Source organism: Pituophis catenifer, unplaced genomic scaffold (assembly GCF_029215685.1).
Source record: "Pituophis catenifer annectens isolate HBS135680 unplaced genomic scaffold, rPitCat1.0.hap2 SCAF_2, whole genome shotgun sequence".
Lineage (NCBI taxonomy): Eukaryota > Metazoa > Chordata > Lepidosauria > Squamata > Colubridae > Pituophis > Pituophis catenifer.
Window position 1 is genome coordinate 120330179 of NW_027256882.1, and position 72089 is coordinate 120402267.

The following is a 72089-nucleotide window of genomic DNA, read 5'->3' on the forward strand; positions in this document are numbered from 1 at the left end:
AAAGACCATCCCTTTGGGAAATAGTTTGGTGGCTAGAATAGAGGCTGCATCACAAGGTACAGATCTTCTATCTGCTTGTGTTCACCCAGCAGTATCTGCCACAAACAGGTACTGTTAAAATGGAATAGTAATTGGTATCCAAAGTCATGACATTTCTTTTTATAGCACTGTGATGTATTGCACATTAAGTTAGTCATAACTAACATGTTCCACTGAGACATTCTTGGCATTTTAAAGACTAGCTGGTTTACACAAGAAAGTTTCCTATCCCAGGAAGCCTCTAATCTTTTCTCAATGGGACTTGAGTTTTTAACAGCAATGTGGTTTCACATTTCAATGAGAATAAGTTATGCCAAATTTTCACTGGATTACGCTGAAAGCCTAAAAGAATTACTTATTCAGTATTTTTAAACTGCTTCTCATTTTGATAGTATGTAAACCCTTGCGTCGGAAGCAAAATTCAGCAGTTACCTTGACAAAGTGATGTCACAAAAATGCACAATATATAGATTGTTATAATTAACAGTTTTCATGTCAATACAAGGATGCCTTCTAATATATAGATTTCAATCTTTAGGATATTAAAATACATTAAGATAATTTTTTTCTAAAATTATGTATTCCAGAAAATACAGCAAGTGTCCAGTTCATATTTTCCAAGTCACAATCATAACTTTTCCTCTTTATTTTATTTAGTAACAGATTTATATTTTAAATAGCATTTGAAATAAGGGAAATATGTTTATTACAATACAAGTCTATATTAAAAGATTTAATAATTATCTGTGAAAACATTTTTTAAAAGTATTTATAAAGATTCCAGAGCACCTACTTTAAAAAAAGCCCTGTGTAATAATGATTAATTGTAATTTCAATTGTGCCCACTTTCATAAGAAATTTGGTGACTTTAAAAGGTTCTGCAGTACTCTTTTCACTGATGTTAAAGCAAAAGAGAAATGGTGTAGGCTTTTTTTTTTTTTCAATTTTTCATTCAAAAAAGGTTATTTGAAACTAGTTTGAAGAAGGTTTAAAAGAAGCTTCAATGAGATAGTGCAGATAATGCATCTATTCCCAAGGAAAAATGCTTTTTAAAAAGTATCTTAATTTAAAATGTCTTTTCACTTGAAAAAATGCATAAAGCTTGAGGGAGTCACCATGGCACAAAGCGATAGTTTCTACTCAGGAAAATGGTATCAATCTATACAAACAAGGGTACATATATTGATTATGGGCGGAGCCAATAGTGCCTGCATAGACAACATCCCACTGTTAACCAGAGTTCTGGTTTTATTTTTCTTCAAACACACCAATTCTGCCTATTTTACCACCGTAATTCAATGATGTGGAGAAGCCACAGCTTACTTTATGTGTAGAAAAGAAGGGATATATGTTTGAAAAAGAAACAAGATGACTATTTATACTGCTTATGAAGAATTGAACTGCAACCACCTTGTTTTTCGTTTTGAAATTATGCTGTCAGGGAAATTTTTAGTGGTAGAAATAATATATTGCTTTTCGCTTTTTTCTTTAGTTGCTTAATATTTAAGCTTTGCTCCATGTTACCTTTTACGTCCGTATATTATGTCACTATGCCTCCTTTCTTTGGTAGACTTGAATAAGGAAAAAAATATTAAACTTTTACAGTTTTGCCTGAAGTTAAATATTCAAGAATTGTTGTGTACCATGTTTTGAAATAAAATGTTGATTTGTTCTCTCTGCACTTTTAAAAAGTTATCCAAGCAATGTTGCTGTCTCTTCCTCTGTTTGCTTCTTTGACAGTAAAAGATTAATGAAAGTTGTAATATTAAGCAGAGATAGCTAACAGTAATTCCAACAGAAGACAATGGGTTTCTAAACAATGTAGATTACACCACTTCTAGAATTTATAATTTTGCAGAATAGGTAAGGGGAAGGGAGTATTCCCTTCACTGCCACTAAACCTAGTGAACTTTACTGCAGTAGGAGAATACAACATGCCTCCTCATTTTTAAATAGATGGTATTACTTTTCTCATTATCCTCCACTATAGTTTGCTTATAGTTGTAATTTAATTTGTCTCAGAAAATTATTCAAGTCCCCGTTCTCCCCCCCTCCCCCCCAGAATCCACCTGGATAAATAAAGCATCTGGGACAGGCAGTATGAATGCTTCTTCAGCCCACAGAGGTCATGGACAGCAATGTTATCTTGGCCAGGAAGCGATCTGATCAGGGCAAAGAACTAAATGTTATACTCTCCATATGCAGATCACTAAACAATTGTTCTGAAGTTTTGCCTTAATGTGTAGGGCCTGAGATCACAAGGGACAAGGTGATGGTTGGCTAGAGGTCATGTACTCCCAAATCTGTCCAGACCCAACAAGACATCTGGGCATCTGAAATTGCCCAGTATCAATAGACAAAACAACTCCAATGCCAGCAACAAGATCAGGTCCAGAAATCATTGAAAGATCATGCCAGGAGGATGCTTAACTTGTTCTTACAGCTCAGTGTAATAAATTGGCACTTACGTTTGCTCACTTATAGATCAGTGCCACTACTCTCTTCCTGATACTGGTTGATGACATGAAACAATAGAATCTCCAAGAGAACAACATTGGTGCCCTTGCCCAGAGAGGTCCCAGTAAAGCACATGAGATCTACCTGTTCATCCTCAATCAAGCTATAGATAAACACAGGCTTATTAAAAATGCCTTATTAATGTTACCATCAACTTAAGGCCAAGAGCACTAACAATCCAGCTGCCAAAAGCTAAGTTTGGGGCTACCAGAAGAGATTACCAGAAATCTCTCTCCTAGAACAGCAAATCTTGCATCCCGCATCATATCTTCGCGAATCCCCAGCCCACAGCAGCACTCTGCAGGTCTCCCAAAGCCTCTGCGCACCCCGTCCCCTGGAACACACAGGGCGGGGCTTCGGGAGGCCAAAAATGGCTGTATTCGGTGTATACGATGCACCAACATTTCCACCCTCTTTTAGGAGGGAAAAAGTGTGTCTTATACTCCAAAAAGTAGGGTAATTATTTTTGAGATGAGATTAAAGAAAAGGCTTTCTTCTGCCAGCTCTCTCATGCAATTGGCATAAACAACTCTATTTGTGAACCATGAAGTACTTATTAGAAAGAAAGATGAACATTTTAAAATGGCCTAAAATTCTTGGTCTTGAGTATTATTAAAAATCTGAGGGGCGATCTCAAATAAACAGTGTATGAGAGAAGACACAATAATCTTTTCAACTAAAAGAGTTCTGCATGGAAGAATAAGAAAAATTCCAAAAGCAAGAACAGAAAGACCCAGTTAGCTACAGAAAATATTTGGAAGCTGTTATTCTTGCCAAAGATATTACAAAGTACTAATAGAAAGGATAATAGAATAAATGTTTCATGTGCCATATTCACTACTTTCTCACTCTGAATATGTCACAATTCCATATAAATGCTAAGTGTGCATTCAAATTTGCAAAAAGATGTTTTAACCATGAAGAATTTCTATGCGCTGTATTTTTTTTCTTTGATCAAAACAGCCTATCTTGAAGTCTTATTGAAATGAAGGCTGTGTAGTAATAATGTTTGAACACTATTTGTGAATAATGGTGTTTGGTACAAATTATACAATTGCATACCATTCCTTAAAGATGAAACTAAATATAATAAAAGCATATTTAAATACCATAATATACTTTTTATGATACTGATAGAAATTACAACAAGCTGCCTATGTATTCCACATTTTGTGGAAACCAATCCGATAAAGAGTTAAGGGTTTAGTAGGCATGTCCAAGCAGGGATAGCCAACTTGCTTTATAACCAGAGAACGTTGCAAACAAATTAACATATTTTTTGGTGATCAAGAACTTTGAATTGTTTTACCAGATGCCCCAATTTTTTTTTTGGGGGGGGGGGAGGATTTTCAAAATAAATTAATTAATTAAATAGATGTATTTAAAAGCCCATCGAAGTGTCTTCTAAAAAAAGCATACAATAAAATAAAATCATCTGGGGAAGGGAGCTTGTAGTAGTATGTAGATGCTAATAACCACTTTCCCTCATACAAGAGAATTTATGATATTATGCAACATTTAGCACTGAAATGGCTACTTTGAATTAAAAGACAGGCACTAATACCATGAATGATTTATTAATCTGTAAGGTAAAAGTAGATTCTCTAAATAGAGAAACATTTCTTTGCCCTTCAAAGAGACTTACAAACTTCACAAATGATGAAATGATTGTACAATGGCTACAGGTTTAGACGCACTGACATTTTTCTAAACTTGCAAAGCTAACCCCCATCCCTCCTCAGATGGAAGATGCAGAGTGGCCAAAGTGCACGAAATATCACTGCGAAGGTCAAATATCAGTCCTCTTCTGCCCACCTCTTTTGAAAGAATCTCACACACACACACACACACACACATATACACAATGCATAGGTCTCAGTTCAAATCCTCCCAGTTTAAAGAATGGCGTTATGCATTAAATGTTTACTCATCCTTTTTGCATTCACCGAAACAACATCACCGTTAAGCCTCAAAGCCCAACATTTGCCACATGCAGTTTGGGCTAGTGTTATCGGTTGTTATTATTTGGATTTTGAACAAAGTTGATAGAGTAGGAGCCAGTTGAGGAATCTTGCTTCATTTGGAAGTTTTCCGTTGATAAGCCAAAAGGACGGAGAACCAGGTTCCCAAGATCCTTCAATTTGCCTGTAATACACATACATAAAAAAATTCACACCTTCAGATACATTTAACGAATTAGCACAATAATGGAAGGAATGTCTTCTAACATACTGTACGGAAGAAGGAAGTCTTAAAAGAACTTTTAAGAATTCTGTTTAAGAAATACCAACATAAGAAGAATATCACACACTTTCACCGAAGACGGTCATTTTAAGAAAGACTCCAGGGGAAAAGATGTTACATGTCCGAAATTTGCTCCACCATGATGTATTACATGCAGTTTTTCCCTTTGAATTTATATCTCCAGTACAACTCTTCCCACAGCATGTTTTTGACAGATCGGTGGTAAACAGAACACCTGTTTTCAAACTGAAAGACACTGTTTGCTACTACCCACATGACTTTTTAATCACAATTATTTACAGCTACTGTGTTCATCCTCAATTCTAGAACTCCTTAGTTAACATTTTTATTTTAAAAAGGATGAGAAGAACCCATGCTGCCCTCTAATGTAGTAATTAGACAATACAAAGTTTATGAAGAATCGAAACTGAGAGCAGCCCTGATTAAGCCCTGCCTTAAGACCATGAAAAACAAAATCAAAAGTAAGCATGTGGATGAATGACAAGAGAGCAAAGACTGAGCTGAATAAGCCTTCTCTTTGCTTAACAAACAATTTGAGTTTGAGTAAACTGAAATCAGATATCCACAAAGAGTTTGATTCAGTACAAGCATAGAACTGGCATAAAACTCTGCTCTACTGCTTTGAAAAAAATACTTTAAATATCAGTTTCACTATTATTTAACTATAAGAACATGTTGAAACTAAAATCCAGCTAAAAATTACACTACTAGTATTTTTTTCAATTTCAAACAAAAACATTGTTCTATCAGGAACAGGCTCAGGCTCAACCCGTCCAAGACCGAGTGGCTGTGGTTTCCGACGTCCCGATATAGTCAGTTGACGCCATCGCTGACTATCGGGGGCGAATCGCTGGCCCCCACAGAGAGGGCTCGCAAGTTGGGCATCCTTCTGGATTCACGGCTGTCTTTAGAAGAGCACCTGACGACCGTGACCGGAAGGATTTTCCATCAGGTTCGCCTGATTCGCCAATTGCGTCCCTTTCTGGATCGGGACTCTTTAAACACGGTCACTCATGCCCTCGACACTTCCCGCCTGGACTACTGCAATGCTCCCTACATGGGGCTCCCCTTGAGGAGCACCCGGAGGCTCCAACTGGCGCAGAGTGTGGCCGCGCGGGTGGTTATGGGAGTGACGTGGCGCTCCCATGTAACACCTCTCCTGCGCGAGCTGCACTGGCTCCCGGTGGTCTTCTGGGTGCGCTTCAAGGTTTTGGTTACCACCTTTAGAGCGCTCCATGGCTTAGGGCCTGGTTATTTACGGGACCGCCTGCTGCCGCAAACAGCCTCCCACCGGCCGGTACGCTCTCACAGAGAGGAACTCCTCCGGGTGCCGTCGGCCAATGTCGGCTGGCGGCCCCCAGGGGGAGAGCCTTCTCTGTGGGGCACCTACTATCTGGAACGAGCTTTTAATTTGTTCTTAACCTGGGGTTTTAAATTTGTCTTGGGCTAAATTGATTTAATTCGATTTTACTTCTGTTCTTAATTTTTGTATTTTACGTGTTTTATTCTGTGCCTGTTCACCACCCTGAGTCCTTCGGGAGTAGGGTGGTATACAAATTAAATAAAATGAAAATGAAAATGAATCTTGTTTTGAACCATTCAAAAAATGACTTGAAGATCTTCATAAGATTTAAATTCAGAAAGGCATTTATCCCTTCTGAAGTGTTGCAAATACTGAAGCAAAAACTAGTTTCTAATGAAAAGGAATCGGGCATGGAAAAGAATTGGATGTTTTTCCATTTGCTGACCTTTCAGCAACTATTATTAACTCTTTACAAGTATTCCAGAGTGAAATGACCTTTTGCACCTCTCAGAGACTTTTGGGGAAAGTAGATGGTATAATACCGGTAATAACAATTGTTGTTGTTGTTGTTAATCTTCAATTTGATTCATAGTCTGGGACTGGTAAAAACTTAACAGTCCAAGTCCTAACCAAGCACCTAGCAGTTCCGAGTAGGTTGGATTGCTGTTGTTGCTGTTTTTTTTTTTTTTTTTTTGCAAAGCCAGGATATTCAGGTCTAATAATTTCAAATTTTCCACATATCTAGGCAGCCCTTTGGGTATTGTCCTAAGGGCTCCTATTACTATTGGTATTGGTACAACGATTGATTTCTTCCTCCATAGTCACTTAACTTTAATTTGCAAATCACTATATTTTGTTATTTTTTTCTAGCTGTTTCTTTTCAATTCGTGCATCAGCTGGTATTGCAATACCAGGTGATGATTGCAATACCAATCACCATCATCATTATACAATTTCTACAAAAGACTGAGGAGAAGTGGATAAAGATAAAACCTGGCATTGGCTTACAACTGGAACATTTAAAAAAGAAACTGAAGGGTTAGTGTTGGCTGTGGAAGAGCAAGCTATTCAAATTAATGCAATCAGGGCCAGAATTTAAAAAATCATCAAATGATTAAAAATTCAGATTGTGCAAAGAAGCAGAAGAAACAGTAGATAATATACTCAGCTCATGCAAGATTGTACATAACACAGTCACCCAAATGATTCACTGGAACATTTATAAAAATTGCCATGTGCCAGTAATAAAACACAGAGTTGAAAAAGCAGTTGAATATGAGCAAATTAATATATTGTAGGATTTCCAAATACAAACTGATAAAAGTTTTGTTTCATAACACACCAGATACAGCTGTGAGCGAAAAGAAAAAAATGTGGATAATTAATGTGACAATACAAAAAAATTGGAGATCATAAAGTATTAAATATCAAGATCTCAAAATGAAAAGATTATGACATAAATCGGCCATGGTGGTCCCACTGGGTGCCATATCAAAGTATCTTGGACAGCACTTAAAAAATCTGTGTATTGACAAAATTTCCATCTAGAATTGCAAAATACCACACTGCCTAAATCAGGGGTCAGCAACCTGCAGCTCTGGAGCCGCATGTGGCTCTTTCATCCCTCTGCTGCGGCTCCCTGTCGGCTCCACAGTTGATAGGGCTTTCGGTTAGGACAGGTAGAGGAAAAAGAACGCCGCATTAGGAGGAGACTCTATGGTGGGGGAACTGGACTTCCGGTCGGCTCCAAAATTGAACAGGGGGCTTCTGGTTAGGACCTTTGTGGCTCTTTGAGTGTTTAAGGTTGCTGACCCCTGGCCTAGATCTATACAATATACTATGCCAAAACATTATTACATCCTAGGTTTTGGGTAAGACCTTGATATATATGAAGGTCAACACCAGTTACAAGAACTGGCTACTACGATTTCACATTGTTATGAACAAATTTTACTATTTTCTAAGGAATATAACTATATCACCATCACAAAACAATTGGCTCAACGAGGAGAAAAACAGTTGCCTTTTATATCCACATACTAGATATAACTTAACATCAATAAAATCTGCAACCAGGCTCTGTATCCAGTCTATTATTACCATGTTCAGAATGACTTTATGCTGCAGATCCCATGGCAGAAGCAATTTTGCTATTTGCTTTTATATAAAAGTTTGTTTCTTACTGCCAAAATGAAATAATCTGTATTTCTACTGTGGCAGTAGTCAGGCTGTTTCTATTTTTGTAGCTGTAGAGATCAGGGTGACCCAGCTCCAACAGTTTTTTTTAATGATCTGACAAGATAAATATACACAAATCCTTTCTTTTCATACGTGGCAGAATCTGAAACAAGTCCGAGGTCCTATGGAATTCTACAAGTTTTACAAAAAAAGGCCATTTTAAAAAGCCACAATGTTTTATGGATATACCCTTACAGAAACCATTCTTCTGCATAAGCAAACTATATACAATATTTACTTACCTAACATCTCAGCCTTAAGTTTTTCATTACGTTCTTCTATTTCTTTTGGCAATCTCTAAAAACAAAAGCAAACAGAAGACCAATTCCACAAACATATTAAGCAACTTTATTTACTCTTTATTCGGTGTGCAGAGATTGAGGCATCACTTGATGATGAAAAGATAAGGACACAATTATTGTCAATGCTTGCTTTAAGTTCACATATAACCCAGGTCATTATCTGATTTATTAGAGACCCATACATACCTGTCAAAGAGTGATTTTGCTTTCATCTAAGTAAGAGAAATAGCTCATTGGATGCAATTTTAGGCTTCCAAATCCAAGATGTGCCCATCATACCACTACAGATTTTCTTTCAAGTCGTATAATTCAGAGACATAGATAGCCCCTTCATAATAGAATTTAAGGAACTTCAAAGCCATTATTAAAGCCTACGGCTAGGTGTTGATGATGTTATGCAAAGAGTGGAACATCTTTATGATATTCTCTCCTAAGAACATTCTGATTTTGTGATTTTTCCATACTTTACCCTCCACACCAGCCCCTTTAAAAGGGGCTATTAGGACCACCCATTGCAAAAAATTTAAAATCAAATTATTTTGGATGGGACCAAAAAGCTACAGCTTTATCATCTGTTCTGAGAATTTGAAAGCCAACACTCTTCAAAAAGTCACAAAAACAAACAAGAAAATAAAATAAAAAATCAAGATGGCCTTTTTGTTCCCTCCGTGGCAGATTTTTCCCACACTTTAATTCCAAAGCTGTGTTTGCTCACATCTGAAGTAAAAGCTTTAATTCAAGAAGCTTGTTAAAATCCTCTGCCCTCATCTCTTATAACTGATCCTCCAACTTGAAAAATCAGGATTATGGTTTCAGTGCCAGCCTTTCTTTCCACTCCCTATTCTTTGGGATCATGCTTCTTAGACTGCCATCTTTCACCAGTGTCCTGAAAGGTTCTGTGCTTTAATGGTATTACTATAATCATCTCCTTGATTACAAAAACAATTTTACCATGCAAGCTTCCCTTGCTTGATATATGGATGGATCTTTCTCCAACAGATTTTTGTAATCCTCTAAAGCTTCATCTAGTTTTTCTGTTTTTTCATACAGTTCTGCCCTCCTCAACAGTGCTTTGATGTAGTTTGGGTTTAACTCTAGAGCTGAAAAACAAAAAAAAGAGAGCAATAATAGTCCTTACTTACAGTATTTCTACAAGATACCTGTAAAACCATGCTGCAGTATTAATAACTCCATTGCTAAATAGTAAATAGATTAAACAGATATACGTAACGTTACTAGCAATATTATCATACTGAACCTGAATCTATATTCATAGGATTGGGGGAAAAATTGTCTCCTTTCAATTTCACATCATATGAACCAACAATGTAGTTCATAAATTATTTTATCTGATTAATGGCTTAATATTCTATGTGAGCCCAGTCCATTGTTATATATTCAACAAATCATAGGTTAGAATGCATCTTGATTAAAGTGATGGTAATCAATCTGATTTCACTGTTCCTACCTCTACTCCATTCTATCCAGCCTATTTTAGAGCCCAACTCATTTCTTCTTTTAAAATCAGGAAAATATTGCCCAATTATTTTCCATGTACTGTACCTTCCTATTTTTTCCTATTTTTCTACTTGCATTTTTTTACGTGCTTTCGAACTGCTAGGTTGGCAGAAGCTGGGACAAGTAACGGGAGCTCACCCGTTACACGGCACTAGGGATTCGAACAGCTGAACTGCAGACCTTTTGATAGACAAACTCAGTGTCTTAGCCACTGAGCCACCACGTCCCTTAGGCTTCATCCTAGTAAATAATAATATCAGATATCTGTCAAATTCCCTATATTCTCTCCCATGTCTGGTCTCTAAACATAATATCCTGACCAAGAGCAAAAGCATGAGAAGAAAATACCTTTGCTGCAATCACTTATAGCCATTTCTTTCTTGTCCTAAATGAAAGATAACATTGACATTTAATATAAAATATAATTTTTCTGACATTCACAAAGATTGGGAAAGATTACATGGTAGCATAAACTTTATCGCTCAGCATCTAAATCCAGAACTATGGGGCAGCAAGTCAGTGAAACTAGAGGCTAAGAAAGGTATGCTTCATATCTGTAGGTCGGCTAACCTATTCCAAGATACCCAAGAATTTTCCATTTGTAAAAAATAAAACAAATAGCAATAGCACTTATATACCGCTCCATAGTGCTTTACAGCACTCCCTGGGTGGTTTACAACAGTGGTCCCCAACCTTTTATCGCCGCGGACCAATCAGCCTTTGATAATTTTACTGTGGCCCGCTGAGCGCGCGCAGGGGTGGGAGCTTTGGGCCACACGTGCGTACCTGCGCGGGGCTCTCTTCCCTGGAGCCTTTGCGCACGGCCCAGGAGCTTTTGCGCACGGCCCAGGAGCTCTTGCGCACGGCCCAGGAGCTCTTGCGCACGGCCCAGGAGCTTTTGCGCACGGCCCAGGAGCCTTTGCGCTGCAGCGTTCATGTCCCCCGGCCGCTGCGCGGCCCGGTGCCAGGTACTCCACGGCCCGGCACCGGTCCGCGGACCGGGGGTTGGGGACCACTGGTTTACAATATCAGGATATTGCCCACAACATTATGGGTCCTCATTTTACCAACTTTGGAAGGATGGAAGACTGAGTCAACCTTGAGGTGATCAGGATCGAATTCCTGGCTGTGGGCAATTAGCCTGCAATCCTGCATGCTAACCACTGCACCGCTGCATTCTAACTACTGTGCCACCATGTCAAGTCATAAAAGATACAACATAATTAATATCAATAAGCCTCGAATCCAAAAATTGTATTACCACCTTCAATGTATGCAAAAAGAGACGTTCAACTCTGTGTTGCTGTAGTGAGTGAAGCAAAAAACAAAACAAAACACTCTATACATCCATGTTTGCCATTTTCGGACAAGCCTCCATCAGCCTTTTCCAGAGAAGGGGAGAAGAGCTGACAGAAAGCGTATTCCCTAAATTAGCAACATCCAGAGCTCCTTCAACAGCATACTGGCTGAGGAATTCTGGGAGCGGAAGTCTAGACATCTTAAAAGTTGCCAGGGTTGAAAAACGTTGCTAGAGCAAAGGCTCTTTCCCAGCATTCCTTTCAAGTGAGAGTCGGGATTTCAGAGGAAAGCTGGCCAATTAGCAAATGCTTGGCAAAACACTCACTCTGCTGTAGTAGATCTGTTCAAACTTAATAAATTTGCACTGGTATCTGAAATGCCAAACCAATTTTTTTCCCCCCTGGTGTTATTTCCCCTCTGCAGCTCTCCACCGCACATAAAAGTTCTGACAAAACGAAGACTTATCAAAACGTATCACTTTACAATTTTGGAAATTAGTATTACCTGTTTCATTCTTGCTGCAGCTCTATTTGAATACAAAATGGATCTATCTGTGTTACAGGAGGCCGGACAAACCCGCAGGGCTTTTGCATACGAATCTTCTGCTTCTTTATACTCTGCAGTTAGGGCAGAAAAAAAAAGCCAACTGAAATTGGGAAAAAAACTGAAAAACACAAAACAATGCAGAACATTTATATATTTTTAATCATTTTTCATTTTAAAATAATAACAGAAAAGGTTATTTAAAAAAAAAAGCAAACAGTGCAGAAATATGAAAAAAAATCAACCCTAATATGGTTATGACTCATTTGTGGGACACAGTATACTTTCCCAGCATAAGTTCAAAAGAGGTTTTTTTTTTCACTTTTGGAATTAAAAGCAAAGCATCAACCCGTAACTTTTAAATATAGCTCAGATTCAGAATAATCCAATTCTGTAAATAGATATCATTCAGTTATAAAAAATATTTACATACAAGGAGATTCCCAAGCAAAGAAATGCACAGTATGTTAAGGTTATGCTAACATGAAAATATTGCATAACAGAACGTGGATTTTTCTCAGATTATACAATCATGTTAACACTTGCTTTAGATAGCTAGAATCCAATTAAAAACTAATAAAGACTTCTTCTTGTTCTTTATGTTATTCCTGTTTTATTTTGTGGGGTTGACAAAAGCAAACATTTACAAAGCCTCTGGCGTTCTAAGTAGTAATACAAGGATACTATTGTTTAAATAATTCAACTTTGCTCTATGCAGGATAAGAGTTTGTAGGAGATAACTTCATACATGCTACAAAAGGGATAAACTCACTGGCTGAGATTAGGAACTCTACTATTCTGGTTAATGGGACTGACTCTTTTGGACTCTGAACAATTTCTGGAAAAATAGCAGCAGCAATAGATTTTTTATCACCATTAAAAGTGATTTCAATATACTGGAGAATGTACATTAAGCTTAGATTGTCTTACTGATAATATTATCAATTAATATGCAGAATCAATTAATATGCAGAATATACCCATGTTCCAGAAAGAAATTTCTACAAACAGTGAAAGTCTTCTGTCTGCAACTTTTCTAGTAAAGGATGCACACAATTTACATATTGCATATCTTCTTTAATTTCTTTTGACACTTCAGTGAAAAATAAAAAGAAGCACGGTGGCTCACGAGGTTAGATATTCTGTTGACAATTGGCAGAGTCGTGTTCGAGATCTGGTTGCTGCTGTGGGACGGGGTGAGCTCCCATCACATGCTGCAGCTCCTGCCAACCGAGCAGTTCAAAAGCAGGTGACTATGAGTAGATAGATCGTTACCACTTCAGTGGACAACTTAAAGAAGCCCCCAACTAGGCATCCCCGGGCAACAGTGATGTCACCTTTCAACCCAGAAGCACTTCAGTGCTCCCAACATGACTATAGCAGTGAAAAATAAGAAAAATTAGCCTATTCCTGAAACTGTACAGATGTGTCAAAGAAACCAGAAATACCACTATTCATTGTCCAAACCCTCCTCCTTACAAATCTCGGCAGAACAACTATAATCATAAATTACACTGTAAATTAACAGTTTGGCAGTTGATCCATGAACCAACAGATCCTGCAACAGTAACCAACAACCAGATAATAAACATAACATAGGTGTGTTATCTGCATTAAAGCTGTCAATTCTTTTTTATTTCTTGGTTTATTTTCCCTTTGTAGAATGAATTTGGACAATTGTTTATGAAATTAAAAAAATGCTGATAAAATGCAAGGCCGCATACAATAAAATCTTGGTTTAAAAGACCAATTGAGATAAGAGTATCCTTTGGTACTAAAAGATATTAGATAGGAATATACAGTATATGGGTGTGCATTAATTGCAAAAAATATAGATGTCATTTTAAACTACTCCCAGACTTGGGGTTTGATGGAAGGATGAAAAATGGCATCAAGAGAGAAGAAAACTGCTTCTGGATCAAAATATATCCCAGTGTTAATCATTAATAATTAAAATAAATATTACTAAACATAAAACTGTACTTTCCTTCCAGAGTTTCAGCCATAGCCACATGATATAATAGTCTCCAAGACAAGTGCATAAGGAGTCTTTAATAGCAGGCCTTGCCATTCTGAAATACTGACAAAGAGCTACATGTGTGAAAGGGTTCCAATAAAGGCAATAAAGAAAAGCCAGTTAGGAAAGTGGGTTAGAATATGAGAGAATTTGATGGCAACCAAGAACTCAATTCTAGCCAAGTGAAACTTGGCTCTTTACTATGGTGGTTTTTTTGTTTTTTTGTTTTTGCTCTCTTCAGATGGCATGTATCTTTTCCCAAGAAAAACTCAGGTTGTCACTAATATGCAAGAATACTAATTTTTTTTAAAAGGTGGTAAACACAGCATGTTTCAGCATCTGGCTAGAATAGTCTGGGTTTAGAAGCTAAACAGGGCCAGGCCTCATAAGTATTTGCAGGGGTACCACCACATCCCAAAGTTGAAGGCTGAGCAGGGTGGATAAAATCAATGATTTTTTAAAAAAAATTTTAAAAAATCAGATTTTTTTTTATTTAAATCGAATTTTTTTGATTTAAATCGGATTTTTTTGATTTTTATCGAATTTATTTTAATAAAAAACTTTTGGGGTAAAAATCTATCGTAAGGTAGTTTTCTATTTAAGATACATAAATAATTTAGTTTATTCAGCATGAAATGGAGCTTAGTTATGTAGCATGAGGCTGTATATTCTGCAACACTGGGACTATCGGTGAGTCAACAGTGGGTCAAAGGAGTAGCAGAGATGACAGTTGCTCTTTAAAAATTATGGTTTAAATCGAGTTGATTTAAATCAAGCCTTTTTACTAGTCATTTAAATCATGATTTAAATTGTGATTTAAATCAACTCGATTTAAATCAAATCCACCTTGAGGCTGAGTAATTATAAAAAAGCATCCAGAAGGAAAGCAAGAACAATTTACTTCATACTGTTGTCAAGAATCATGTGGTCTTCCAAGACTGAGTTTCTACCTTTATCTAAGCAAAACATCCAGGAAACTGAAATACTCTGGAAAACTAAACAGAAGCAGATACTCTTCTGATAAAGGAGTTTTCCAAATGAAGAACATCATGAAGAATGTAAACCTTCGTGAAGAATGCACAAACGCCGTGCCCTCAAGACCCTGATGTTCCAACAGGCAGGGCTAAACATACAAACATGCGAATGATTTTTTAAATGTTATCTAATTCTGGGTTTTATTTAATTGACCAAACTAAGTAACAATTTTAATTAGCAATTATATGATGTTTGTATGTCTATATTTTTCTTGACTGTACACCGCCTTGAGTCCTACGGGAGAAAGGCGGTATAGAAATATAATAAATAAATAAATAAATAAATAAATAAAGAATGCACCCAACATCACTCCTTCCCAAAGAGTCTTCCCAGTTCTGGGAATGACTTTTTTCTCCTTATTTCTTTTCAAAAATTGTTCAATTATTGCCTTTACTACTATCTTTCTTCTATCTTTGTTATAAAATATGCCAAGAAACACTTCCGAGATGCTTTTCTATTTAGGCTCTCCTTTTAACGCAAACACTTTCAACAGATATTGTTACATTGCTGTTTCTCATATATACTATGTTTTTATAGAATTCCCCTGATATGGTATCATTCTCGGTTTGATGTGCAATGTTAATGTGCGTTTGAAGCTTGTGTTTTGTTTTTTCTTTCAAAACCCAACTATCACTCACAGAGCTTTTTCTGCAATTTTTTGGAATACTATAAATAAGATTTTCGTTAAGAGCTTAGGAGTCAATATCTCAAGTGCCTATGGACTAATGTGTTTAACGGGCATACATAAGTGGATACATGAATGCACTATAAGCAAACATACAGGTAGTCCTCAATTTACAACCAGAAAAGGGACTGGAAAATTCATCAGTAAGTGTTGAGGTCGTAAAGCAAGATGTTGTGTGACCAGCTCCTGCCAACTTCCCCATTGACTTTGCTTACTATCATAAGTGCAAGGACTCATTTTTTCAACACCTCTGTAACTTCAAATGGTCACTAAATGAATGGTCATAAATCAAGAACTACCTGTACTTTCTAAAAGCTTCCTCTCTCATGCCAGGCTTTCATAAAGTATAATGTCAACAAAATCCTATTTTTGCCTCTACACCAGCGGTTCTCAAATGGTGATTCTCAAGAGCCTTTACATTCTTCAAAATGTTTGAGGGTCCCAAAGAGCTTTGGTTTATGTGAGTTATATCTATTAATATGTATTGTATTAGAAATTAAAACTGAGAAATGTTAAAACCCTTATTTGATTTCATCGGTCCCCAGGCAACACTGTGACAACCACTGCTCTCAAAGATGGTTCACGGTTATTATTATGATTGATTATATGCCATTAAGCCACTTTTGACTCCTAGCAACCACATAAATATGGTAGACTTTCTTCAAGAGAGTCTATCATTCCCATAATTATACCAAGCACAAATTTTAAAAAGTACCAAGACCAGGAAACAAAAATGTGGGCAACCATAGTAACAGATCCATTTACAAAGGGCCAATTCTTATATAACCAAAACAGACCCCTCAAGAATGAAAATAGAATGTGAACAATTTGAAACTATGAAGTATTATATTTCCTTGGTTGGCTATTTCAGACTAGCTTTGCTGTTCTTTCTCTTTCTCCCTCTCTCTTTCTCCCCCATCCTCTTTCTCTCTCTCACACACACAGACATTATGGGGGAGGGGGCAGGCAAGTAGGTGCAGAAAAAAGAGTAAGAAAGAGTAAAACAAAGAAATTGACCCAAGGCAAGAAGAAAAAAGGAAATACAGCCAAATCTAATTTACTTCAACACCATTCACTATACCTGTCATCTTTTTATTTCTGCAATCAAGCCTTGTTTCTATTATGTCCATATAATGTGCTACCCATTGATTTTTATTATTTAAATTTCCTACTTTTCTCTTTTTCAGGATCTTATTAACTCCCTCTAACTGCAATTTTTTGTTCTTGACCCCTTATTTAATTTTATTAATTCTTTCTATAAAATCAAAACACCTAACCCTTTTATGTTCAATCCACATTCATTCACATCATTAATGCTTGACACACTCTCTTTTTGTTTTATCCCACAGTTTTTCAGTATCCACTGCATTCTGTGCATTTTCCTCACATATCCAACTCTTGCTTCCTTTGGCAAACGTTAATTTCTTACAACAGGCTACCTACTATCCATTGCCTACCATCATTTGAACATTTCTCCATCCATTATCCTACCTTTAGTAAGAAGTCTATCAATGTATGCAAATTGCTCTCATTTTCTACTATTTATGTACAATTAGCATTTTCTTTCATCCAATTTTGCTTACCAAGCAGTTATCTTGTTTTTTGATACTTTAATTTTGAGGACTATATTCCTCCTGAGTCATAGAATCAATCCAGCATTTGCTACAAAAGAAGTTGGGTTGTTAGCCAACAATTCAGCATTGTCTATATACAAAAATGCATGCATATTTGTATTCCCAGTCAACACAACTCATTGTTCCAACAAGCATTCCTTATTCATCCAAAAAACCCATAAACAACCAAGGGGAAAATATATAATCTTAGCTCCCTCCCTAAACTATTTGGCAAATGTTTATTCTCATGCTTCCACCTATAGCATTCAGCAACCAAGCCTCAACTCCATTATTTGTGCAAGTGTTCCACAGTTCAAGCCTCTTTATCTTACACACTCTCCAAATCAATAAATGAACAATAAACTTGTTTTCACACACTCATGGTTTTGCAGTGACCTTGGTTCTGGTAAGAAAGATGCATAGGAAGATATATTATATAATGTAGGATAACATATATTCTACTTGGGTAGAAGCCTTGTATTTCTTTAGAAGCATTTTACTATATTTCTGTATTTCTATACACATGCACTATACTATACATATATTCAATACATATATTAACATGTCTAATGGTTAAGGCACTAGACTAGAAACTGGGAGGTTGTGAATCTGAGCCCCGCCTTAGGTATGGAACACCAGCTAGGTGACTTTCAGCCAATCACTCTCAGCCCAATCCACCTCATAGGGTTGTTGCTGTAGGGAAAATAGGAGGAGGAAGGAATATTATGTATTGAGCCAACTTGAGTTACTTATAAAAATAAAAAAGGTGGGACACAAATGCATTTTTTGTCGATTATATTATTTGTCGATCCTAAAATTGAGATTAATAACTGAAAACCCTTTTGTTTTTATTACATCTACTGCTAATTTATTAAAATATAAGCAACAACTTATAGGATAGCTCTTAAAAAATAGCCAATGGCAATAGTGAGAGCATCAGAAACTAGCTATTAATTCTATATATGGGTGGCAAAAATCAACGACAAAGAAAGAAAATTTACAGTAGATAGGAAGAATGCATTATCCATTATCTTCTGGAAAAGAACTGACCACCCTATCAATTAATATCCCTGTAATTCATAAGGTATTCATCCTGCACTCAAGAATATGAAAGATGATATCATAAACTAATATTATATAGGATCAAGAACAGAAGACATATGATAAAGACTCTAAGGATCTTCCAAACAAAGAACAGAGGCCATGATGCCACCATGTTATAAGAGCAATCACAGGAGCAATCATATCTGGAAACCAAGCACTCTCAATAACAATAATCTGGCAATTCTCAAAGTTCATTTTTGAAGTTGAGCCTAATCTGAAAAAGTTCAGCAGAACTTTCAGAGAATCCAGAAACACCGGGGGGCATTAAAATCTAGACTGGGCATATGATTGGCTGCAGAAGAATTAAAGGTTCCAGTGAAGATAAAGGAAATGGTGACACTGCTGCCTTTTTTCCATTTTCCTCATTTAAAGAGATTTCTCTTTTTGATTCCGTCAGTTCCAAAACATGATGTTTATGTGGAATTGCCTCCACTGTATTAATTCCTGGATTAAGATACCGTATTTTCCCGTGTATAAGATGACTTTTTAACACATGAAAATCTTCTCAAAAGTTGGGGGTCGTCTTATACGCCGGGTGTCGTTCTCCTGTAACCAGGCAGACCAGCCCGAAAAGCTCTGACGAGCCTTAAATGGCTCTGGCGATCCAAGCTCTGACGATCCCAGCTGAGTTGCCTGCCAATCAGGCAACGCAGCTGGGATTGCCAGAGCCATCAATCCAAGCTCTGACGATCCCAGCTGAGTTGCCTGCTAATCAGGCAACTCAGCTGGGATTGCCAGAGCCCTGTAAAAAGAAAAAAGTTTTCCCCCTCCAGCTTGCTTACCTTAGCTGCTAGTCGCAACGCTTGCCTTGCTTCACTTGCCTGAATCCATTCCATCAGCAAGCCACTCCCTGCCTGCAATCAAGCAGGCAGGCAGTTGTGGACTTCAACTCCCAGAATTCCTCAGCCAGCAAAACAAAGCTGGCTGAGGAATTCTGGGAGTTGAAGTCTACAAGTCTTAAAGTTGCCAAGGTTGGAGACCCCTGTTCTATTGGGTAAGGTTTTTTCCCCTTTGGGAGCTTTAAAAAAAAGTTAATTAGGGTTTTTTTTAGTTCTTTTTTAGACCTAGCCATTTAAAGTTTAGGAAGTTTTAAATTTAGTTTTCATATAAAAATAAAAATAAAATAAAATAAAATAATATTTGTGCAGCTTTCTGAGATTTAGTGTGTTTCTGTAGTGTTTCACTCTAACTACACAAACACACAAAATCTCACAAACTGTATGTGGAATTTTGTGTGTGTAAAGTGTGAAAGTTGTTTTTTTGGGCTTTTTGTGGCTGTGAGAGGTTCCTGCTTGTTGCGGGGGCCATTTTGGGTCTAGCACAGCTGCTTTTACATTGTGGGTGAACCAGTTGATGTTTTTTAATTTTTATTTGGTGTGCGTTGGAAGCGGGGTAGTCTTATACGGTGAGTATAGCCCAAACCCTATATTTTAACAGGAAATGTCGGGAGTCGTCTTATACACCCAGTCGTCTTATACGCCGGAAAATACGGTAGTTAACTCAGCATAATCCACAAGGTAGCTGTGTTGAGATATTCGTGAAGAACCAACAAAACAAGGGGAGAGGCCTTCAGCCAATGGAAGCCCAAGGAAGGGAAATGGTTGTAGGGTCAACCAGCACACACTCCGCAGAGCATGTTGGAATGGTTTGGATTTGGATGGGCACTCACTTAGCAACCCATGATTGTTAGTTAACAATGGCAACAGTCGCTAATGGATGCAGCCACATGATGTCACTTTAGGTCATTGCTTAGCAACAGAAAGTCCAGTCCCAATTATGGTCGTAAGTCAAGGACTACCTAGACTGGGAAAAGCAACTAGGACAGGGGTCTGCAACCTTAAATACTCAAAAAGCCATTTGGCCCCTTTTCCCAGAGAAAAGAAAACACAGGGAGCCATAAAACCTGGGTGGGCGTGGCCAACTCGATGTCGCTCACTTCCACCAGTCACATGACACCCCCCCAAGCCACGCCTACCCAGCCGGTCATTAGGGCAGAGAACCAGTTGTTAAAAAACACTGGAAACCACAAAATCCTTTTGACGTATTTCTCTCTCCTCTCCCTCCCTCCCTCCCTCCCTGCCCCCTCTCTTCTTCTCTCTCTGTATCTCTCTATGTCTCTCTCTCTGTATCTCTCTGTCTCTGCCCTGGCTGCTTCTCCATCCCCCACCGTCGTCCTTACCTTCTCAGGCTAGGCGAGGAGTGACTGGGAGGGAAGGGCGAGGGGCAGGGCCAGCCAGTGGTGGGATCACCTGACAGGGAGCCACAGCAGAGGGCCTAAAAAGCCACATGCGGCTCCAGAGCTGCTGACCCCTGAACTAGGAGAAAATCCAATAAGAATATGCTTCCTCTCCAAAATCACCTCAGTTATAGCAAGTTGCCATTCAACTCAAGCCCAGGTCTGGTAAGTCTGATGCACAAAGGAAGCAGCCATGGGCTACTTTTCAACCATTTTAAGATGAAAATTTGGAATTGTCACTGAAAGATTATGCCCAGGAAACCTGTTAGTATTAATAGCTGGCAAATGATTCATGTTTATCTCTACCAAGATGTGGCTTTCATTGAATCTAACAATCCTACCATCTAAATGTAAGCAACCTTGCAGCTTTTTCTCCAACATAGGAAGGTTTTCATCAACATAAGAGGAAGATAATTATTAGCATCCTCTGTCACCTCGCACCTCCAAGCCAAAAACTGCTCTGGATTACTGTGGCAAGTTTGAAACAGATAAAGTGTGTTACACAAACAGAAGTCCACTCATACATTATTAAATTTCATTCCTACGGCCTTAACGTACAGAGCCGTAAGATAATTTCTAAATACTATGATAAAATCTTATATTGAAATAATTCTATATAGCCCAAAGATAGCTAGTTAAAAATAAGACTAGATAAATTCTTTAAGGATTTCCTTGAATACTATGTTGTATTAATTGTTAGTCTTGTACTACCGGATGTCCAGATATGTTGCATCCTTATTAATCTGGACCATACTGACTGCGATAGTTATTCTGGAAGAATTATTCTACACACCTTAGAATCTGTCTTTAGGCAGCATTTGGAGGCCCAAACACTAACAAAAATTTAAATATTATCATAAGCCATTTGCTTACCTCCATTTTTAAACTGTTTATTTCCTTCTTCTTTTAATGTTGTGCTTTCATTTCTTCTTTTCTACAACAGAAATTTTTGAATTAATACAATAATTAACATTTGTTAGCACTGTCTGAAATTAAAATCAATTTTTTATGACATATAGCAAATACTACCAAGTTTTTTACTGTCTGATATCTTACCTCCCTGTTTTATGGTTATTTTTTAAAATTCGTAGGAAGCATACTTCAAAAATTTAGATGGCACCTCCTAACCGGTACTATGAGATTTCACTACTTAAAATTCTGGAAATGAATACTTTTCTAGTAATATGTAGAGGCAAACTACTAATTTTTTAAAAAATTTAAGGACCAACTGGTATCTAATAATACAAATAGTGCAGACACAATTCAGGCTAGTTCCCAAGCCTGAAGATAGATAATTTTGTACAGAGTAGATACTACTGCTCATATGACAAGCACTTATATTTTGTAAGACTTTATAAAGATTTATAAATAAGACTTTATAAGACACAATAAACAGTAAAAATAACAAAAGAATCAAAACCATAAAATAAAAACTATGGAATCCTGAGCTGGCTCATTCAAATCCTTACAGCCCCCAGGCAGTGGGCCAGGACTGCGATAGTGTTGCATGGCCAGCTAGGAGTAGAAATGTGTAATTGAGTATCTTTGGCATATTAATAACGCATCTTGCACTGTCGGATTACCTCTTCCATCTATCTCATATAGATATTAAAAAGAGGTGACAGACACAAGCCCCAAGACACCCCATACTGTGGATTTAGTCTTGCAACTCCAACTCTTAACCACAAAATCGAGCCACAGCCTAAAATATGACTTCATACATATAAACAAGAGTTTTTAAAAACAATTTTTAGTAATCCTATCTCACTTTTAGCTCTGTGAATTAGAGTCAATCAACGTTTGTAGAAAAACAAATGTTATTTGCTACCATGTATTTTTCAGTCTCCAAGGCTTGATAAAAATTACATGAATAATTTATGAAACACCACTTAATCAATAGCTGGACTGGAAAAGAGGTTTGAGGACTGGAAGTTGTACAGTCTCCACCCAACATGTGTAGCTTTGTTTCTCAACTTTTCACAAAACCTAGCTTCTTAATTCTTCCCTTCACCTCTTAATCCCCTCACTCTTTTCATAGCTTAGTTCTAATTAATCTAAACATATTCTCTACCCCAATTTCCCTCTAGTACACAGTCTTCCCATGGTCCTTTTCTCCTTACATCCATGATTGCCTGACTCCAGTCCTTAATAATCTTGGTTGTGTCTCAAATCTGTTTCCTTGATCAGGTGTTATGACATCACAAGAACTCAAGTGGTTTCAAGGCAACAGTCTATCTATCCTGTACCAGGGATATAACTAATACATACCTTGGGTCCTGTTTTAACAGCTAAGATAACCGAAATCTAACACTGCAATCAAAATATTGATAATCATCTATAACATCAAATAGTTTGGCTGATTTCAATTTTAAAAATAGACTGCTTCAAACACATTCAATTATATTGACTTTCCACATTTCTACATTTGAATTTCCAAGTACATTAATATTAACAGAATGCTGCAAGCTATATCAGTAATGCAAGCTGTATCTATGTTTCCTTTTAGAAGCTTAATAGCTAAAATATTTAATTCCACCCTCAAACAATACAGTATCGTAATTAATGAAAATTAAACTATAGTACATATCGAGAGGATCAAAATTTAAGAGTCAAGGAAGATATTCAAAGGGTAAAAAATGGAGTTTTGTTCAGTAGTACATTATGTATTCCTCCATTTTTGATATTAATTCAGAATTAATAGAAAGTGAATAAATCCCAGTATTATTTCAAACACGCTAGACTACAATTCATATCATTCCCACCTAGCATAGCTAACACATCTGGAAGGAAGCAAGATGGGGATTATCAGCTCAGGAAATAGCAGATTCAACAGTCAGGTTACAACATTTGTGTAGCTTCTCAGTAAGTAACAAAAAAGATTAGACAAAGCAAATCTCTACAAGATTTTTTTATTGTGTATATATTTCATGTGTGACTTTAGCCTCTTCAGATATAAGTTGTAAGCTGACTGGAAAAGCTTAAATGGAAAATTCCAAGCTTAGGTACATTTTGCTGAATCACACATCCTTTTTCCTCACATGGAAAATTAGCTCTCTGCACACAAGTAGTTCAATTCTATCTTCAGGCAGCAACTTTAAACACTGCATCTATGATTTGATTCTTTTTAGAAACTAGATTCCATTAAACAAAAATTACAAAAACAATCTATCAGCATGGGAATTTAAAGCTGTAGGACAAAAATATTGCTGCTTCTGTTAAATGAGAAACATACTGTAACAAAATGCTTAAATATTAATATGTATGGGCATTCTTAAAGCTAAACAAAGCTAAAAAAAATAAAACCTGAATCTACAGGTAGAAAATTAAGATCCAAACAGATCATATCACTTGAAAGCATCATGATTAGCACTTCTTGTTAATGAGGCTATTCTCACTTCAAGGGCAGTCTTCTTTACAATGGACCAGTACAATGAATCCAACCACCAGTATAAGCTGCTATTTCATCCAGCTCATTTTTAAAAGTCCATGAGACTTGGATTTCTTACACTCAAAATCCAAGAAAAACACAGACTGCATTCAGCTCTTTGGAAGATGCACACCGCCCATTTCAGATTTAGAGAATGACAAGCAAAACATAATGTAATATATGGAACTGAAATAAACAGAAGGCAAGCAAAACTAATCATGATATTAATCATAATATTAATCATGATAAGAAAAAAACCATGACACAGGACACTTATACATATGAGAAAATAATGACAAAGCTTGCAATTATACTCAGCAGAATCAGAAATATTTTTTCTTAAACAAACATATTAGGTATGAACCAGGAACAAAGGGCGAGGAGACGACAGAGTGCTGGTCCAGTATTTATCACCAAAATGCCACATATTAACATCTTTACTAACACACTACAACCTGAATGTCTTTACAAATTAACTAGGAAGCAGATTCCATGCAGCTCTGTGGGAATACTTCTGAATAAATATGAAGATAGGCTGCAAACGCTATTAGGAACACATTTTGAAAGAAAATTTGGACTGAACAAGGAGTGTTTAACAGCCTACATATTAGCATTCGAAATAGAAACACAAATATTTTTGTTGCAAACAACTGCAATTATTTCCAAGCGTGTATCTATAGAGTCACAGTAATAGTAAACAGCTATTTACTTTTTTTTTTTTTAATACATCTTTAAAACATACCTCTTTTTCTTCCTCTGACATGTTTTTTTCCAGTTCCAGCAATTCTTTTTCATCTAGATCCTCCTCATTTTCTAAAGAATCTGTCTGGCTGTTGTGATTCTCTTCCACCACTCCTGATTCAAGAGAGTCTTTGCAGTCATGGAAGAGATCATCATCCTCTCTACCCGAGTCAGACAACTGACTCACACCTTCTTTAACGACTCTGGGGATATATGCATGATGTGTAGGACTGCTCTGTTTTTCCGAGAGATTCAAATCCTCAATTAGTTTTTCAGGAGCAACAGCATCTTCAGACTCCATGCTGAATCTGCAATGCAAGACAAAGAAATTACACCAGGCAGTAGCTTTCACAGTATCTTTAAAGAAAGATAGAAACATATTTCTTTTAAAAAAATAGAGATGGAGGATTTTGTAAAAACTGATATTCATGCCTAAAAAAATATTTACCATCTGTTTTTGTTTCATCTAGAAAACCCTATAAGAATATTTACCTATTTCACAGTGTAATTTGGGGGCAGGTTAAATGATAAAATGATCTATACATATTTCAATATTAAAAAAAAGTCTCATTATATTACTTGTGGCTCTATTAATTGCTCAACATCAATTGGCCAAAAGTTAACCGAAGAACAAATTAACTCCATTTTGCCTCTGTGTACCTGATGGGAAATTATCACTAACTGCAACTATTTTCAAGAAAAATATTAAACTGTAAAGAATTCTATTGCTTTATTTTCAAGACACCCTGGATCACACGTATCCCTATTTAGCAAAGCCTATGCAATCGCAACTATACTGTTAACTACATTATTAAATTACATTGTGCAAAATCAGAAAAGAGATTGTTGAGAAGACCATGCTTTAGTTAAATCACTGGCAAGCAAGTTGTCTTCAGTCAGATCATGCTGGATCAACCAACCCCCTGCTCTAAATGCCATTAGTTTTCTGCAGTCTCATACAAGATCTTTTCAAACCATGTTCTTTATTGTACAGTACTGGAAATACCAGGAATTTAAAATTTTGCGATTTTATCATTTAAAGGGTGTCTTTCACCAATGCATTGTTTATTTAACAGAGTCATAATTCCTTCAAGATTTAACCTCACTTTTAGCCCCGCCCTCCACATACATATGCTACTCTCTAATCTGAATCCAATAATTTCCATTTCTAAGTAACAAGCCCGACCTAAACTGCACAGAGTGGGCACCAGAAGTGCAGCACCTTTGCCAGCTGATCCCACCATCTCCTAAAGGAGATACAAAAACCACGCGACTGGAAATCAAGAAAAAATAAGCCTCCAGTCCCCGTTTCATAGTGCAATTCAATGCACAGAATATTAAATGCCCTGAACATTTTCAAACCAGGAACCATGCCCTCCTCTTCCCCCAGCATTTCCCAATGCCAGCCTGGAAGGAAAGCATTAGCCTAAAAACAACGAAATCTCTGGCAAGGTGCTCTGGGTGGCACGCTTTTCCAAACCAGACTGGGACACCCCACCCCCCTTCTTCCCTATCCCTCTGCTTGCCTGATTCTACCAGGTCTCTAACTTTTCCCCTCCTCGAGCTCCAACCCCGCGCCCACAAAGCAGACCACTCAACCTCCAACACCCCCCACCCCCGCCCCCGCCGACCTGACTTCTTGCGAACTTCTTCCTGCAACTTGGTCTCCCGCAAACACGCCACTTCCGGTTTCCGGGCTAAGGCGATTAGTACGTAAATAACCGGGCGGCGCCGAAGGCTCCAGTCAAGCGTCTCGGGACCAAGAGGACGACGGTGACGTCGCATGCCAATCATGGGAAGGACCAATTGCCGCAGACGAGGCGGGATGTTAGAAACAAGAGAAGAAAACAAAGACTTTTTTTTTCTTTTTTTTTTTGGTATCAGGGGTGACTTTTATGCTGGTTATTCCAGATCTGATTTATTTATATTGTTGCATCCTATATTAAGGTTAATGAGGGAGCAATGGATCAATAAAGAATGATCGTTACGAGGACTGCTCCGCCGAATCAAAGTCATTCGAGCGAAACTTCTGAAGGGAGAGACTGAGATTTGTTATTATTGTCTTCTCTTTTTTTTAATTTCCCTGAACTTTGCTGAGTTTTGTACTTCTGACCATATGCAGAGTGTTTTCCCCCCTGCAGTCTGCACCTCTATAACTGTCTGCAACCCAACAAAACAGACACAGACTTCAGAGGATAATTAGAACTGCAGAAAAAACCATTGCTACCAACCTGCCTTCCATTGAGGACCTGTATACTGCACGAGTCAAAAAGAGGGCTATGAAGATATGTACAGACCCCTCAGATCCTGGACATAAACTGTTTCAACTCCTACCCTCAGAACGACACTATAGAGCACTGCACACCAGAACAAGTAGACACAAGAACAGTTTTTTTTCTGAATGCCATCACTCTGTTAAACAAATAATTCCCTCAACAATGTCAAACTATTTACTAAGTCTGCACTACTATTAATCTTCTCACCGTTCCCACCATTTTTGTTGCTTGTATCCTTACGATTTATATTGCTATTGTTTCCTGGTTGCTTATTTGTACCCTATGACTATCATGAAGTGTTGTACCTTATGATTCTTGATGAATGTATCTTTTCTTTTATGTACACTGAGAGCATATGCACCAAGACAAATTCCTTATGTGTCCAATCACACTTGGCTAATAAAGAATTCTATTCTATTCAGTTGTCTATTAATAAAATCTTCACAATCAGTCTTCTATTGCCTTTTCTAGCTACTGCCGACTAACAGCAGTTTGGCAGTTCGAGTCTCACCGGCTCAAGGTTGACTCAGCCTTCCGAGGTCGATAAAATGAGAAGCCAGATTGTTGGGGACAATATGCTGACTCTGTAAACCACTTAGAAATGACTGTGAAGCAATATATAAGTCTAAGTGCTATTGCTACTTGGCTGGGAATAATTCTGTGATGAAACCAGGCAATTGAATTTCTGGCTACTTTGCATGTAGATCTGCCTTCCTACTTTAAGAATGGCTTCTGTAGTGGTGGTCTCAGATAAAACAACAATCTCCATTGTCCACATCAAATATTCCGGTGTATTGTACCATCTGATTGAAAAGCAAGGTTAATATAAATGTTTTTACAAGGCCACTCGGAGTCTTCCTCTCATAGGTAAGCCCTAATCTATCAGGTCACAGCAGGTGGCTGCACTTAGTTGACTTTGGCTAATCAGGATCAACTGTGGCTAGTGTTTAAATGAGAGACCATGAGAAAATCTCAATGCTATAGCTCAGGGAACTTGAAAAATAATTCCGAAAGAAGGTGGCAGCCAATTATTTTTACTTTGTTGCCAAGCAGACTGGTAGATGTGCCCATGAAGCCATCAGCCTTAGATAGTATTTCATACTTTCTCAATGAATGCGCCCCCATGCACACACCAAATCAAAATTGCTTAAATAGTCTTAGATTAACAATAGATCTGAAATGCATAAATCCAGCTGGCAGCAATGAGATTCAGCACACCTCTAATTTTCTGCAGCCATTTAGGGCTCATCTGGACAGTTGCTGCCTGCCTCTGCTAGCCTTATTAGGTAAAATGCTCCTTCACTTGAAAATGAGGGTAGAAGAGTTGCTATTAACAGTTTTGCTTCAACTCAGAGCAAGCGTTTCTAGGCTTCACAACTTTATTAAGTAGACTTCAATTCCAAATCCATCCCTCTTAAAGTTGCCAAGCTTGAGAAACAGCAGGTTAGAGGATAGGAATAATTTATTTTCCCCCCCAATCAAATTATTCTGAATAGCTTACAGACACTATAAACTAAACTTAAAATAACCACAATGAGGTTTAAAACAACCATAAATAATCATTGTCACACAAGCCCTCACATAAGGACAGAAAAGCAACAAAGAATAAAATAAACGAAGTAAGATGGCAGTAGGTATAATATAGAGACTCAAGGAAAAATCCTCCAAATCAACAGATATCTTGAACTAGGATAGCCTAGGACTTTCTCAATGCATCTTGAAAACATTGGTGTCCTTAAAAAAAGAAAGATAAAAAGCAGTAGAATGCTAGCCCTTAAACAGAGCAATGTCCACCATATGTCCTGGTTCACAAATCACTAAACCATGGTTTATAAGGTACAGAATAAATCAGATGGACTAGCAACATTCTAAACCAAAATACATTGTTCATAGATCATTATGGCTGGGTACATACAACACATTAAGCAAAAGCCAACAAACTACTGAATGCTTTAACTAAACATTGTTTATAAGCCGTATCCTTAGGTTCATGTGAAAGCGTAAGTAGAGAAGATGCTTGTCCATGCTTTTAAAAGTTAATAGATGTAGTGTGTAAAGGGGTGGCCTAGAATTGGGGATAACCAAATTCAAAGCCCCACTGTATTATGAAAGTATCTAGGTCTCAATAACAGATGAAGTTACATGCATTGCTGTTGTGTGAATGAAAGGAAAATGGAAGCATAAATGTTATTTTGCACCCTAGAGAAGTTGAGATAAAAATGTGTAATTGCCAAATAAAAACAGAATAAAGCAATACTTCATTTTATTAAAAGTTGCACTTCCTGGCTTCCTCCAGGTAGACAAAAGCCAGAGTGCTGCATTTACCCATAATACTATGCTACATTTACCCATAAAACTATACCCAAATTTACAGGCAGTGGTGGAACCGGTGCATACAGAGGCCTGATGAGTCGATCTTACAGCTTTAGAATGACCTAGAATCTGGCCTAAGCTTCTTTAAGCCTTTCCAAAAAAGACATCATTCAATATCCTTTTAGGACAGTTGTCATCTGTACAGTTACCATTGGAGGAAACGCCTTGAAGATGCAGAGAGCTGCAATTAAGTGAATGCATACATAAATGTACTACACAGCACCTTAAGACATCAGTAACTGATTATTATATTGTAACATAACATACAAAACAAGAAGTGTGTTTCATTCCTCTATCACAAAGTAAATGATCTGATACTGAGCTGCAAATCTTGGCAATTCACTCAATTTCTCCAAGTAAACAATTTGTTCCCTTTCCTTTAGATATTTGGAACTGCTGTCATGTCATCCCTGCCTATTTTTTTTCTGTAAAAATGAACAGTTTTTAATTGCATTTCTTGTGTTTCATGAGCTAACTCTTAGTCATCTTTGTTGCCTTTCTTTTTGGTCTCCCTTTTTTTAAACTTTGAAATGGTGACAAAGCTGCACAAACATTTCAAGGCTTTGCAGAGCAATATAGCTTCAGTTGGCATCCTGTCTTCTACAGCCCTCTGCTGACTGTGCGTGCAATTCTTGGTTCATCTTTGTGCCTCAGTTACTACCGGTATGACTTCCTACTCCTGCTGATTTTTGGAAAATTCTTAAAGGAATGTGTGTGTTTTTCATTGTAAGAACCAGATGTCCAATATCTGCCTTGTTCCAATTAAAAGTGTTTACCATCTGCAGTAGACCCAAAAGTACACAAAATGTCCTTTTCCTACGAATGAATTTACATATCATAGATTGGTAAAATAAATTGTTGATCATTGCAACACGTGGCATATATACATATACACAATTTTTGACTGAACTCTTCTGTATTTCAGCCTCACACGATTTATACATCTGATTTGCCACTAGGACAGGGATGGGCAACTGTGGCCCTTTTACAACCTGTGGACTTCAACTCCCAGAATTCCTGAGTCAGCTTGGTTGTAAAAGGACCATAGTTGCCCAACCCTGCACTAGGAGATATTTATTCAATCATACTAAGGTATGATATAATTTGATTTTAGATCAACATGTTTGAATCCATTTCATTGTGGTAGCCATCAAATTTCAAGATACCCTAGCTAAACTGGACAATACCTTATTGCAGTATATGATCCAGCCCATGTATTTCTGGTGAATTTTAGGTGAATTAACAGTGCAAAGTTTCTTAACTTAAAAAAATAGACACCCTTCCTGATAAAAATATACTTCATAAGAGAGCCCAAGTTACTTAGACATATGTTGTTCATTAATTCCTAATAGTTTTGAAAGTGTAAAGATGATTAAATATGCCAGTACAGATGGATAAATTTTAAAATTCTGAAATAAAGGAAATAATTTTGACATGAGGTACAGTAAGTTATTGTTTAAAGGAGCTCCTAATTTACCAGTACTTGGCCATCTGGGCTAATTACATTTGGGATATAAATGGTATTTTGACCTTACCACAGTTTTGGTTGAAATCCTTTTACACTAATTACATTCTCAAGGGAGAGAAAAAAAAACTCTTTTTATAGAAAGGAATAAAATATTAATAACATTTTTATCTTTATTATCTGCATAAAATAATATAATTCTCATTCTATACTAAGTCATAATTGGGTTAACTGTGGTTTGCTATATAAACCAAATTTGTTGGGTTTACATAGCATGCTAAATTTTTAGCTCACACATCAATGGACTAAGATCGTACAATATGGTAAATGAAAATAAGCAAAATATATTATCTCTTAAAAGCTTATGTGACTCAGATCACAGATGGGGGGACACACTAAGGGAGTATGGTAGAGTTGTTAAAGTATCAGGCTCAAAGCAAAAAGACTTCCCTCAGCTATGGAACCATGTTGGGGACTTTGGGATACTGTAATCATTCTTCAATCATTCTCTTCCAGCCCCCTCTACCCCCCCCTCCACTGCCCTTTTCATGGTGGTTTTTCTTGTGGGGACAAATATGAGGAGAGTGTGCTAAATATGCCATCTTGAGCTGCTGAAGGAATAATAAATAATTCAATAAATAAATATGTTTTACTTAATGAACAAACCACAGCTGGCTCTGTTCACACACTAGTTTCTTGATTTTGGTTTAAATTCATTATGTGAACTCAAACAATTTACAATAGCTTGTCTTAATTTATAAACTTGGCCTTAGGCATTGCACCCACCTAATCTCATGTAAGACTAGTTATTCTACATATATCTGTATCACCATCAGACGCTGATATTAATTGATGGCTAAATGTAGGATAGGAGTCATACATCTTGCTAAATCATGGTTAACAGTAGTATAACAAGCCACAATTAGCTTGATTCACACAGCCAAAAGTCTTGGAAAGATTAATTCAAACTACATCTAATATGAGACATGCTATTTGTAATGTTTTAATCCGTTATTAAACAAACCATAGCTCATGATAGTGTGCAGAACCACTAAGTGTCTTCCCTAGTACTCTAAAGTGTTTGTTCAGTTTTGGCTTCATTACATGAATCTGAACACTGAACATCATAGTTGATGTGAACCAAGTCAACTAAAGCATAACCAGTTTGCCTTTGCCATTGCATGCATTGACTCAAGGATGGAAACATTACTTTCAAGCTGGTCCAGTTAAAGACACTTCAGACATTCTCATATGTGGGTTAAGGGACCAAATTAAGATTCCTTATGGATTGGCAGCAAAACAAATTCTTCTAGGACACATTTGATCTTGGTTAGGTGCAAAATGGGGGGGGGGGGAGCCCATATATATGTTGTGATTTATTACATTCATTACAAATTCAACATCGCTTTCATAAGTGTTCTTGTAAACTAGGTGGGATTTTCTCTTACTTTTTTCTCTTATATAAAGGACTTTGCATGCATTTGTATTGCTATTAAAGTTTAATTTCAGCCCAGTTTTCTAATCTTTTAAAATCAGTTTCAATATTGATACTATCTTCTGGAGTTGTAAGATCAATTCAGAAGTCTCCAGAAATGCAAAGGTAAACAATTTTGTATCATGTCAGGAAAACTGTATGGATGTGTCCATGTAAGGATTTGAGTTTGTCTCAATGGCAACCAACCTTTTTAACTTCTAAAGTAGTGTGATAAACATTCCCAAAGACAAAGAAGAAGCCCCTCCCTCCCTCCCTTTTTTTTCTTTTAATTTTTATGCTGGAAACATTAGTCCTCTATTGTGTCCAATTTCTGAAATTACAAAACCTCAAATTTCTATTACAACTTAAGATAGACTAAACAATTTAGTTTCCATAAAGATACTGTTTCTTTGTCTATTATTATAAATTATTAATTTATAATTTTCTTGAATTAAAGTCTGATTTAGCTTTTTGGAGTGGTGCAGTGGCCTAGAGGTGGAGCTCTTGCCTCACAATCAGGAGGCTGTGAGTTCGATCCTAGGTAGAGGCAGATATTTATCTCTCTGGGTATATCTGCTGATCAAAACTCCACATTGGCGACAGGAAGTGCATCCGGTCATTAAAACACTCTGCTATCTCCATTCAGTTGCCCAGACTCCAGCCCGCAAGGATTATGGGGTCATTAAAAGAAGATGATAATGATGATGAAAGTCTGATTTAGCTTTTTGTGATTTGTTTCAAATTCTAACAATTATATTTATTTTTTTTTAATACTGGAACTATGTTAAACTCATTGCTTTGCAAAACATGTTGTTTTGAATATCTTTATTAGCCTTAAGTTAGTTTTAAAAGATAATTTTAAAAAACATGATTAGAAAGTGAGGTTAGCAAATCTAAAGGTTGTGTCACAGTTGCTAATGTGATGGCTTTTAAATGCCATTAAATTCCCATTATCTTGACAAACTAAGCAGGGCAAACTAAGCAGGGCTGGTACTGAATGTATATTGCATTTGAATGAGAGACTTGGAGCAAAGCCCAAGGAGGTAATCTAATAAACATCCCAGAAAAAAACTACAGCATTTTTTTTTTCATGTTAGGGCCAAGAAGCATCCATGAATGCATCCATGAAATCACTAAGAGTCACTAGGAGTCAAACCTGTTTACTTTAAAGCAGTAAAATTAGCCCTCTATTGCAGACAATGAAAATAATGTGATGCTTTAAATGGAATTTACTGTTTGTATTTTTAAATGTACTATATTCCTTTTAATTCAGCCCTGTGAACCATAATTATTATCATTTACAATGCAGGCAATGAGAAACGTGATGCTGAATGCCAGGCACTTATGCTGAGCTTGGTATAAGTAAGACATGAGCTAAGGACATTGGTCACATCTTAAAGACTCATTTTTATTAGGGGCTAAGCTGTTGTGGATAACAGCCCGCTTACATATATGTCTTGCAAGATGCTTTGAATTATATTAGATGTGACTTTTTTTCCCCCAAGCTGGATCAGCAACTTAAAAACACGACAGAGCTATGTCAGCCCTTGATGATGGCTGAGTCAGAACCCAACGGAGTTCGTAAAGCTGAATCTCCTATTTCCAGTAGCTGAACTGCATCAGAATGTGCGATGTTCCCTGCTGGCTCAGACCAAAGGCCAGTCTGGCAGAATTTCCTGCTGGCTCAAAGCTGCATCTCGCATTTTTTAAAAAAGGATCATATGTACTGTGAAGGCTCAGAGTTCCAAACTATTGATGGACAAAGTGAAAATAGTGGCTCCCTATCTGAATAGCTGCATAAACAAATACATTAATTTCATGTGGTTCTGTTGATCCTGCCATTGCATTATAAAACACCTAGAACTGTATGATGTGAGAGACAGATAGATGATAGAAGATAGAACATAGATGATGATGAAGAAGAAGATAAATAGATGGATAGATAGATAGATAGATAAATAGATAGATAGATAGATATAGATAATAGATAGCTGTATAAATAAGTAAATTTCATGCAGCTCTGTTGATCCTCCCATTTTAGTAGCAGAAAGAAACATCTTAAACAGAGACTAAATGCAACCTGCTTATGCACTAAAATAACTTTCTTCTTTCCCGATTACTTCAAGTGAGGCAGTAGATCCAGGCGAGTCACCTGTGGGGTCTTTTGGAACGCATTGCCACAAGAAGCACTGGTGATGGTTAAACCCAATTACTACTTTTAAAGTAGTAGATAACTTCATCAACCGGCGGCTGCTAATCTGACTGGCAAAGGGCATTCCTCCTCCTGCTGAGGATAAGAGACTTGTTTTGGGGGCAGCGCCTGGACCCCTGGACCCCGACGCCATAAGACGTCTTCGGCGGAGAAAGTCTTTTATCCTTTCCCCAACCAGGCGCCGCCTTGGGAACCTACCCGAGAGCTGAGCGACTAGCGGCGATTGGGACAGGCGAGCGAGCGCCAGGGGAGCGGAGGGGGGGGGTGGAGGGGGCGGAGAGGGTTGGTATATTGCCGCAGCGGCGGTGGCGGCAGTTCGGCTTCTTTGCTTCAAAGCAGAGCGCGGTGAGAGCAGCAGCGGCGACGCAGTTCCTCCGGATCAGAACCGGGAGATCGGGGCTCCTTCGGCCGAAGCTCTCGACCAGGGAACGAGGCGACAGCAGAAGAGGGCGAAATCATTCGGATCGTGCAGCGGCTCGCGCGGCTTCCAGGCAAGGCGTCACATCTGCGAAAGCCGTCCGGAGTCGAGAGGGGACTCCGAGACAGGCACGCCATCCTCCTCGACTTTCAATGTAACCCCACAGATGGCTCCGGTGGGGCGCAAGAAGGCGAAGCCGGGGTAGAAGTGGCTGCTGAGCGCGCGTGGGGGGGGGGGGGTCCTTGGGACGCGGAAAAGACAGTTGGGTTTGGATCGCGGGATTAATTTATAATCAGGTCTTTGTTGGCAGCAGTTTTAATATAACCTGCATCCTATATGGAACTCTATGATGGTTATGGAGGCTTCTGTAACAGGGTAAACTCAAACCAGAAGAGGATATTCAATTAGAATTTATGTACAGAACATCTATGTAGGTAAATAAGATTTTCCTGAAAAGGACAAGATGCCAAGTTTGTTCCAAGTTTTTAGGGGTGTGTGTGTGTGTGTGTGTGTGTGTGTGTGTGTGTGTGTGTGTGTGTGTGTGTGTGTGAGAGAGAGAGAGAGAGAGAGAGAGAGAGAGAGAGAGAGAGAGAGAGAGAGAGAGAGAGAGAGAGAGAAGGGGTGGGGCGGGGGAGAGAAAGGTACATAGCTTATTAATGAACTATTGTGTTGAACAGCATGTGCCCCAAATAAGCAAAGTTTACTGAGTTAATTTCTAATAAGTTTTAGATTAAGAAGATTTAGATTAAGAAAATAAGCAAATATATTAAATGAATTAAGAACTTTGTGTTACTTGTTATTTTGTGAAAATTCCTCAAAGGAATAGGCTAAGCACCCAGTCTTAATTCATTCTGCATGTTTGCAGACACTTAAATCAATAGAAGATAGTTTAGTAAGAATGCAACCATATACTCAATGGTCAGGAGAGAAATTCTTTAGAACTTTATGAGACTTCTTTTCAGAGAAGGATGCTTACAGTTACAGATTCTAAATAATGTTTATTTTTTTGTATGTATGTTATTTTCCATTTGCAAATCAGTGTAATCTATAGAATACTGTATACTGGCAAAAAATTATGGATTCCTGAAACTTGAAAAGTGAGCTGCTACATATAAATGGTGCAGGGTTTAATTATAATTTGAGTGAAACCATAAGCATTTATCTTGAGAAGAACATGATAACCCCATATTCATCCTATTCCTTGTGTATCTCTCTGTTTTTGGTTATAGAAATAAGAAAATTAAAAGGTTGGGATTTTTGTCCATAACCCTACTAAAATATTATGGATACTTAATCAGAAAAAGCACTTTATGGAATATTTTCCTCTAATTTAAAGCAACGTCCCCTGCCCCTGCACAAACATACATACACATAACTAAATTCTGGAGGTCAGCTTTGATGCAAATAAAATCCCAAATAAGATGCTTTTTACAGCTATATCGATGGAATCCTGTTAATTCTGATCTGACCTGATATATTTTGGCTGGTTTCTTGAAGATGTCTTGCAAATCAAACTTGTTCATAAAACACTCCAGAAAAATGAGCAAGGAAGCCTAATATTCTTGACATGTGTCCATAGAACTTTTTGCTTCTGAGGATTGCCTTCTTGCGCTCCACTGTGATCAGTGGAGGAACTGATTACCGTAATTGCAGCCATAAGGATGACAGTTGCTCAGAGAAACTTGTCCCTAATCTGTGCTGGGATTGAGGCCATCAGTATTTTCCAGGCTGTGTGCCAGGGAATAAAAGGATGGTTCATAATAAAGCCATGTGAGAGTCACTGTTCAATGTCAACCAAGAAAGGAAGGTTTAATAATGGATGACCCCTTTGTGCTCCTAGGCATGGGGAATATCCCTCCATAAAGATTTAGCTCTAAAGTTGATCTTATTGGGTGCAGGGATAATGGAGGGTTTGCCTCCAACTCTTAGGATGGCAGTTGCTTCAAATTTGAATTCATTCAGGCTAGCAAAACTAGTCTTATAAACTAGGATGCCAAGATTTATTTTCAAGCAGTAGGTCTCCTACCTTCCAGTTTATGGGACTATTGGAGTCACTAAAAATACCATAAGGGAAAGCAAATTATGTTTGCATAGTATACAAAAGTGAAGCTAGACAAATATTCCTATTCTAGGTCTTTGAGAGTTCAAGAAAGAGTCTGGAACTGGGATTGTTTACAATCCAAATGGAGAGACCATGAAAAATTAGAAACCAGTGGAAGCTTGCTGAAGTAGACTCCAAAGAACTAGATTCATAGCTAAATCCATGGCTACTTGGAAAGTTCCTGGCTCAGTTTTGATTATCTGATGCCACATTATAGTTTATTGACAAACCCTTACTGGTCTTAAACAAGCAGACCAGCTAAGATAGTACAGATGACACCAATCATGTTTAATTTATCATCTGAAACTGGAATTGTGGCTTAGTCCCTTTTCAAGCAATCCAGAGGTGGTGGTAGGAGTAATAGGAATAAGGAAGAGGTTTACGTAGCTAGTCTTGATAACAGACAAAGTTGGAAACATGTCATGCCATCTCAATCCAAATTTTGCCTTTTTGTATAAGTACATAAGAGATGAAATTTGTGCATAACACGTTGCATTACTTCCCTCCCCTTTGTATGCAAATGACCATGCATGACAGGAAAAACTATCATTCTTCTTTATGGTGACCCGGGTACTGTATATGGATGTGTTGTATTAAAGGTAATATCTCCTTTGAGTTAAGCTTGACTGTTGGGGATTTATACACATGCATTAAATTTCTTGGCAACAGCATGAAAATGGTTTGCTGTTGTCTCTCCTCCAGGATATCTTCCAATCTCTCAGTCTAATCTACAGCCTTGAAATTTCCTGATAGTCTCCCATCCCTGTACTAGCCAGATCTGGCCCTGCTTTAGCTGTTGAACCCAAACAAATTCAATTACCGGTAAGTGCTGCTGTCAGTGTTCCAGAAAAAAACCCAACTCCAAGTAAAGACGCGGAAGCAAGCATTTTCCAAAGTCCTCTTTACTAGAATAGGCAAATTGGCACATCTGGGGAAACTGAATCTGAATCTGAAAAGCCCTGGTTTTCCCCCAGTAAGTCAAAACTCCCAAACCCTTTTCCACCCAATCGGTCACATGCCCCAATCAACATCCATTCCATCTCGATCCAGCCTCCTGACCACTCCTTCTCCAAATGCTGGATCACCCTGACCTTGACCAACAGGAAGAATGCTATTATGCCTACTCACCCCCTCTCCTAAATCCCCCTCCTACTTTCCCACACAGGAGAAGTTGGCAGCATTGGAGCTTCCGGCCAAATATGGTTTCCAAAGCTAACAGGCGTCCCCCCCCCCCGCAAAAAGAACCACCTCCTCCAGGCAAAACACAAAAGAAGGGGTTAACACCTAGCACCAATCCCCTTAACCCCTTCCCCCAGGGGGACCTTTTGGTTTCTCAGGAAATTTATCGTGAAACTGTTTCACCAGCTCATCCGCATTTACATCCCAACTCTTAACCCAAGTAGCTTCAGCCAAAGGGTAGCCTTTCCAATGCACCAAATATTGTAAGCAATCTCTGTAGAGTTTAGAGTCCAGGATTTTCTTCACCTCATAATGAGTCTCCCCTTGCCCTAGCAAAGGAGGGGGGTGGAGCAGCTGGCAAGGGTCTTAGGGTAGATTCTCTGACCGGTCTCAATAAGCTACTGTGGAAAACAGGGTGTACTTTCCCTAAGATGTGAGGGAGTCTAAGTTGGACCATCACTGGGTTAATCACTTTCACTATAAGGAAGGACCTATGAATTTGGGTCCAAACTTCTTGCTGGGTACCCTCAATCTTAGGTACTTGGTTGACAAATACACCTTATTGCCTATTCGGAACGGTGGTTAGAGGGACCGGCGTTTGTCGGCCTGGGCCTTATATCGTTCCGCTGACTCCGCTAAAGCTTTTTTTGTATTCTCCCAACCCTTTCTCAACGAGGTCATCCACTCCATTAGGGACATAGAAGTAGGCGGCTCTCTAGGTAGCTCAGGCATTGGCACAAAATCCATGCCCGTAGTTATCTGAAAAGGAGTCAACCCAGTACTGGTGTGTACTGCATTATTATAAGCCACTTCTGTGAATGGTAGCAAGTCTGCCCAGTTCTCCTGTTGATAATTTACATAACACCTAATGTATTGCTCCACCATTGAGTTCAATTTTTCAGCCGATCCGTTAGTTGATGGGTGAAAAGCTGAGCTAAGTCCTTGGGACGACCCAATGGATCACAGAAACTCCCTCCAGAATGTAGCGGTAAACTGGACCCCGCGGTCCAATATTATTCTCTTAGGGACTCCATGTAGCCTGGAGATGTGTTTCACAAACACCTTCGCCAGTTTCTTGGCCGATGGTAGTCCGCTGCAGGCAGTGAAGTGTGCTTGCTTGGAGAATAAATCAATGACAGTCCAAATAACCCAGTTGCCCCCACTGTCGGGGAGCTCAACTATGAAGTCCACCGCAATCTCCTCCCAGGGCCTGGTGGATTCAGCCACAGCCTGGAGAAGTCTAGGGGGCTTCCTAGTCAGGATTTCATGGTGGCGCAGGTGGCGCAGCTCCTCACATAGTCTTCCACATCAGTTTTCATCTTTGGCCACCAGAATTGTCTCCTAGTCAAATGGAGGGTTTTTAAAAACCCAAAGTGGCCCCCTAGTCGAGAGTCCAGGAGCTGGACTCCTCAGCACCAGGAGCTGCAGGCTGCGGGGCACATAAAGTTTACTTCCCTTCCATGCCAACCCGTCCCTTAGGGTTAGGTCCACCTGGTTTTCCTTGAACCAGGAGTCAGTGGAGAGCACCACTTTTAGCTCCGCTGTCAACTTGTCTTTGGGGAGGTTGGAACTCTGGCGCGTTTGTGCTCGGGTGTGGGCTTGGGCAGCTGACTGAGTTTCCGAGATCATGGCGTAAATTATCTCTTCCCGTCGGCTGTCAAACTGGGGCTTACGGAAGAGAGCATCAGCCAGAAGGTTTTTACCCCCTGGGATGTATTTCAGGTTAAAATTAAAGCGTTTGAAATATTGAGCCCAATGAACCTGCTTGGGAGAAAGTTTCCTCGGGGTCTTCAGCACCTCGAGATTCTTGTGGTCAGTCCAAACTTCAAAAGGTTCCTCAACCCTCTCCAGGAAGTGTCTCCAGGATAGGAGAGCCCATCGTACTGCAAATGCCTCTTCCTCCCACACCGCCCATCTGCGCTCAGTGTCCGTTAAATTCCTTGATACATAAGCACATGGCATTAGATTGTTTCGGGAGTCCCTTTGCAGTAGAACAGCAGCCACCGCCACGTCACTTGTGTCCGCCTGTACCATGAAGAGCTTATTCGGGTCAAGATGCTATAGGATTGGCTCCACCGCAAAAAGGCGTTTTAATTGTTCAAAGGATTTTTGGCAGTCCATTGTCCAAGCTAAGGGCTGGCTAGGTTTTGGCTTGGTGGGAGATAGGCTGGTTTTTAACAATTCTGTCAAAGGGAGTGCGACCTCAGCGAAGGAAGGAATGAATTGTCTGTAAAAGTTTGCAAATCCCAGGAAGCTCTTACGGGTGCGTGGGGGCTGCCAGTCCAGCACTGCCCTCATCTTCCCTGGGTCCATCTCAATCCCCTTACTCGACACCCTGTATCCCAGGTAGTCAAGGGCCTCCTTATGGAACTCACATTTGGACAATTTTGCATAAAATTTGGTCGCTAGGAGCTTTCTCAGCACTTGTCTGACCAATTTGATGTGGTCTTGCATATTTTCGCTGAATATAAGAATGTCATCGAGATAAACAAGAACCCCCTGATATAGATGCTCATGCAAAATTTCGTTGATCAGTTGCATGAAGACCCCTGGGACCAAGATGGAACAGATGTTGATTGAGGCATGTGACCGATTGGGTGGAAAAGGGGATGGTTTTGAGAGCTTTGACTTACTGGGGGAAAACCCGGGCTTTTCAGATTCGGGTTAATGTCAGCGTTCCAGAAAAAAACTCCAACTCCAAGTAAAGATCCGGAAGCAAACATTTTCCAAAGTTCTCTTTTACTAGAATAGGCAAATTGGCACATCTGGGGAAACCCGAATCTGAAAAGCCCGGGTTTTCCCCCAGTAAGTCAAAGCTCCCAAAACCATCCCCTTTTCCACCCAATCGGTCACATGCCCCAATCAACATCCATTCCATCAGATTCAGCCCCCTGACCACTCCTTCTCCAGATGCTGATCTCCCTGACCTTGACCGACAGGAAGAATGCTATTATATCTACTCACCCCCTCTCCTAAATCCCCCCTCCTACTTTCCCACACAGGAGAAGTTGGCAGCATTGGAGCTTCTGGCCAAATATGGTTTCCAAAGCTGACAGTTGCCACCTTTTGCAGTAAAGAGGGGGAAACACTGTCAAATACTTTGAGCATCAAACCAGCCCGTAATTTGTATTTTATGAAATAAGATTTATGAGACAGCTTGACATTGAAGCTCAGGGTTATTAATGACAGCTGAAGCAGAGATGTGACCAAAAGTTTGGAGTAATAAATTCAGATAGGATGATTCTGCACTGATGGTTCTCCCACCCATGGTTTTTCAAAGCAGTGCCATTTTTTTTTTCATTTTTCATTTCATTAAATGTCAAAGCTTTATTGATGCATCTGGGAGGAAAAGATCCCTGAGATCTTGACACAATTCCCATTCCCATTAATCTTGTCCTCCTGGAAAGTTTGGGAGAAACCACAGGAATTACAATTCATTCTCATTTCCCAGACAGCTAATCAGTTGGGGTTTGGTTGAAATTAGGTTTTTATCTCCACAGGCTGCTGTGTTTCTCCAGTTTCATATCCTGCAACGTAGTTTCTTCTTTCTCAATGCCACCACTAATATCCCATACTTTGCATCTATATCCTTTTTTCAGTTCTCATGGTCTTTAATGCTAAAATGCAAGAGCCCTAACAAAACATGAGATAAATTAGACTACTGACAACATATATTCAGGCAGTCCTCGACTTGCAGCCACAATTGAGCCCAAAATTTATGTTGCTAAATGAAACATTTGTTAAGTGAGTTTTGCCTGTTTACAACCTTTCTTGCCACAATTGTTAAGTGAACCTCTGTGTCAGCACTAGAGTAAATGCAGGTTGAAGTGCAGGTTAAGACGACATCGAAACCTGACACTCTGCAGTTGTTAATTTAGTAACATGGTTGTTAAGTGAATTAGTTTCCCCATTGACATTGCTCATCAGAAGGTTGCAAAACGGGATCACATGACCCTGGGATACTGCAACCATCATAAATATGAACCAGTTGCCAAGTGTCTGAATTTTGATCACGTGATTATAGGGATCCTGCAATGTTGTAAGTGTGAAAAATGGTCATAAGTCCCTTCTTTCAGCACCTTTGTAACTTTGAATGGTCACTAAATGAACTGTTTTAAGTCAAGTACTACCTGTATTCATGTTTTATTTTTGTTTTTATGGGTTCGAATTGCAGTTTGTTAGAGTGATCATGGTTCTTCAGCATTACTGCTAAAAGTACCAATAATTGCTATGCTAGAACTTCTAATTGGCTGCAGGTATCTCGCTATCACTAAATTTTCTGTAACATTAAAGGAGATATGTTATTATATAGATCCTGCTTGAACTAAGCGGATGAAAATTAAGCATTTTACTCTTAGCATCGTAACCAACTCTTTGGAAAACCAAGGGAAAAAAACCTTGGTTTTAAAGGTAACATGTAAAATTTAAAAATAAAATTGAAGATTGTAAACCACAATTTTTTATTTTAGTGCTTGGTAAACCCAATATATTGTGTTTTAATCAAAAAGCATATCTGAGAATTCATAGCATAAGCAAACCTGACCAAAAAATAATTTTACTGATTTTGGCTTAGCATAGTGCTTGAACATAACCAATTAGATTTATTTATCAACTCATGATTTAAAAAGCAATAATTTAATATGAGGGAATCAGATCATTTTGTACATACCTTAGCCAGGAGGCATTACAAAGCTGATTTTATTCATTACCCATGGCTTTGAAACAAAGATTCCTTGTCAATTTTCTGCATCTTAATACTTAAGGTGACTCTGTTTCTAGGGAACTGGAAATCTAGACTCGTATTTCATGGACTGCCTCACCAAAATTTGATATCACAAGAGAAAGGATGGGGTAGAGAGACACCTTACCTTGAAAATAGTTGCTGATGTAGTGAGATTTTACCCTCTGGCACACTTTGTTCAAGGACCCAACAACAAAAGCTGCAGGAACTATGGATCAAATGTTTTTTGTTCACCAATATATGTTCCCCTCTGTAGAAAATGACAATCCTCTGTAGGGGAAGTTTGGAATCTATAACTTGGGAGCGGGGAAGACTTCGGTTTTATTTCTATCATTTTTAACAAAGTACTTTTCAGGACCTGCAATTGCAGGAAGTATGTATGGAATTTCACAGGGAAAAAGATAACATGCTAGGAAACAAAGCAATTTCTGTATGTGAAAGATGCATAGAGTCCAGGTCCCCAATACTTTGGACTTCATGAACTTGATTGCTCATATGATTAATATTTCTTGCAGTGGGCAGGGATTGTCAAAGAGCTAAGTTGCAACACTGGAAAGATAAATTGGCATTTGACATACAGCAGCGGAGGATGGATGGATGGATATTTCGTCAAAGTTTAAACTGATTTTCTTTGTAATTACATATTACCATGAATTTTTTTTTCTTCTCTAATTGCATATTACGTAGGGTGTAGCTGTTACGCTTAAAATATATCAAACTTGGCATTTATATTTTTTGTTGTACTGGTAATATTTTATAAATGCAATAAAACAAAAATAAGCAGCCAAATTTGAAAGAGAGTGTGCAAGCTGTATCAGGAAGCAGGAGCTGAGATGTGATGGGGTTTGTATTGTCTATTAAACATCTTATGCCTCTGCTGTTTCTCTGTCTCTGGTGCTATCATCTTCCTATATCTTCCTTCTTGCCCATCCCCCCCACCCCCAATTATACTGCAATGCTATCTTCAGGCTTATCAGAACACTTTGCAAACATTAATTAAAGCCCACATCTTTCCACAGATGAGACTTAGACAGAATCGACACACACAAGATGTGTGTCTCCATAGGTGGCAATGCACGCTGAGCTTCAGGAGACAGGCAGGCTGGCTTAGCGGTGCTGATACAACGCTGCACTGACACGCCATCAGCTTCAGGTCCCAAAGCTGTTTTTTTTCATCACGCCATCAGCTTCAGGCTTTCTGACTGATCATAACTACCTCCCCTTCATCTGTGGGTTTTTTTTTCCACTCCAAGAGGAGGAGGAGAAATGATTACTAAGCATCTGAATGAAAACTTTTCAATCCAAAGAAGCAAGAAAAATAAAAGTGAAAGAGATGTCAGGTGTAGTCTCAAGTGGCCAACTTTTCAACACTTCCATATTAAGATTCTATTCCTCAGATGGATCACAACCTTCCTTGGGTTCTTCTGGTAAAAATTGTCCTTTCCCTCCATTATTTAATCTATCTGTCAAGGTGAGGCTTATAGCCAATAGCAAATGCAACCAAGAAGGTATTCATTTAAGCAAAATACCATTGCAAGGCCAGATTGCCCTGTGGATCAGGGGCAGATTTATAACTGGGACACCTCTCCACACATTGCTTGTGGCATCCCATGTAGTTAAGTTCCTCAGCAGTGACTTTTATGTCATGTCATAAACCAATTGGCACTTTCAACAGCATGGTGATCACTGGAAATTCCTGCAGAATGTTCACCAGAAGTATGGCGAAAGCCTCAACCCTCTTTTTTTTGCCCACCTCGTATAAATCTTTCCTGGAAGTATGTCCTTCCCAGTTTCATGCTTGTTTACATAAATGAGCAATTTGCTTGCACATTTTTCCATTTTTCCATGAAGATGGAGGCATTCACATTTTTCTTAAGAATATCTTCTCTTTAAGAAGGGAGCTGCTGGTGTTTGTCATGACAGCTAGCCCTAATCCGGGTGCTGTAGAATTGCCTGCAGTTGGCTGCCCTGAATTACCTAGCAATGAGAGTGGACCACGGCTGCAGATGTCAAACAATGAACAATAGGAATAATGTAATTGCAGCATAGCTTATCAAGAAAGAAGCAAGATTCAGGGAATTGTTGGGCAGAGATGAAAGTACAATATATCCAGGGCGTTACTGGGGGAAGATATACCTGGAGTGTGGGGGCCGTCTCCTATAACCTGATTGGCTGGCTGGCATGCTTGGAAAACAGAGGAGAAGCAAGCCTCTTCACACCGATTCAGTTTTTTCTTGTTTCCTCTGCCCTTGATATTCTAGTCATGAGAGGTGGTGGCAATACCAATTGGATAATGCTGATGGCTTCGGCACTGACCATGTTTTGGGCCAATGCAAAGGATACAGAAGATCACTGCTTACCTGGAGGGAAGCACAAAGTCAATCCAAGCGCAGAAGAAGAGTTGGGTATCTGCCAGATTTATGCAGAAAGTAAGTATGGATTCTCTATAAAAGCTTGTAGAATCATGTATCAGGGAGAGAAAATGAGAGTACTGTAGGATGAGGGGGTATAAAATATCCATAATATGGATGATGATGATGATGATTTCAAGGCCACCCGACACCAAAGCAACTGTGGGGGCCTTGCAATTAAAATCCTGAAAACAAAATAAGTCAAAGGGGAAAATATATATATATATAACTGTTGACTTGCTGGGAGTCTATGAGCCACAGTGGCACAATGGTTAGAATGCAGTACTACAGGCTACTTCTGCTGACTGCCTGCAATTTGGCAGATCAAATTTCACCAGGCTCAAGGTTGACTCAGCCTTCCATCCTTCTGAGGTGGGTAAAATAAGGATCCAAACTGGTGGGGGAAATAGGCTGACACTGTAAACTCCTTAGAGAGGGCTGTAAAGCACTATGAAGCGATATATACTGTAAGTTTAAGTGCTATAGGTATTGCTATAACCTGATTTTGACTGTGTTCATCTGGCATACGACTTCCTTGGTCTGGACTGCAATTGTCGGAGGGGTAGTTTGCAGAAGGCTAATACTATAGCTACTCTCATTCCAAAGAAATAGAAATGCTGACAGAAGATTTCTTTCCGTAGATGCCTGTTGCTCACCAGAAGTTGCCCAGGAACTTTCTAAAGCTAATGCTGGATCTTGGAATCGTTGTGGAAGCCTCAGCATCAGGTCATCTCCAAGACTGCTCTTCTGAAAAGAAGGGGACCCCACCTTTGTCAGCCATGGGCCCCTATAGGTTGTGGAGCTGGGCTCTGTCTCATGACCTTTCCTCTGCCAGCCTTTCTGATCACTAAATACCAAGATGGGAGTGGGGGGGGGGGGAACGGGACGACTGATGCCTGCCTTGCTTTTCTCCCTTGCATCTTAGGGTCAATATTTATGCTTGCTGTTGTTTCACTCATTTTGGCAGGTGTGAGGAGTACCTTCGGCAATTGGATTGTTTTTACCACTGCTCCCCCATTGCTGCTCAATGGCCTCATCCTCAACAACCCACAGCCCTGATGGGAGTACCTCTCTGCCAGAATTTCTGTGACCAGTGGTAAGTTATCACTTGTCTCCACATCTAGAAGGGCCTGGTGGCTCAGCAGACTAAAAGCATTGTGATTAACACCAGCTGTCTGCAATTACTGTAAGTTCGAATCTCACCAGGCTCAAGTTTGACTCAGCCTTCCATCCTTTCTAAGGTAGGTAAAATGAGGACCCAGTTTGTGGGGGCAATAAGCTGACTTTGTATAAATATACTAAAGTATGAAGGCTATTGCTTAACGCATTGTAAGCAGCCCTGAGTCTCCGGAGAAGGGCGGCATATAAATCAAATAAAAAAAAAAAAGAGGCCATCCTGCTAGGGAGGAAGCATTAAGTACAGTACCTATTGAAGGTAGAAGACACTAGTCTTCTTTTCTATAATTGAAAGCATACATATGTACATTGGGCTAAATAGAACCAAGATTCTTTACCTGTCATCTGAAAAGACAAGACCATATTTCTGAAGAGATACATATATTTAAGGCCATTATTTAAAGACGTGTTATTTAAGATTATTGTGATTGGGCTGCAAAACTCTGGATGAGCACTAGATGGCAGCAAAGGCCTTCGCTACTATCTACAAAACAAACAGATGTACTAGCCTGGTATAGTAATTTTAAATTACTAAAAATTTGAGAAAACTAGTGCCCTATTCTCTATCGGTTCAACCGATAGAGGGTTGAACCGATAGAGTTCAAAGAGTAATTAGGGGAATTATATTTTTAAAACTTAAAAAACTTTTTTTTTCCTATCAAGATTAAGTGACTCCCTTCTGGAAAATTAACATCAGGCAAAAGGGATGATTTAGGTTTGGAAATTTGACTTGGGTAGCAAGGGAATACAAAAGTTGTTTGGAGAACATTCCTATCCGTTTGCTTTTATTATTATGTTAGCCAATGTGATAAAGTAAAATGAATAAATTTGTAGGGTAGGGTTCTCAGAGAAGGACAGAGAAGCTATCAGCAACTAGCGTAAAAGTTAACCCAGCAAGTGAAAGAGAAGGTCAGCTTTTTTTGGTTGAATATAAAAATCTGAGGTCCTCTCCTGAACTGAAAAGGGTGGGGGCTACTCCAGAGAATTTCTATTTCAAATTTCTAATTTATCATAAGTCTCAGTGAGAGAATTTGGGTCTATTACAGTAGTATTGAGTCAAATACCAAAGATAAATTCCTTGTGTATCCAATTACACTTGGCCAATAAAGAATTCTACTCTATTCTTTAAAAAAATACCAATGTGCTGTCTTTCTTAGCACTCAAACCTATTGTCTACTCAGGTATGATGCTTGCAGAGAAGATCTGACCTGCCTTGGCAACTGGCCCTGGGGAGCTGATGGACATAACTGCAGTCAGGAATGTCATTCCTTTGGCCAGGTGAGGACACTTGAAATGCTGCTTTGCCACGAGCAGAACCATCCTTGTATTGCTTGCTACAGCCTAAAGGTGTCTATGCCAAGGGCCACTTTGTTGGAGACAACATTCCAAAAAGTAGGCAAAGCCAAAGCAAAGGAGAAAATTGGACCAGAACAAACATACATACAATTAAAGCCACTTCTGGTGATTAATGTCTTTCATCTGACTAGTTTGCTGCTCCAGAGATGATGGGGGGAGGGGTAAAAAGTAGAGATATCTTGACATATGGAATACAGGAGTTTCAGAAATACAGAAAACCTAATTTCAGAATTCAGACAAATGTTTTTTAAAATTTGTATGCATTGGATGAGATCATAGCATGTTTATGTGAGGGAACATATGGCGTATGTTTGTACAGGGCCTGAAAATGATGCGTAGGCTGTGGCTTCCGAAATTGAAGCATGTTTGAGAAGAGTAACTGTAGAAAGTAGGGAGAAAAACAGGAACTGCATTTTCCTGAAAGGCATCAATTACACTAAAAACCAATCCAAAGTTTTTTCAGTGTTAATAACAGTTGCCCAGGACAATTTGAGTTTACTTTAACTCATGTGACTTTTATATCAAAGCTTGCTTTTTCTCAAATCTGAATGATTTCTAGCATTCAAGGGAAAAAAATCAAAGAAAAGTATTCTTAGAGGGTAGGGAAATAGGAAATGGGAAGAAAAAATGCCAGATATAGCCAAATGTTTATAGGTAAATGACTTCTTCCTGTAGGTTTTTTCAGTTTCCCACAGCCTGGCATTTCCGAATGGTCTCCATGAACTCTTATTACATACACTTAGTTCATGTAAAATTAGCTTGCTACTAATGGCATGGGTGACTGAAAAATCTGCAACTTTTCCAAAGTGGCAAATTCAAATTCAAATTACCTGAAAGTTAAAGCTTATATAGCAGTAACAACTGCCTTATCATTGTAACTCCTTGCCATAATTGTGTTTGTTTTCTTGAATTATTGTGGAACTTAGAAAGCAACAGTTTAATCTTTGGTTATAAACAAATATACAGGACTGGAATAGTTATTGATAGATGAAGGTTATTTACCATGAAATATAGAGACTGAGAGAAGAGAAAATTGTCCATTACTAACCTCTTCACTAAAAATGATTGGATTGTCTCTTTCAACATGTAACTTGTATACTGAAATAGAAATGCAGGCAAGAGGAGGATGGTAGCTTGTCTTGAAGCTAATAGGAAAGATACTTTTGTTAGAAAGGGGTAGTGGCTAATTGCCATTTTATGGATTCACCTGCCACTTTTAACCCTTTCCTTTCCCATGAAAGTATCTGTGCAACATTAATAAATGAAGTGTCTTTAATGTTATGAAGCTTATCATAGTATAAAGGTAAAGGTTCCCCTGCATACGTGCTAGTAGTTTCTGTCTCTAGGAGCGGTGCTCATCTCCGTTTCTAAGCCGAGGAGCCAGCGCTGTCCAAAGACGTCTCCGTGGTCATGTGGCTGGCATGACTAAACGCCGAAGGCGCATGGAGTGCTGTTACCTTCCCACCAAAGTGGTCCCTATTTTTCTACTTGCATTTTTTACATGCTTTCGAACTGCTAGGTTGGCAGAAGCTGGGATAAGTAATGGGAGCTCACTTCGTTACGTGGCACTAGGGATTCAAACTGCTGAACTGCCGACCTTCTGATCGACAAGCTCAGTGTCTTAGCCACTGAGCCACCACGTCCCATATTATAGTATACCCACACAGAAATATGTTATATTCTACGCAAGGAACAGAACAATCACCATTAAGAACAGGTACATGACTTCCTGAAAAAATTAAATCGCAATGGTTCTCATTTTTAGAAATCAAATCATGTTAGACTGCTCAAGTTCTTTGCATCATGCCTTTTGGGGGAAGACTGCAATACTTTTCATATTCCTAATTTTCTAAACTTCACAATCCATTCCAGTTGCTTTCAAACCTGAATGGGGTTAGAGTAGCATCTCCCAAGGAAGGTTTTTTTGTAACATGGGGCCTTTTCCTTTTCCTTAGATGTATAAGGATGGCAAGGAGCTGTGTGAGAACATCTGGCACGATGCTTTCATAGTAAGCACTGACCCTTGCCACTGCCTGATGCTGGATGCCTCTGACACAGCCTTCTCCACCTCTTATTCTCACCTCAAAGAGAGCAACAGCCTAAAAGAGATAGACATGAACAAGGCAGGCAAGGAAAGAAAAGATCGCGTGAGCCCTTGCAGGGGCAACCTTTTACTTCAGCGTCTGAGAAGAAATCTGCAGAAGCGTTCTATTTTTGTGGAAGACATGGAGGGAAGTGGAAGTGGATTCTAATCCAAGGTAACCATCCTTCCCGAAGAAAAAAAGCCCCCTCTCCAGTGATTGCCTGGGGCTTGGGGGGATCGCTTGTGATCTATGCAATTCTGTCACATCCTATACTACCAGCTTCCTGCCATCTTCTACAACTCTGTGCATCTCATGGCGTAGACTGTGAATCTGGCACCTTCCAGGACTCTGAGCCCTATGCCCTAGCAGTAGAGGTTAGACCATTAGGGCACCTCTTGGGAACTTTCCCAGAACCAAGATTTCCCCCAATATTCAGAGTAGAAAAGGTGTTAGAGAACAGTAAGTATTTCCCTCTCCATATTCTTTGGGTCCTAAAAGCTGGCTCAAGGAAGTTATAATAGAACACAAAAGGCCATTCATGAGCATTAGCTGAAGGGAAAGCAGCCTTCGTAGGCATTAGCTGAAGGAAAATATCTGTAAGGGAGAGATCGAACAAGGGGGAGTGGGGGTGGAGTGAAACAATCAATGCTGGAAAAGTTAGCCTTGGTTGTTGCCATGGCTTCAAATACAATTGCAAGTAGGACTCAAGTAAAATGGAAGGATCTTCCTGAGCTCAAAAAGAAAAGGGGAAATAGGGAAAGTTAGCTTAGAGACCAGCATGGCTGACTTTCTTGTTGCATTTTTATCTGGAAAGCAATGGTTACTGGGGGACTAGCATTGCTAGGTTACTAAACTGGATTACATCCAAAACGGAATTTATTTTTCAAAGCAACCCAATCCGAGTGGGGTGGAGAGAGAGAGAGAGAGAGAGAGAGAGAGAGAGAGAGAGAGAGAGAGAGAGAGAGAGAGCAAAAGAGCATGATTACATAATAAACAACCCATATGTCAAGGAAACCCCTTGGATAATATACATAGCATCTAAACAGAAATGGTCAGTGTAGACATATGCCAGGCAGAAAACATTTAAGCAGTGGTGGCAAGAGTTGTCACGCTCACATCTTTACATAGTACTCCTTGAGCTTTCCCCACCAACTATCCTCTCCACTCTAAACACTAGTCAAATCTCCCTTGTAATATTGTACACCCAAAATAGACCCATCTGTCTGTTCATCCATCTTCATTTATCAGCTATATTTCACATTCCTGTTTACCTTGGCTACGCTTACTACAAATGTCATATTATGGATTGATTCATACCTATTAATATTGTGGGAAATAAAAAAAATGGAGTGCGTGTTTGTGTTTTATAATGAAATGTGTAAAAAAAATCAGCATAGAGGGCTGAATCTTAGTGATTATTCTAGAAGCCACATATACAGCTCTGAAAAGAAGAATCTGCCCAATTTATCATATACCAGATAAGAGAGTATTAGTAATATCATGAAACGTTGCCAATACTCTCCTGGTGCAAGGGATTATGGGAAACTAGCATTTCTTTGACAAATTGTATATTTCACACTCCCAAAAGGTTGTTACTAAAACAGGTAAGATTTGACCAGGGAAACAGCCAACCTGGTTAAATGCGTAATGACATTATGGACAATGGTAAATTAAACAGAAATGTAGTAAAATTTCTATCCATATTTCAAATATTCCTTTTTGATTTTTCATATATCATAAACCAGTTGACAAAATATACTGACTCGTTACACCCTGCATGAAGGCATACTGACATCTGGGCAATTGGCATTGTAGTAAAAGCACTTTTTGAATGACACACAGGATATTAATGTAAATAACTGTCTTTTTTCCATTGTTCCACTTGATAACAATCGGAGGCCATCCAGAAATTGTTGAATTACAACTCCCAATGTATCCCACCATTATCTATGCTACCTGGAGCTGCTGGGAACAGCATCTGCAGGCCACAAGCTATCTATTTATGGACTAAACTAAGCTTTCAAGATTAGATTATATAACCCTGAAATAGGATTGTTATGTCCTGCTGAAGAGGCCATGTTCTATCACTGCCAAGGAGGATGCAACAAACATGACTTAGCCTCTTAGGAAAGGGAAAGGAGATGGAAAGCCTGGAAATTAATTTAGAAAGATGAGAAGGGAGGATGGATAGTCAAACTCAAGTACGCTAATATTCTTCTATGTCAAAAGAGGCTTGGTACTACAGAAGCAGATCTTGGGAGGCTCCTGAAGAGAAATGAAAGGAACTTGTTCAAAGAGGGGGTAGGGTGTCTTAAAATAGAAAGAAACATGCCAAGCTTTCAGAGAGGAAAGAGATGAGGAACTGAAGTAGAAGAACATGTACAAACTTGGGAGAGAAAATGGAAATTATATACATCAAAGGAGTTAACAGGGCTGGAAAGATAATACGTTATTAAAAATAAAGGCCTGCTATATGCTAAAGTTTACTCTCCCCCACACTGAGGCAGTGTCATATTGCCAAGCAACAGCAGTAATAGCAACATTTCAATGATGCTACCTTTAAGGGTCTTCTGTAACAATCCTGTAGAGAGGATAAATATGGTGCCTGGAGATGGGTTGAAAGGTCAGCTAATCAGTTTATGATTTAAGTGAAATTTCAAAAAGGGACTTCATTTCAGTTTCATGATCACAAATACTTCTTTCAATTCTTGATCTTTTCCAAGCAGTAGCCCATCTTCACTTTTTTTTGGATTAAATTTTTATTAGACATATTTCAACTTTAAAAATCACATTTTCACTCATGACAGCGTTTCAGTATCGATGTCAGTTATTTCTTAGAAATCTAATAATTTCTAAGAATATAGATTACTATTCTATTATATAATCATTTAGTTGTCTACTTTTAAAATATACTAATTATAAATATATAGTGTTTTCTCATTTTAATATATATTACACATTTCTTATATAGCAGCTTCTTCTAACCTATCTTCTAACCAATTATACCATATATTCCAAATTTTATAATTTCCTCTTAATATACCCAGTAAAAATAATTCCAGTTTCAGTTCAATTTTTTGTTTTGTAATTTCTTCCAGCCATGTCTTTACTTTGAGCCAATATTTCCTGGCTTTGGGGCAGGCCCACCACATGTGGTAAAAAGTTCCTTGTTTATGGTTGCATCTCCAACAGTCAGGCGATCTATTCGGAAACATTTTGGTCATCTTCACTTTAAGAAAATCAAGACTGGACAAAAAATATACAAAAGTCAAGTCTTAACTAAGAAGGGTTTCTTAGTGTGATTTTTATTTCTACCATAAATAAAAGTATTTTTTTTTATTAATTTCATTAGGTAACCCAGCATATACATACATACAAATTAGTACTGGAATTGAGCAAAAAGTTATGATCGTAAGTTGTGCCAATTGTTACACGTGTCAAAATGTGACAGCACCTGTTTTTATGACCTTTGAGGGGTCCTTGGTGCTCTCTGAGCTTGCTTGTTTTCTTGCAGACGTTTCATTACCCAAACTAGATAATATCATCAGTGCTTACTACCTTTTCTGTGGTAATCATTAAGTGAATGCAACAATCATGAAGTGACTGTCAGGACCGTTAAGCGAATCCATTGTTTGCTATCGGCATTTTTCCAAGACGCTGGAAATAAACAAGTTTCTGGCAAAAATATTTAAATCACAGTTGGGATGATACTAACAACTGTAAATGTGGTCTAGTTGCTGAGGTCACATGACCCAGGGGAGGGAGAGCAGCGGCCATAAACTTTGAATCTGCAAGTGCCTTTTTGGTGGATCTGTCACAACTTCAAATGGTTGCTTACTGACTGATTGTAAATTGAATTTTCTTTTGTTTCACATTTCCCCCCCAATCTTAGTAGTATCCTTGAAGTGAAGATGGACCACTGTTTCTTAATTCCTCTTAGGAAAGGTCAGGGGTTGAAAGAGCTATTTGTGTTCATGAGACTGTGTTAGGATAAACTAAATTCACTTCCAGATCAACAGCACAAAATGGATCCCATGCCATGCTAAGGTTCAAAATGGCAGTTAATTGGCATAGAGTAGACCAATCATTTTCTCCTTTGGGTAAGTCAGGGAGTTTTTGTCTTACTGTTTAAGAAGTCATTTTTAAAAAGCGGGGTCTTTCACTTGCAGCTTTTCCTAGCATTCATGCATCTCAGTCACTTTAGATTAGCTTTCATTAGGCATTAGCGCCTATTAATTTACATCAGACAAAAAGTCTCGCAATCAGTTTTTGATGATTTATTAACTAAAAAGGAATTAAGTCACAGGGACCGGAGGGCCTTCAGGAAGAACATTTACCAGATTCTTTTCTGTTTAATTTTGTATCTTTCAGTTGAACCTTTGGGTTTCATGCTGTTTTGTAGATATGGCTCAAAGGATTTGTGACTACCCGTTAAAAACTAGATGTCAGTTTTCTGTCAAGCCAACGTAAGATAATTTTCAACAAGAAGAAAATCACCTGCCATCATCTACAAGCTGGTGACTGTCTCCAGTTTGCGTTCATAAAAAAAGCGATGGGGTGTACGCTTGGAGGGGGAAACCTTCCGGGTAAAGTAGCTCAGCAAGGACTTTGCACTCTGCTGGGATGGGTCATCTTCAGTATCATCCCTGATGAAGGAAGCAAAGATAGGAAGAAATGAAAGATTGAGGTCTAGCCTACTTTACTATCGTGCTCTTCTGTATTAGTTTGAGAAACATACAGTACTCAGTGAATCTTGCTGCAACCACTGACCACTGCTTTCCCACACTCATCTTAGTTCTTAGGACCTTGCTAAAAAGTGTTTCGGTATTGAGTCCTTTTCCCTGCACCCAAATAGTATTGGGTTGCTGCTACATCTGTCTAGGGCAGGGGTCGGCAACCTTAAACATTCAAAGAGTCATTTAGACCCGTTTCCCACAGAAAACACCGGGAGCCATAAAAACCTTTTGACATCTAAAATGAAGATAATGCTGCATATAACGTTTTTTACCTTTATGCTATGTATAAAAAAACTATAGTGTGTTGCATTTATGTAATCAATGAACTTCTACAGGAAAAAACAAATTTTTATTTCTGCATGCAACAAAAACATTTTGAATTCTGAAAAAAAAAATGGGTCGAAAAGCTCAATAAATTGCGTGCCGGTGGGTGTTGTACATTGGCGGTTGTGACACATGTTTTGAGTGACAGGGAGTCGCAGCAGAGGGATGAAAGAGCCACATGCGGCTCCAGACCCGGGGGTTGCAGACCCCTGGTCTAGAAAGAAAGTAATTTTTTTCCATCTCCAGCTCCTGTACCATCTTGCATTACTGCCAAAGTCATTCTGAGTTGGCAGGTAACAAAAACACTTGGGAATAAATGGGAGAGCTGCTTGATGGGTTTCTCAAGAGTTGTGAGAACTAGTGACAGGCATCCTAATTATTCCCTGGGATCAGCAATTCCTAAACCTGCAGTGTTTTAAACATCCCCCATCTATTCATATTATCACGTAGAGAACAAGGCATCAGGGAATAAGCAGAACTAACCGGGAAGGGAAACAGGAAAACCTTGTTCATAAATGATAAATCACTTTGAGGAATAAATTCTGCAAATAGGAAGCTGACCTATTCAGATCAAATACAACCCACATTCCTTCTATTTAATCCTCCACACATACCTACTATTCAAATAGAAACACAAACTCTTCACCTACTCTCTTTTAGTCATCCAAATTCAACTCATCCCTACTTACTTGATGTCCAATCAATACCACTATGTCATGCACTTCCTGTTCTCCATCAGTTGTAGTGATTAAGGTCCTGGCCTAGAAACTAGGAGAGTGTTGAGTTCTAGTCCCACTTTAAGGCACAAAAGCCAGCTGGGTGACTTTGGACCAGTCACACTCTCTCAGTCAAACTACCTCACTGGGTTGTTGTTGTGGAGAAAATAGGAGGGGAGTATTAAGTATGCTTGCCACCTTGAGTTATTTATAAAGTAATAAAAGCAGGATAAGAATCTAATAAATAAATAATAAACTCCCCAATCCAACTGCCGCCTTTGATAAAGTGTGTTTCCTGCAAGAATTAAACTACGAGAATGAAACTTCTGACATATCACAATATATAGTAGCAGCAGTGTATAGTAAATTATTTAAATTCTCCTTAACTCTCCATTAGAATCTTTATCTATCAGCCCATCTCATAGCTTGTTCATCCACTTACCAATGAACAGGCACAGCTTTGCTCTCTAGAATGAGCTGAGCTGTGCTCCAGCTAAATCGTACAAACTGTGGATAGCCAAAGATTGGGTCCAGGTTTTGAGCAAGCCATTCTTTAGTCTTGGGATCTGGGGAGAGAAGGGATGGGTAAGAGACTTGCCTATTATCTGCAAAGTCCTTTTATCAAACAATATATTTCAGTCCACTACTTACGCTATAGGAGCAGAGATTAGGCAAAGTGTATAACAAATGTTAGGATAACTCTGTTTTCTTCCCACGTTCCTCTATAATTGCAACATGTTATAGTTCCACTTTCACATTACCACCTCACCTTAGTCGTAGGGGTTGGAAACCCCATCACTGCGCCAGATGCAACCTATGTCATCAGTTGAACAACAGTAAAGTTTTGGCACCATAACTATCTACCCTAATGGAGTAATAAATGATGACATCCCATTGAGAAAAACAACATTTAACTATAATTATGATTCAAACGTAAGACTGGGGGAAAAGAGAACTCAGGAATGCCAAAAATAATGTCTTTGCTTTTCAGTGTTCCTGCATAGGAACATAAAGCCCTATTAGGCCATGGCATGAAAACAATACATAGTGGCTCCTACAACTGGCATTCATATCACCTCCATTTTTGAGTGCAGAGCCTTAGATGACTAGAAAGATATTACAGAATGGAGTATTCTGAAAAATAGCATGGCCATCCAGCTGTCACCCTGAATTAGAGGCTCTTCACAAAGCAAACATTTTCTGCTTATCTAATCTTATTTTAAAGCCAGCTGATCTAAGCATCACTATCACTTTGCACAGCTCCAAATGCACAGAGATGGAACTAAAAGAATAAACTAGAATTTACCATTGGGATAGCCCGAGCCATAATCCAATTCTGCATCTTCCAGGTTTTCCAAGAATTTCCAATTCTTTACAATCCTGTCCCTGGCTACCTAGAGATTGTAAGAGATAAGAACACAGGGACTGACTTCCTGCACCATATGAAAAGTCCATATAATTTAGCATTCTTTCTTCAATAATGGACAAATTTTTGCCTAAATTAAGAAAAGCTGATGGTAATTGAGCTGATGGGCCAATCTGCGCATCTCGCCAGATAACATAACATACATGGAATTGGAGACAAAGGAATTTCGCATTCACCTTAGCACAGATGCTGGCTGCGCTTACAGTAGGGAAGAGAGAGTCTGCCTTGGCCTTTACTGTAACCTCCAGCTCAGGAAAGTGCTGCTTTAGTTTTTCTTGATATTTCTCTGCTGGTCCCACTGTGTCTACAAAAACCTGAAAACAAAAAGACCCATGAAGGATTTAAGGGGGAAGGAAAGGGGAGGATTTATGGCTACTTCCTGGCAGTCTAGGGCACTAAACTAGTTCACCTCTGCAAGTTGCACTCCAGAATCTAGTGCATACTGGATTAGGCCAATGGCTGTATCGTGGGATAGTGCATTTAAGTTGTACTTCATCCTGCAAGGAAAAGGAAATCGCATTGACTGATGAGGACAATTGACTATGAAGCTTATCAGAAGAGAGATGGATAGAAACTGAAATTAACTAGATAATGTGATTTGTCATTAAGAATTCTAATTAAGATAAGAGGGACCTAAGTTCTAATCCCCACCTGTTAATTCGGCTGCCAGGGTGATGAGAGATGTCATTTTTAAGTCTACTTAAATGGATTGTTGTTGTGAGGATAAAATCAGATGTGACGCTGCAATATTCATATTCAAATATAAATTAATGATTCTCATTCTGGGCAAATAAAAATAATTAGAAATAGGCCATTCTAGATTGTAGCATTGTATGCTACAATCAATGAAACAAAGAAATGAACTGTTTTGTAACTTTGGGTGACATTAAAAATATGGATATATAATGTGTCTAATTTGCTCAATTTGGATTTTTTAAAAAAATTACTATAGCTACACCATTTTGGATGGTTAATAATAATTCAACCAACTCTCCAGCTATATATATGTTATATATAGTGACACATTAGAATTAGATCCATAGGACACGTGTTCCAATTCCAGTGAGGGATAGGCCAGGCAGAGGAATAATTTTAGAGAAATGTGTGGCATCTTTTAAAACCTATGATTTAATCCACCTAATAGAGAGAGTGCCTTGTCTCTACTGCACTCACCGCCTCTGCATACTAGTTGAGATGAAATTGGGGGAGAGGATGTGTAGGGCCCATCCTACATATTCCTTAGCAGCATCTATTTTCTCAAAGAGTTCTTCCCGTTGAGTTTCTGTCAGAGTTTTAGAATCTGAAAACAAGTGGAAAAAGATCGTTTTCAGGTGATGTGGCATGGAAGAAATAAATATTATTTCCCTACCTTACTCCCTAATAAAAATAGAGTATTTTTGTTTTCCTTTTTGTACAGACCCTTTGTTCTGTGACACAGTTGCATATTACTGAAGTACAATCACAACCTCCTTTGTGTGACACTCCTTTTACCTGCTACTTTCAAAGTCTCTAAGTCTCCTTGCCGAGACACAGGGCAGTAACAGATTCCGTAGACCATGGGACCTGGAAAAAAAACCAAAAATCAAAAAAGGTTATTCAGTCTCAGTTACTATGACCTCTCTACAAAAAGTATAAAATTAGCTAACATCCTTGTAAGACAACTAAACAAAACAAATGAAATGGCTTGAAAACCTGTTTTGACAGTACTTAAGCTACAACATTATTTCTGCAGGAGACCCTCCGTGACATTCTCTTGCAATGAACTTTAATTACATTGCATTCGTTCAAGCTCTCGGAGATGAAGAATGTGAAGTAAAAGTAGCATTGAGGATATATGTGGATTTAAGGATCAGAAGCATATTGGCACAAAATGAGAAAAAGGGTTGCAAATGAAGACTGCATTACTATGTCCAGGGGTGAAATCCAGCAGGTTCTGGAGAACCGGTAGTGGAAATTTTTAGTAGTTCGGAGAACTGGCAAAAACCACATCTGGCTGGCCCCAGTGGGGTAGGAATGGAGATTTTGCAATATCCTTCCCCTAGGAGTGGGGTAGGAATGGACATTTTGCAGTATCCTTCCCCTGCCACGCCCACCAAGCCACACCACACCCACCAAGTCACGCCCACAGAATTGGTAGTAAAAAAATTGGATTTCACCACTGACTATATCTACAAGATGACACTGCAATATTTAAGTTAGCTTCACACCAACAGGTAAAATTAGACTACCTAGAAATCCATACAATCTGGCGAGTTACAAGATTCACCCCGGACGATGGTTTTGGGCCAGTACCCCAAAAGACTCTAGTTTTCCCTCATACATTTGAATCCATACCCAGCACTGGTCCTCTGCCTGCCTCATCGATGCCCAAACTACAGGGCTCAGTCCGGCAAACAGGAGGCACCGCCGAGGCCAACAAGCAATTCACCGAATTGTCCCGCTCGAATTTGCCGAGGTCCATATTCGCGCGCTCGCTGGAAACTCCTCCGGCCGAGGACATAAGAACGGGAAGTGCAAGGGGTGCAAGGTCTTCTGGGAAGCGTAGTTCGTGAAACGAGATGGTTCGCTACTCAGTTCCAGTATTGGTCGAAAGGCTGTGGGATCTCCAAATTAAGAATAGGGAAAGGCAAGACGTTCATTAAAAGTCCCAGGTGGTATGCTGTGAGTAACGCTTCGGAGTACTTTAATGCAGTTCTACCTCCAGAGCTTATGCCTGTCGTTAATGAAAGTATGAAACAGACTGTTGTTTAATTTGGTCCATCCCAATTATCTGTTCCGTTTGGCGGAGCCTTTGGCTTTCGGAATCTTGAGCCCGTTTTGTGAATTTCCACCTTAGCTGGAGATTCAAGTGAGATCAAAACTGGAATCGAGACACGGGATGCATTGTTGCTTTAAGAAATGCCCTCCTCATCCCCTAAAAGCTCGAGTGTACAGCCTTACCAGAAAGAAAAAAATATCTTAGCATGAAGCAATGACGGTAGACAATGAAAGAACTGCCTATTCGCTCAGTGGATTTCCTAAAGCATTGTAACATCCATGTAAGACTATTCTTTTATTCTACACCGCACCGCCCCCCATAAAAACACCTGCCCAGTGTCTTTTGCAAGAACCAATTATTCCACATATAGCTTTCTCAGTGTTAGAATTTGCCCTGTTAGCCGTAGAGGTAAGGAAATTTGGTTTTCATATAGGGACAGCGAGCGGGAAACGTACTTAACTATAAACACAAACTCGGGGGAGGGGTCCGCGAATTGCTTTTGTTAGCATAATGAAGATCGAGCTCTTTAACAGTTCGGACTGCGTTTCAATCGCTGACCGTCGATCCTCGCCAGCAACCTGAATCTCTCAGCAAAGGCCCGAACGCAGGGCAAAAAAGCCACAACCACCGCCTAACCAATGATGGAGTTTCCGAGCGCTGCGTGTTAGAACCACGCGCCGACCACCTTTGTTCTCACTCCAAAATCCCCCCTTTCGGATACGATCGAGGGAGAGGACCACGTGTGCCGCTACCCGCGAGAGGCGGAGCTCTTGCCGTGCCCCGCCTTTACGCAGCTGGACCCGCCCCCTTCCCGGCTCTCAGAGTATAAAACCCTCCGCAGTAGCCGCGGGTGCCACACCTCCTTTCCCTGGACGCGGTCATTTTTTTCCCTCGTGCTGTTCGCGGAGACTGCGGTAGGTTAGGTGCTTTATTGCTCTATCGAGGCTCGTGGGTGGGCTTTTGATGTTTCAACCGTTTGGGGCTCGGCAAGGCTATATTGGGCGGGTGGGCCTGAAGCGCTTTGCCCCCGTCTTCAGCCTTGTGGACGAGGATTCCGGCGTGTGTGTATGTGTGTGTATCCCCTTCTTTTAGAAGCGTGATACCGGGGAGAAACGCTAATGCTGGATTAAGGGCTTTGCGACGCATAGTCTCTCTTTTTATTTTCCCCAAAGGTGCCAGGTAGGCGGCCTTTCTTCGAATGAAATTGCAGGCTGCAGGCGAGGAATAGGCTTCTCTTTGTTCCGAGAGAGGATGGAGAAAGAAAGGAGGCCTGTCTGCTTCCTTTAAAATATATATTCCCCTTCCTTTACCTTCCCATTGCTTTCTTCTAGCTTTTTCCCGCCCCAATCCCTGGGAAAACGGGGAAGCTTTCTAGGCTGGTCTAATTTTTGACGCAAAGCAGGAAAAGTAACCATGATACTTAAGACAGTTTCTAGTAACCTGAAAAAAAAAAACACAAATATAAATCTAGCTAAAAAGGCATGGAACGAATGCTTTATGCCTTCCCCTTTTTTAGAGTTTGCATAGTGCTTACCCAATTTCTAGAATGCCTAATCATGCTAGCTAGGGATTATAAAAATTATACTCCAGCTTCTCTTTTAAAAAAATAAGGTATGCATATTTTAAAAGTGCAGAATGGTATAAGGTATCTTCATGTCCCAATTTTCAGTTTCAATCTTTAAATTAATCGACTAAGCTTTTCAGGGTTAGGGAGTAGGTTTAAGAGAATAGAGAGAACCGAAGGTATAATAATGGCTGTGGGCTGTGACACTTAATGATTTTGTTCTGGATATCATTTTCTTCTCGGTAACTGCACTGATAAATGCAAAGATTATACAATTAGGTGTTTTGCATTATGCCTGTTAGTGCAGATTTCACTTCTTTGAACTATAAGGGAATTGTGCAAGGGTGAGTTCTAGTTCTATAATGCCATAGTCTGAGGAATTCTGTGAAGTATTACAACACCTGCCAAAACTGGGAAAAAAACCTCTCAGAATTAGGGATAATCTTTGCTGCTATAGTCCTGGAAGTTATTGGTTGCTGGAACTTTTTATGGGAAGAAGTAACAGTATGTAATAGAACTCTTAACTGCTGAAGAACTGCAGGTCTGGAAATGGTTAAGGTTGAAAGTGCAGTATATCAGTTTTGACTAGGTGCAGTCAGTCCTTGCATTGGGGCAGTGTCCCAAAGTGTATTTCAAAAGATGGCAGTTACTTAACCTATTGATCAAACCAATGTTAAATGTTACTGCTGCTTTTGAGCTAGGTCAGTTGATTTTGTCCCTTGTTCTAGCAAGTGTGTAATGCTTGGCAGTGCTAAAACCAGTTATACCCTTACGGTTTCATGAATGATCTGTACCAATCAGCAGGAGTGCTCCATTAGACCCTTGTGGTTGCCACCATTTAGATCTGCAGTAGTTTGAAAAGACACAATTAGGGGTAGGTCAAAGTAAGGTGTCTTTTCAAACTACTGGTGCCCAAAGACAACACAGTGAGATCCAATTGAATCCAGTTCTTTATATGATTACATCTAATGTAGTCTTGCAAGACTTAGGCTATAACCTTCAAAGCTAATTGAATTCTAGGGTGTGGCTATCCTAAAATTTTTCCTCCTTCCCAGTTCAGGATTGCACAATCTCTTAACTTAGTTTCTTCTCTGGAATTTGCTGCCTCCTTCCTGGGAAGTTGGGTGCTACTGCTGACTATCCCTTCCCTGCCAGTTCAACTGCACACTGCAACAAAGCAGCCAGTTTGTGAAATGTCATGGGAGGGGGGGTGTTGTTGGTTTATTAATATATAGGGACAACCATTCCCCAAGCCTAGAATACGTTGTTCACATTTTTGTTCTAAGAAAAGGATGAAATTGTGCTGTACTTCTTTGACTTGCCACTGAAATTTGAGACAATTTGGAACTACCCGCCCCAGCCCCCAAAAGACAAGAGTTTTAATGTAGAGAAGATACAGTAAAATGAAAATACCAATTGCTCTTTATACCATACATTTATTATTTATTCTCCTGCCCATGCAACAAATTATAGAGAGGGAGATGTATACATCTTTTGAAAAGAAATGAAATACAAACTATTGTAAAGATTGGAAAGGACATATGTTTGTCTTTGGTCAATGTCTTCACATGCATATTGACCTGACCCAAACTATAAGATTTCCTATGCTTGAAGTTTGAATCCATTCTGTCTTTATTTGGTCTGTTACTGCTGCTGTTTTTTAGGTTGTAAAAAATAAATTTCATTTGTCTCTAGTTAGCCAGATATCAATACTTACTCAGCTTTGTCTGTATTTTATCATGTTGGTTTTCTGGAAGCTGCTTAGCTTTATCTTCTATCTAGGTTGAAGATCTACCTAGGTTGTGTCATCCATATGCCCCAAATACTCTGTTTCAAAGAATTGTGATGCAGAAAATGATTTAGTCCAGGTTAAATTCTTAAAGCAAGTGATGATTAGATATGGCTTTCCACAGGGTTTTGTTCAGTGGATTGAGATTACTATTTGTAACCTTCTGCCAGAGTTAAGAAATTGAATTATCTTAGACTTTTTTTATAGTGTGATACATGGGAGGGCTGCTCACTTTCTGCCTTATTTAATTTGATTCTTGAACTTTTCGCCACCATCTAAGGCAATCTTTAGGGTATAAGGGTATTACATTGGAAGGATGAGAATATAATTTCTTTTTGTATACTGGTGATATTTAAGGAATTTTGGATCAATATTCTACTTTGTCTAATTTTATAAAGGTTGTAGAGTAATTTAGAAAGTATTTTGGTTCTAATTGGAATACATCTACATAAATAGAGTTATGTAAAGAAATGGGATTTGTGATTTCTACTGACACATTTGGGGCTGTATAAACCCAAAGGTGTATTTCTAAATATGTAGAAATATAATGAACATTATTACTAAGGGTTGAAGTCAGTGGTGAAATCTTCCCAGGTTTGCCACCGGTTCACTATGCACGGTGCGTGCCAAATTCATGCTTCACATGGAAAAAGGAGGCTTGGGAAGGTAAGTAGAATAGCAAGGGAGGGGACAGCTGTGCCATGCAATTTAGATTCACTAGAAAGCAGGATTTCCTGCTTTCTAGCAATTTTAAATCGCGCGGCACAGCTAATCGTCGGAAATACTGGTTCCGAGGAACTGGTAGCTTTTTTTACTACTGGTTCGCCCGGTTGTAGTGGATGTTACTGTAATAAATAGCATAAAATTCCTTTAAGCCTGTGGATCAAAATTAGCCTTATAAAAATTGTCCTTTATTTCATTTATATAGGTATGTAGGTATTTCTACATTTTAATAAATATATTGAAAACCTATTTAGGAAATGTATTTGGGAAAATGGACCACCAAGGTTGTTCTTAGCTAAAGTGAGATTATCATTTGAGGAAGGTGGTTTTAATTTATATGCTATGTAAAAGTACCACTAATTTATCAGCCACCTGCTGGTGAAATGAAAATATAATGGAATATTTTCTTTTATGGACTAAGTTGGAAGATTATCTAGTTTTGAGATCATGGCAAGTGGTTAGAACAACATAGAGCAAGAAAAGATTTTATTACCAATAGTAGGAGTAGTGAGAAATCTTTGGACTGTATTGGACATAATTTGAGTTTCATAAATTTATAAATTGAAAATTGGTGGTAAATCATTTTTAGGAATTTTTCAAATTCACTCAAATTCAATTTGGTCTTACCAGTTTCCAACAGTGAGTATTTTCAGCTTAAGCATGTTCTAACAATTAAATATGTACTAGATGATTTGGCTGTTTTTAAAGGCCCCCAAGTTGCTTTTTTGCCTGATGGAAACTATTGTCAAAATAAAGTAGACATTTCTGGGATATTACAAACATACCTTTCAGGTCAACATTTCAGGTTGGAAATCTAGTTAATAATGGCTTGGGAGCCCTTCCTTTCCACCATACTTTTTCTTTCTATAGTTAGCAAAATGAAGGAGGCATCTGAACTAGGAAATGCAGCACATTGTTCCTCAAAAGAGGACAGCCTCTCCTAGCATGCCTCGGGGTTTGCTGTGGATTTAAAAGCATTATTAATACCATTCTATTGAACCAATTCCTGTGACAAGGCCTTTGAATAGAGCATTATGCTGGATTGGTAGACTTTGCTCTTTCTCTGAGTTTACGGGCTCTAATTAGGTAAAAGTTGTGAGAAAATGGGAAAGTTAAAGGCCAAAATAGTGTTGACACTTTTTAAATCATCAAAAGGCAATTAGACAATACTCTGAATCAGACAGTATCATTCCTGAGAAGTGGTGCACTTGCCAACTTTAAGGCATACATTATTGTTCTGATATTTTAGGAAATGGCCTCTGGTAAAGCATATATTGGAAAACCAGTTCCAGATTTTCGTGCTACAGCAGTGGTGGATGGCAACATCAAGGATATAAAGTTATCAGACTACAGAGGTAAGGCATTGTAGCTTCTATTAGGTTTTTAATTGTGCATCCATGGGATTCTTTAGTATTCTAAGCTGACTAGACTTTATGGGAAGGCTAAGATATATTTTCCAAATAGACTGTTTTATGAATCCACTTTAGCAATGTTGGCATCTTTGGTAATTATAAAGCAAATGCATATGCTTTCACGTTTTATTTATTAAACTTGTTTGCTGTCCATCTCACTGCAAGGCAACTCTGGGTGGCTTACAATATTAAAATATCGTATGATATTGTAAAATATTGTATAATGTGTGCCATGTATAATCACATTTTATACATTTTATACATTTATAAACGTATAAAATCATATTAAAACTGCAATAAAATACAAGTTATAACTAAAGATAGGGAAGAAGGCAGCAGACTATAGGGGGGGGGGAGTGGGAACTGCTATTAAGTCAGTCAACCACCACCAGTGTGATATTCCCCTTTTGGGGCCTCAAGCCAACTGGCAAAGCCAGATCTTTATGTTCTTGTGGAAAGTCAGGAGGGTGGCAGCCAATATCACCTCAGGGAGCATCGTATTCCAAAGAGCAAAGGCCATGGCAAAGAAGGTGATTCTCCTGGATCCCACCATCTGGAATTCCTTGATAGGACTCATAGCATACCACCTCTGCCAATATGGGTGTGGGGGGCTTCTCCCATAGGGGTCAGATGGTTCCTCAAGTAAGCTGGACCCATACCATGCAAGGCTTTATAGGTAATAACTAATATCTTGAATTGTACCTGGAAGCAAATGGGCATCCAGTGCAGCTCTTGGAACAGTGGTGTATCATGGGCCACTCTAGGGGCCTCAAAGACTGCCCACACCACTGCACTCCAGTTAAAGCTTCCAACTGCTCTTCAAGGGTAACTTCATATGCACAAACATCATGAAAGTCTCCAATCCAGGATACATTTGTAGTTTAATATCATCATACTTAGTTTAAGATGTAATATACTATCAGTGAGTATAATGGCCAGCCAATTTGGTGTAGTGGTTAAGCATCAGGCTATAAACTAGGGAACCAGGGGTTCCAGTGTTCCCTTGGACCCAAAGCCAGCTGGGTGACCTTGGGCCTGCCACTCTATCAGCCATAGGAAGGAGGCAGTGGCAAAGCTCCCCTGAAAAATCTTGCTAAGAAAACTGTAGGGAGTTATCTAGGCAGTTGCTACGAGTTGAAAACTGACTCGAAGGCACCACCCTCCCCACAAAAGCCAAAGAAGAAGTAGCTGATAGTTCATAGTTCAGTATTCAAATTAATGGTGTTATGATTATGAATGAAGTACAGGAACATATTCAGTCTAGGTGGCCACTACATTAAATAAAAGCTGATTGGGTGACTTTGGGCCAGTCACTTACTCTTGGTACAACTTGCCTCACAGGGTGAGAAAAATAGGAAGGAGTTTTGTGTATGTTCACTGTCTTGAGTTATTTATAAAAATAATGACGGTATAAATACAAATAAATGCGCATAGATAAATGTTTTGTAACTGGAGGAAAAGTCCTGATTTGACCTGGGTAAGATGCAACCACCTTATGAGCATTCTCTTCTAGTGACTCTAAATTTTGCTCCATTTATAAACTTTAATAGGGATACTGTCCAAAAGACTGGAAATGCAAAGGTTCTGAGACTCTTGATTGTGATTGTTTTACTGATGCCTATTTCTTCCATATAGGCAAATATGTGGTTCTGTTCTTCTACCCACTGGATTTTACCTTTGTCTGTCCCACTGAGATCGTAGCTTTCAACGATCGAGTTGAGGAATTCCGCAAGATTAATTGTGAGGTTATTGCTGCTTCTGTCGACTCTCAGTTTACTCATTTGGCTTGGTGAGACTCCTAGTATATAATTACTCATAGAAGTCGTTGTGCTGGAAAACTAGTTCCAGAGGTGCATATTAAAAGCTGGCTAATAATAGGACACTGACAAAAAGGAATAATTATGCTTTCTAAGAAGTGTACCTTGGCCTGTATCTTGCTGATATATGGAGATCTTTTGTCAGGCTTCGTTCTTGTCCTAGGAACTGGAAATATTCCAGTCATACTCGGGCAGAAGGTACAACAGATATGCCAGTCACAAGAATTGCTTGCAGTTATAGTGCTGAGAAGCACTTAGGCAGATCTTAACTGACAGATGGGTGTGGAGGTCTCCACCAATTTTATCTAGCAAAATTTGGTTGTTGGTTAGGAGTTTATCAGCTGGCTCACTAGTTGGTTGTACAATTAACGCCGGACACCTGAAATGGATGAGAGAACTGTATGCACTTCCTTGGACTAGCAAAGTCAACTATAAATGAAATGTCTCTCTGGAAAAATCCATTCTTTTAGTGAGGAGAAAAATGGTCTACCCATTTTTCAGACACAGTTTCACAAAGTTTTGTGTTTAGTTTAGGACCAAAAAGTTAGGAAAATATTTTATATGTTTAAAGTTGCTAGTTAATTTAATAATTTCTAAAATATAAATGATTTCAGTGTAGTGAGTTTCAGTTCATTAAAACAGTAGTATTGTGGATATTAATTTTTTTCCCTGTAGGACAAATACAGCAAGAAAGGATGGTGGCTTGGGTTCGACAAATATCCCTCTTGTGGCAGACATCAATCATAACATTTGTAAGGATTACGGTGTGCTCAAGGAAGAGGATGGCATTGCATACAGGTATGGAAAGTTAGTTCTAAAGGAGTTTGGAAAAACCTGTTGTAGGTGATGGACATCTTGGTAGCTTAGCTGATATAGTCCCAGTTAGCATATGTTCCTAGTGATGTAAGCAGAGTAACCAGGATGTCATAGGACTAACATATATTCTGTTTATTAGCTATGTCTAACTAATCCATGTTGCTCAAACAACAACATATTGGTCAAGTAACTTATAGGAAAGCTATAGTAATCCAGTTCTTAGCAAATGCAGACCTGGAGCCTTTACAAGATAAAAGAATGCCTGTGGTTCATAGAGTTTACTGGATCTCTCTGTCTTTGCATTAACTTTTTTTCTAGCTTAACTCTTTAAATTGAGAAGGCTGCATATGCAAAAATTCAAAATGCCCAGTTCATGGTTGATCCTGGCCCTATGTCCTATTGATTGATAAGTGTAAGGCTCTAATAGATTCCCATGGCCTGTAACTTTTAAAATGATAATGCTTGCAGTTAGTATTGCACCTTTTCTCCCTCAGAGGTCTGTTCATAATAGATGATAAAGGCATCCTGCGACAGATCACAATCAACGACCTACCTGTGGGACGTTCTGTGGATGAGACATTGCGCCTGGTTCAAGCTTTCCAATTCACAGACCAGCATGGTGAAGGTGAGTGACAGATCCTGGGATAATGAAATGGACGTAGAAAGATGTAGCAGTAGTGTTCTGGGAAAGATGATCAATTTAAGATTGGTTCATTGTGCCTTGTTTCTCTTTAGGGTGCAATGATGGGTCTGAGAGAGACACAATGGGGATTGCATAGTAGTTTTCAAACAATTTAGCATTTATGTAGCATTTACCTCTCATATGTGACACTAGATGGCTGAAAATAAATTAGGTAAAATACATACCAGTAGTATAAAACAATGGAAGACATAGCATCCACGTGTCATTTAAAAAAAATCACTAATGTAGCAAGGAGACAAGCTCTGTCACGCATCCAGGGTGCTGGGTTCAGGTACTAAACTAAACCAAGTTTTCAGGGCTTTGTGGAAAGTCAGCAAGGATAGGGTTAATCTAATCTCAGAGGGACTAGTGTTCCAAAGAGTAGGCACCACTGCAGAAAAGGCTCTCTCTCTGGGCCCCATCGGCTGACACTCCTTAGCTGATGACACCCAGAGCATGCCTCTCCTAAATCAGGGAGAGACGTTCTGTAAGTAACCAGGTAGATAGTTGCTGACACTGTTTCAGAAAATAATTAATGTTTTATACCCATGCCAAATAGTGAAGCTCTTCAGTAGAGCCTTTTAATGTATGTAGAATTCCTAAGATACAGTTAGCAACACTCTTAATAATTTTTTCCCAGAGCAAACTGGAACATAAGCTTGGTATCTTTCCAATTGTCATGCTGTGTCTTGAAGACAGTTTCAAGAATGAACATGAAATTACTTTGATCTGATGTAACAATCTCAACTTGTGGAATTAGCTTGCATGTAGAGAAATAGCTAGTTGTCCTTTTGAGTCGTCTAATTTAGGACCAAATATCTAGAGTGTAGATCATTGTCCAAAACATTTCATAAAAGGAACAACTTGTAGTCAAATAACTATTGGTAATGAAGCCAGTAAAGGAGCATGATGCATTTGCCTTCCCAGGCAGATATGCATATTCTGAAGCCAGAATAGGAGCTTCTAGATCCAAACTGGAAGGGGAGTGCAGAGGGTCTTAAAACTGCACATATAGAATACATCCTTACCCTCAGAGGCAAGAACATCTTAACTAAATTGCCTTAACTGAGTACATTAAATACCATTAAATACTAAAATGTTATAAAGTTGTGTTTGGATAGCCACGCAATCCTGCTTCTTCCATGGCTTGCTTAACATTGTATGCACCAGGAACACAGGTTGAATTCTTTGTTTGCCCAAAGGGTAAGCAGTTCCCAGATACCATGAAGTCATCCTAGTTTATTTAGCCATTTCTGCCATTGCAAATTGTTAATTTCCAAAATATTTTATAATCCTTGCTGATTATGTCTTCTAAAATACATTATACCCATCTTAAACCATACCAAGAAGGTAAAAAAAACACAAAAGTAACAGTTTTTAATTTTTTTGGGTGAATGACAGATAAAATAAGGCTCAACATCATTGTTTCATGCAAATACAGTCAGGTCCAGAAATATTGGGACATTGACACAATTCTAACATCTTTGGCTCTATACACCACCACAATGGAGTTGGAATGAAACAAACACAATGTGCTTTAACTGCAGACTGTCAGCTTTAATTTGAGGGTATGTACATCCAACTCAGGTGAACAGTGTAGGACTTACAGCAGTTTGCATATGTGCCTCCCACTTGTTAAGGGACCAAAGGTAATGGGACAGAATAATAATCATAAATCAAACTTTCCCTTCTTAATACTTGGTTGCAAATCCTTTGCAGTCAATCACAGCCTGAAATCTGGAACGCATAGACATCACCAGACGCTGGGTTTCATCCCTGGTGATGTTCTGCCAGGCCTCTACTGCAACTGTCTTCAGTCCCTGCTTGTTCTTGAGGCATTTCCCTTCAGTTTTGTCTTCAGCAAGTGAAATGCATGCTCAATGGGATTCAGGTCAGGTGATTGACTTGGCCATTGCATAACATTCCACTTCTATCCCTTCAAAAACTCTTTGGTTGCTTTTGCAGTATGCTTTGGGTCATTGTCCATCTGCACTGTGAAGCGCCGTCCAATGAGTTCTGCAGCATTTGGCTGAATGTGAGCAGATAATATTGCCCGAAACACTTCAGAATTCATCCTGCTGCTTTTGTCAGCAGTCACATCATCAATAAATACAAGAGAACCAGTTCCATTGGCAGCCATACATGCCCACACCATGACACTATCATCACCATGCTTTACTGATGAGGTGGTATGCTTAGGATCATGAGCAGTTCCTTTCATTCTCCATACTCTTCTCTTCCCATCACTCTGGTACAAGTTGATCTTCGTCTCATCTGTCCATAAGATCTTGTTCCAGAACTGTGAAGGCTTTGTTAGATGTTGTTTGGCAAACTCTAATCTGGCCTTCCTGATTTTGAGGCTCACCAATGGTTTACATCTTGTGGTAAACCCTCTGTATTCACTCTGGTGAAGTCTTCTCTTGATTGTTGACTTTGACACACATACACCTACCTCCTGGAGAGTGTTCTTGATCTGGCCAACTATTGTGAAGGGTGTTTTCTTCACCAGGGAACGAATTCTTCGGTCATCCACCACAGTTTTCTGTGGTCTCCCGGGTCTTTTAGTGTTGCTGAGCTCACCGATGCGTTCCTTCTTTTTGAGAATGTTCCAAACAGTTGTTTTGGCCATGCCTAATGTTCTTGCTATCTCTCTGATGGGTTTGTTTTGTTTCTTCAGCCTAATGAGGGCTTGCTTCACTGATAGTGACAGCTCTTTGGATCTCATCTTGAGAGTTGACAGCAACAGATTCCAAATGCAAATAGCACACTTGAAATGAACTCTGGGCCTTTTATCTGCACATTGTAATTGGGGTAATGAGGGAATATCGCACACCTGGCCATGGAAGAGCTGAGAAGCCAATTGTCCCATTACCTTTGGTCCCTTAACAAGTGGGAGGCACATATGCAAACTGCTGTAAGTCCTACACTGTTCACTTGGGTTGGATGTATATACCCTCAAATTAAAGCTGACAGTCTGCAGTTAAAGCACATTGTGTTTGTTTCATTCCAACTCCATTGTGGTGGTGTATAGAGCCAAAGATGTTAGAATTGTATCGATGTCCCAATATTTCTGGACCTGACTGTATATTACAGAAGAAAATATTGAGCTTTGGGGAATGCTGTCTTTTGTAGAAATTCTAAATAGTGTGCATGCACATATACACCCATGTTATGAACT

The 72089-nt window shown here is 39.0% G+C and overlaps 4 protein-coding genes across 5 annotated transcripts in view; 2 read left to right on the top strand and 2 right to left on the bottom strand.

The window, feature by feature from the left end:
• Positions 1 to 4114: 4114 nt before the first annotated feature.
• TTC1 (tetratricopeptide repeat domain 1) lies at positions 4115 to 26676 on the bottom strand. The gene is given in 9 exon segments (XM_070934346.1): positions 4115 to 4701; positions 8605 to 8659; positions 9616 to 9764; positions 10531 to 10567; positions 11986 to 12098; positions 21588 to 21648; positions 24884 to 25190; positions 26514 to 26625; positions 26628 to 26676. Coding segments are annotated over 9 exon segments (1020 nt in total). The 3' UTR covers positions 4115 to 4564.
• A 15665-nt stretch (positions 26677 to 42341) lies between these two features.
• Positions 42342 to 50728, top strand: RTBDN (retbindin). Its single transcript, XM_070934348.1, is given in 7 exon segments — positions 42342 to 42366; positions 42369 to 42419; positions 45383 to 45550; positions 46174 to 46258; positions 46500 to 46628; positions 47890 to 47986; positions 50020 to 50728. Coding segments are annotated over 7 exon segments (834 nt in total). The 5' UTR covers positions 42342 to 42359; the 3' UTR covers positions 50317 to 50728.
• Positions 50729 to 53539: 2811 nt separating this feature from the next.
• On the bottom strand, positions 53540 to 59850 carry RNASEH2A (ribonuclease H2 subunit A). 2 transcript variants are annotated; one of them, XM_070934349.1, is made up of 8 exons: positions 59685 to 59850; positions 58842 to 58913; positions 58524 to 58650; positions 57760 to 57847; positions 57527 to 57664; positions 57231 to 57318; positions 56367 to 56490; positions 53540 to 54794 (listed from the first exon to the last, which is right to left on the bottom strand). In XM_070934349.1, the coding sequence occupies exons 1-8, from the start codon at positions 59848 to 59850 to the stop codon at positions 54656 to 54658; spliced, it is 942 nt and encodes a 313-aa protein (XP_070790450.1). In that variant the 3' UTR covers positions 53540 to 54655. The 2 variants fall into 2 exon arrangements, with proteins under 2 accessions (XP_070790450.1, XP_070790451.1); XM_070934350.1 differs by lacking the exon at positions 59685 to 59850 and adding an exon at positions 59579 to 59616.
• A 1071-nt stretch (positions 59851 to 60921) lies between these two features.
• The window catches only part of PRDX2 (peroxiredoxin 2), an 11630-nt gene continuing 462 nt past the window's right edge, over positions 60922 to 72089 (top strand). The window contains exons 1-5 of the mRNA XM_070934352.1: positions 60922 to 61022; positions 65434 to 65539; positions 67232 to 67385; positions 68089 to 68211; positions 68724 to 68854. Of these exons, the coding sequence (XP_070790453.1) occupies positions 65437 to 65539; positions 67232 to 67385; positions 68089 to 68211; positions 68724 to 68854 (511 nt within the window). The 5' untranslated portion in view covers positions 60922 to 61022; positions 65434 to 65436. The remainder of the gene's footprint in view (positions 61023 to 65433; positions 65540 to 67231; positions 67386 to 68088; positions 68212 to 68723; positions 68855 to 72089) is intronic.

Bases quoted from the DNA above. Each gene is read 5' to 3' on its own strand.
- RNASEH2A (XM_070934349.1), bottom strand. From the start codon at position 59,850: ATGTCCTCGGCCGGAGGAGTTTCCAGCGAGCGCGCGAATATGGACCTC. The intron at 57,665-57,759 runs GTGAACTAGTTT...TTTTGTTTTCAG, and splicing joins CTGGAGTGCAACTTGCAGAG to GTTTTTGTAGACACAGTGGG. The intron at 56,491-57,230 runs GTAAATTCTAGT...TTCTCTCCCCAG, and splicing joins TGGCTCGGGCTATCCCAATG to ATCCCAAGACTAAAGAATGG.